The sequence below is a fragment of the Schistocerca gregaria genome, chromosome X (genome assembly GCF_023897955.1).
Source record: "Schistocerca gregaria isolate iqSchGreg1 chromosome X, iqSchGreg1.2, whole genome shotgun sequence".
NCBI lineage: Eukaryota > Metazoa > Arthropoda > Insecta > Orthoptera > Acrididae > Schistocerca > Schistocerca gregaria.
In genome coordinates, this window is record NC_064931.1 from 513261376 (window position 1) to 513333464 (window position 72089).

General features: G+C 41.3%; 1 protein-coding gene across 1 annotated transcript; it reads left to right on the forward strand.

Annotated features, from left to right (window-relative positions):
- The first annotated feature begins 787 nt into the window (after positions 1 to 787).
- LOC126298164 (PGC-1 and ERR-induced regulator in muscle protein 1-like) lies at positions 788 to 48071 on the forward strand. The gene is made up of 3 exons (XM_049989474.1): positions 788 to 883; positions 39689 to 39965; positions 47932 to 48071. Exons 1-3 carry the CDS (start codon positions 788 to 790, stop codon positions 48069 to 48071), a joined length of 513 nt encoding a protein of 170 aa, XP_049845431.1.
- Positions 48072 to 72089: the final 24018 nt, after the last annotated feature.

The window sequence follows — 72089 nt, forward strand, 5'->3', positions numbered from 1 at the left end:
GCATCGTCACCAGCTACTGTACTCCCGGCGTCGGGGCCTTCCTACAATGCTCACACAGATCTTCGCCTCCCTGTACTGCAACAAGATGTGCTATGCAGCAGATTTCCTAAGCTGCCTGCATTGAAAAAGGACAATCCTAAGATTTGGTTTGCATTTGTGGATCATCTACTGGATATCCATGGGATTTTGGACGATGACACACATTTCATCTACCTGGTGTGCCACCTCCATGCTCATCCAGATCTCATCAGTGATCTGCTCCTCTCACCACCCATGTTGACCATGTATTTAATGGCAAAAGCATTACTCACTGAACGCCTTTCTCACCCTCCAGCAGAGGCTATCCACCACATCATCCATGATGAGCACCTTGACGACTGCTCACCTTCGCAGCCTTGACAGCCCCTCCGTATATTAATTGATGACCAAAGTCTACCAGATGCTATCTGCTAACTAACTGACATTTACACAACATACTCTAAATGTTAAAAATTATATGTCCACACGTATGGTGCCATTTCTCCTATACCAACTATTGACACTATTTGCATTAATCTATTTCTTGTAAATTTTACTTGTTGTTTTATGCAGCATATCTTCTTTCAAACTAATCTCCATACTGTGGTCCTTGTGGATCATCAAGTTTCTATCAGACCAATAACTTCACCTACTATCTCACGTAGCAGACCCTCTGGATGTTCGTCTACGCATGGCCGATCAGGCCTACGCAATCATTTGTCAGTGACACCGTCTGTCATGGACGACATTGCCTTCGTCTTCACTTAGAATGCCTGCACCTTTGGTTCCACACTCTTCCAGCAGGGGTCAGAGCGCGTGCACCTCAGCAGTCCACCAGGAGCTGCCTCCTGGCAGCCTACAGGAGGTACTGCCTGTGACCTCACGACAGCAGCCGACCTCACCCGAGAAGTAGTCCGAGCGATGTCAGGCAATGATGCAGTCAGCTACGTTCCCCATCCTCTCCGCTCCACCTCACCTCCAAGCTTACCCACTATGCTGGTACCACACCCTTCACAACTGCCGCACGCCCTGTGCGTACCCAAACAATTCCGGCAGGCACATTTAGGCGCCATGTCCCGTCACCATCGTCGACGGAGCCTACCTTCCAATGCCACACCGCTTGCTCCAGTGGCGCGACGGCTCTACATCACAGACCTGTCATTGGGCATGCACTTTCTCATCGACACCAGCACCCATGTTAGCATTATCCTAGCCAAGATAGTGGGCAACATGCTTTCTCCTGCTAAACTTGCTTTGATAGCCGAAAATCTCTCTCCTACCATGCTCCTTGGCTCCATGAAGATGTTGCTGTGCCTATCATCTGTTGCAACCTTCCTTGGACCTTCCACATCACCGATGTGGATGAACCTGTGATCGGGTTGGCTTTCTACACCATTATGAACTTCGCCAGACCTGCAGCCTGCAAAACTCCACCACATGCCTGAGTCTACCGTTTTATGCTCGAACAAGTTTGCCATGAATCTGCTCTCCGCCTCCTTGGCTACACTTTCCTCTTGTGCATCTCTGCTCTGCACATCTCTCTGATTCGGCGGATGTCCACACACAGATCAATGGACTCCGTACACATAATGAGGAGTTACGCATATGCATTGCTGCCACTTCTGCTGAATTGGTTCACGGAAGGAGTACTATTCTCAATCTGTCAGCAGAGCCATTTCTTTTGGAACCGTCAACTACTTCTCCTGAATCTTCTTTCTGCATATTTCCTGGGTTGAGCTTACCTTCCCCTGCTGCCTGTTCCATCACAGTTGAATCTACAGGACGCGCATGTTCCCACTCCACGGGATCCCTCGCATTGCATGGCTGCCGTGCCACACTCTCTCTCACTGTCTGCCTCCGTTTCCCAGCCCACATCACTCAGGCCCGGCATGTACGCACATGTTCTCACTTCATGGGATCCCTCACGTTGCGTGGCTGCTGCGTCATGCCCTCAGTCATTGTCCACTACCGACGCACTGCCCATGCCATTCTGGTGAGGCAAGGTCAGTGAACTGCCGTCACTCGTGCCTCCCTCCCGCTGCACCCCTGCCTGCCTCCCTTCACAGGTTTTGGCAATCAGCAATAGCACTCGTCACAGAATACGTACCATACGTCATAAAGCTCGACATCTTAATGCTTGCAAATTGCTATGAGCAAAAGAAATTGTTGAGGATTTATTGGCTTTGGGCATGCTCTAACTATCGGACAGCAACTGGTCTTCACCTATCCACCTTGTGCCTAATAAGGACAGCTCGCTATGCGTGTGTGGGGACTACAGGTCCCTTAATGCTAGGACAATAACCGATAACTATCCCATCCCTCATATCCAGGATTTCACTCAGTTACTGCATGGCTCAAAGTTCTTCTCTGTCTTAGTCTGTTCGAAGATGTACCACCAAATTCCCATGCACCCACCGGATATTCCGAAGATGGCAATCATTACACCCTTTGGTATATTTGATACCGTTACATGCCTTACAGCTTGAAAAACGCTGTGCAGACATGGCAACATTTCATTGATTCAATTTTGCTACCTTTGCCTTTCGCTTTGCCTATTTGGATGACATACTTATCTTTTCCTTGTCTGCCGAGGAACACAAATTTCATCTTTACGCAGTTCGTACATCTCTCATGGTCAATGGTGCGGTTATCAATTATGACAAATCCAAACTCTGTTCCGCATCAGTTACATTTCTTGGCCATATGGTCTCAGCTGACTGCCTCCAACCAATGGACTCTCATGTCAAAGCCATTCTCGCACTGCCTCTTCCTGAGGATTATGCGCAACTCTGGTGCTTTCTGTATATGGTAAACTTTTATCGATGCCATATCCCCTGGGCTGCCTCTGTCCATTCATCCCTTATCGACGCCTTCTCCAGTAAAAATATCATGGGGAGGCGAAAGGTGGACTGGATTCAGCCCATGCTCGATGTATTCGACAATCTGAAATCAGCCATTGCTAAAGCAGTCACTCTCGCCCATCCCAACCCCAAAGCCCATATTTCTATCACTGCCAACACTAGCGAGTCAGCTGTGCGCGCTGTCTTACAACAGCACACTGCAGACTCCATGCAGCTGCTCTGTTTCTTTTCGAAAAAACTAACCAGGAGTCAGTGTAAATGGTTGGCCTTTTGACCGCGAGCTTCTCGCAGTTTATGAGGCAGTCAAACACTTCAGGAGCGATGTGGAGGGGCATCCTTTCACTATCTACTTGGACCATAAACCCCTCGTTGGCACAATACACAACCCTGCGAAGGATCTACCACCACGCTGCTTCTGACACATGTGCTTCATTTTCCAACTTTGTTCGGATGCTTCTTATATCTGTGGTGTGGAAACTGTTGTAACTGACTATCTATTATCTCAGTGATCTCACCCTTAAACTAAGGTGAACTGGCGCGGCTTCAGACTGAAGACACGGTCACCCAATGACAGGTTTTAGATGAAAAGTCTTCACTCGCCATTAAACCTCTTACATTGAAATGGTTGTCGACCCCTCCTGCAACATTTCTACTGGCTCCCACTGTCCACTGGTGCTGCCTGCCCTTCAGCGCAGGGTTTTCAACACATTACACAATCTGGTCCACCCTGGTATGCGGGCAACAATAAGACTAGTGACTGAAAGTTTCATCTGGCCAGGCATGCGACATGATTGCCACTCCTGGACACGTGCAAGTGTTCCTTGTCAACGTAGTAAAGTGGGAAGATACACGCACCCTCCTTTAGGACAGTTCAACGTCCCCAAGGGCCGCCTGCAGCACATGCGCATTGACGTGGTCAGTCCTCTTCCTCCTTCCGAGGGGTACAAATACATTTTGTCTATGATCGACCACGTAACCTGTTGGGTTGAAACGGTTCCTCTAGTCCACATTATGGCAGAGACTGTAGCCTGCACTTTCTTATCAGTGTGGGTGGCAAGATTTGGCTATCCCCTTTCACTTACTACAGACCAGGGATGACAATTTGAGTCCTCACTTTTCGTTCAACTGTGTGAGCTGTGCAGAGTAGCGAAATTCCACATGACCACCTATCAGCCGCAGGCGAATGGCTTGGTTGAGCGATGATACAGAACTCGCTCTTGTAGAACTAGTGCGTGTACACATCGTCCAGCCTCGCCCACCCCTACATTGCACTCACTCCATGCCGCCAGTGTTTGTGCCATGGAGTTAATACTTTCATGATACTACTCAATGGATGACTGAAGATGGTTTCAGTGCACCAATTAAAACCTGCGTGGTCCATATCTGAGTCACGTTCCAATGGCCCCAGTTGGCCTGCCTTTGCCGGCGTCTCACCCGCTGATGCCGCAGATGCAGCCTCCAACGACTCCTCACTGCCTGCGCAGCTGTCCGATGCAGCTTCTGAGGCATCCACTTCGAATGCTGGATGCTGTCTTCATCCACCACACTGGCATGAAGATTTTGTGTTGATGTGAGCTAGCTTCGTCCCCATGCTCTGCACTGCTGGGGGAAAAGGGGGGGGGGGGGGGGGGGAGGGAGAGGCTCTGTGGCACCTCCCGCGTGGAGCACCATGTTCTTTGCCTTTACTTTATTTCACTTTGTCTATGTCTCGCTGCACACCATGTTCGACAGATTCTCTTGTATTTGCTTTGTTCAGTGGTAAAATAAACGTTCAGTCGACTTAAAAGTGTGTTATTATGGTTCTATGCCATGTAATACCCACATGTGCAACTACTATCCAATAATCAGTCTGTATGTGTTATCTGACTCCACCTTATTACACACCCCTGTAGGTTTTACCTCCATTAACAAAACTGCTCATGCTGGTTCTGTTTTGTTGACATCCCCAGCATCCTAAGTGGTGATTGCCTCTTGAGCCACAATGTTTACACTCACCATGTGACCAGTTGTGGTTGTCCCCACTGTGCTAAACACTTTGCCGATTTTGCCAACTACTTCAACCACATCCTTGATGATGTCCAACATGTGTCCATGGATCTCTTCTTGTTCTTGATTGGTAACAGTTCCTCTTGGTTTGCCACAACCATAACACAACTTCTTGTGGTAGCTTGTGCCAGTTTTATTTCCAGCATGAAATGCATTGGAATTTACACTTTCACTTCTATCCTTGTCTCTTAAATCCATCATTTACCCGATATTCTTCTTTCAAGACATCAATCAAGTTCTCGATGTAGCTCTAGGATTCCAGCATGGTTCTCGCCATGTATTTTAGCTTCTCGTTTGCTGTCACTTTTGCACCAGTTAATTTTAATTCATTTCCCTTTTTTTTTAAATACTGATGAATGTTGCCATGTCACTATAGGCTTTTAACCTTGGTTTGTGCAACTTATTATTGCACACAATTTGTAATGCTGTTGATTCTTTGGAGTATAATTTGTTGACCCTTTTCTGTATCTCAAATACAGTTTCCTTATCACTCATTAATTCTAGCTGCTTGTTTGAGATTGCTCCATATATGGAGTTCATTTAAGGTATTCACCTAGCCCATGCTCATTTTTGCTATTGAAGCCACTATATACCATTTCTTCATTTTCAGATACATTTCCATTGTCCGTTTCCAATTCCCATTGTATTCTCCATCAAGAACCAGTATATTAATGTCAGCCATGTCCAATTTCAGAAAGCTCACAATTCAAAAAACAGCCATCATTCTAGTTCACAACTGACCACTATTTTTCTGAATGAAACACTTTTTTTTTAGTTTACAACCATGGACTGTTACCATGTAAAGAATACTTATTTAGAAAAAGGTAAACACAAATACATCTGCCTTTACAAAGTGAATACATTCATAGCATGGAACTGTCTGTTTTGCAGTAAAAACATAATACTCATTGTTGTGATCCTTATTGACGCAATCAATACTATCAATATACATGTACTACATTGCAACAAATACACACATTGCACTATCGGTATTCAACAGCACCTGCCCCTGGGGTGAATAATTGAGGTTCTCAGTTAGATGGTAAGTTATTTACAAGGATCATTTGAACAATTCTTTTATTGAAACAATGTGGATACAAATATATGATTAGTGTTACCAGTAATGTGCACATTTTCATTTTATATCTATTGAGCAACTACGCTTAAAAACGAGTTTCATATATCTATATATATGTACTGGTTACCAGTGTTTAAGTAGAAATTTGTCAATGGAATAAGATAGGAGTTGTCCTGGAGAAATTAGATTTCAAACTTGCATTGCTACTTGTCACACATTTAATGTTAGTTGGCAAATCAAAAATTTTATTGCTCCATCTTGAATTCTTCTCTGAGCCACTGACCACTTTAACAAAGGTCAGGCATGTCTCTAGTGTTATAGGTATGTACAGCACTATTCTCAAATTCTGATAGTTCATTTATGACAAATTTCATTAGTGAAAATACATATTGCAATGACACAGGTCAGATGCCTGGCTCCTTGAGGTGCCTACATGACATCGATGGCTGAACACAAAATATTATTCTTACTGCTCACTTTTACGCAATTTATACTTTCTTTCTAAGTGATGAGATATCCCAGAAAATTGTTGCTTGTGACATTATTGAGTCAAACTATACAAAACATGTGAGGAGGTTGATATGTTTATTTCCGAGATTAACAATTATATGAAGAGTAAATGTAGCAGAACTGAACTGTTTAAGAATCTCGGTAATATGCTTCTTCCAGTTCAGTTCCTCATCAATATGTGCACCTGCACATTTTGAGCATTCTGGCCTATTTAGTGATTTCTACTCATGTGCTACATCAGTTGTTGGTATGACTCTATTTGCTGTAAAGAACTGTATGAAAACCAGATATTGATGAACAGAGGTCAAGCTGCCCATATCAGTACTACTGTAATTATGTGAACAGCCACTGGCTCTCCGTACAATCATTTGCCCTTGTAGATGACTTTTACATGTATCCCACTACCCTATCTGGATTGCCACTCACATGCAGCAGATGCTGAAAGGAGACCACAGAAATAATTGTTCAGAAAAGCTTACTGAACTCTTCATAGCCAAGGGCTGTTTTTGAGCTGTGTGAATTTGTCCAGGACTGGGTGGACCACAGCCCACTGATGCATCTGTTCACAAGTTATCTGGAACACCTAGGAGACAGTCGTTTCCCTTGCTGGAATGTTGAGTGTAGTTCTGCAATTAAGGACAGGACAGTGGCTATTCAAAGTTTCAGTGAATACCCTTTGTATCAGAATATGGCAGCCTTTTGGTTGGTGAGAAGTATGATTAGAAAGAGTAAGAAGATGCCATGGCAAGAGTTTGTGACATCAGTAGAGCCATACCTGCAAGTAATTATGGGAAGCTAATCGTAGTATTTCCATGTGGCACTCATGAGCACAAATAGCAGCTGTACGAGACCAGGGATGCCTCCTAACAACACCAGGAGACATCGCCCGGACTATGCCATAATTTTATATGTACATTATGTTTGATTGTAACCAGGATCAGCATTCTGTCACTACTTATTGACACAGAAGGGGCTTGGTTGGGATTTCTGTGCCATCAGCATGGAGAAATACAACCAGTCTTCCTTTCTTTGGAAGTTGGATTCTGAACTGTCAGCAGTTCATTATACAGTGCTCAATCATGACCTGATAAATACAGTATGGTAAAGCAGTTGACTCAGAAGTCATAGGAGGTCATCCCTTATACTTTTAATGGAAATTTGGCTGACAGGAGTATTTCATAATTTGTAGGGTTGTACTAACCCCAGCAGGCATTTAGTGTCACTCACACTAACAACATAGGAAGGACATTGGAGCATAAGGTCAACTGGTGCTTCGTGTGGGTTCTCAAAACTAGATCATTACAAAGTCACTTCCAGTGGAAGTTCAGGAAGTATCATATCACCACCAGTAACTAGACATTGCTAGAAGCAGATATTCAGCAACTTACCTCTATAAGCAACATCTTGTTTGTGCATTCTTTGATGTAGAAAAGATGTGCAATACTATCTGGAGGCATAATCTTTTGTTGCAGCCTGGCGAGTGGAGGTTCCATGAATGTCTCCCTACTTGCCTACAGCCATGCCTGTCAGAAAGGTATTGTAGGTACAGTGTCAGGAATGTCCTGCCTGAACATTTTGTGCAGCAGAACGGCAACCCTCTGGAAAGTGTTTGAAGTGTAACGGCATTTGTCATCCCAATAAACACTATTACATTCATGGTAAGGATTCGAGCCTCTGCCCATCATTGGTGGAAAGCTTTGTCTTCTGGTCATCCTGCAACACTGAAAGAATTAATAGACAAACATATTTGATATTCACACTGCTGGAGGAATAGCCAAACAACACAGGTTTGAAGTTGTCTTTGGAGATAGCTGTTTCATGTCTGCCACACCTTAAGGATGTGAAATTAAGATGCCAATATGCCTCAAGGCTTTAAATATTCTAAAATGCTTCAGTTGTGTTTGTTCCAATTTTAGAAAGACTTTGTGTGGCCCTTGCTTGAATATAGATACCAGATTTTTGGATCAGCAAGGCCTTCCTACTGTAAAATGCTGGATGTGGTTTACCACAGGGGTATTAGGCCATCAACTGCTTGTGTGAAGAGGCTGGTAAGCCTCCTGTGCCTATTTGGCAATTTCTCCTCATGGTACACCAAGCATACAGGGCTCTGTTCCAAAATCGCCAGCATTCATCTCTGTTGCCAACCATGGCTTGAACATCTGTCCTATAACTTTATGCAGGCAACTAGCCTACTTGGGGGATCCATGTGAGGATGAGTCCTGAGATATTGCATGTGAATAAGATTAAGTTATAAAGTCAAGAGTGGAGTAGGGCCTCTCACTGATTACTAAAGAGGTCTTGTTTAATTTTTGAGATATTAAATTATCACTTGGATTTTATTGGGTTTTACATTGATGGGTCTAAGCAGTGGAGACTTTACTAGCTGCTCTATGATGTTGCCCAAATAAGTGCTTAAAATAGTGCTCCCAGAGCAGTTTTTAGTCTCTTATGCAAAATTGGTTGGTATCCTGAGGATATAGATGCAAAAAATTTATCTGCTCTGATTCCCAAAGTGTCCTCCTTGCTACTGGCCCAATGTAGCAAGCAGATAGGACAGTGCAACATATCCAAAATGCTCTCCCCCTATTGCAAAGGCAGAAAAAGGGAATTATCTTCTGCTGGGTTCAAGGGCACAAATGTATCCAGGGAAATGAACTTGCTGATGTAGCTGGCAAAGCGGCTTGCTCCCTTAAACCTCCTTCTCGCTGTTCTGTGCCCCTGAGGGCACTCCCCACATATGTTATCAGGAAGACTGTGTTTTGATGGGAGGCTCAGGGACTGGAAATGAGGACAACAAGTAAGCTGCAGTCAGTTCCTTATGATGTCCATGAGCTGAGGAATTAGCACTTACTAGAAAGAGAGGGATGTTGCCCATCTAAACACATTTATTGATGCAGCATATTATGAGTGTGTTTTATACGACTCCCTGAGTGCAGACCAGAGTCTTCCACAGGGCCTGCCACTCATTTTAAATATCAGTGAGGTGAGTATGCATTGTGTTTTAAGGTTTTGTGTTTCCATCAGGGCTCCATCATGAAATATTGATGTGAGCTCATCCATTACTTAAAAGTACAGGGTGTTTCAAAAATGACCGGTATATTTGAAACGGCAATAAAAACTAAACGAGCAGCGATAGAAATACACCGCTTGTTGCAATATGCTTGGGACAACAGTACATTTTCAAGCGGACAAAGTTTCGAAATTACAGTAGTTACAATTTTCAACAACAGATGGCGCTGCAAGTGATGTGAAAGATATAGAAGACAACGCAGTCTGTGGGTGCGCCATTCTGTACGTCGTCTTTCTGCTGTAAGCATGTGCTGTTCACAACGTGCAAGTGTGCTGTGGACAACATGGTTTATTCCTTAGAACAGAGGATTTTTCTGGTGTTGGAATTCCACCGCCTAGAACACAGTGTTGTTGCAACAAGACGAAGTTTTCAACGGAGGTTTAATGTAACCAAAGGACCAAAAAGTGATACAATAAAGGATCTATTTGAAAAATTTCAACGGACTGGGAACGTGACGGATGAACGTGCTGGAAAGGTAGGGCGACCGCGTATGACAACCACAGAGGGCAACGCGCAGCTAGTGCAGCAGGTGATCCAACAGCAGCCTCGGGTTTCCGTTCGCCGTGTTGCAGCTGCGGTCCAAATGACGCCAACGTCCACGTATCATCTCATGCACCAGAGTTTACACCTCTATCCATACAAAATTCAAACGCGGCAACCCCTCAGTGCCACTACCATTGCTGCACGAGAGACATTCGCTAACGATATAGTGCACAGGATTGATGATGGCGATATGCATGTGGGCAGCATTTGGTTTACTGACGAAGCTTATTTTTACCTGGACGACTTCGTCAATAAACAGAACTGGTGCATATGGGGAACCGAAAAGCCCCATGTTGCAGTCCCATCATCCCTGCATCCTCAAAAAGTACTGGTCTGGGCCGCCATTTCTTCCAGAGGAATCATTGTCCCATTTTTCAGATCCGAAACGATTACTGCATCACGCTATCTGGACATTCTTCGTGAATTTGTGGCGGTAAAAACTGCCTTAGATGACACTGCGAACACCTCGTGGTTTATGCAAGATGGTGCCCGGCCACATCGCACGGCTGACGTCTTTAATTTCCTGAATGAATATTTTGATGATCGTGTGATTGCTTTGGGCTATCCGAAACATACAGGAGGCAGCGTGGATTGGCCTCCCTATTCGCCAGACATGAACCCCTGTGACTTCTTTCTGTGGGGACACTTGAAAGACCAGGTGTACCGCTAGAATCCAGAAACAATTGAACAGCTGAAGCAGTACACCTCATCTGCATGTGAAGCCATTCCGCCAGACACGTTGTCAAAGGTTTCGGGTAATTTCATTCAGAGACTATGCCATATTATTGCTACGCATGGTGGATATGTGGAAAATATCATACTATAGAGTTTCCCAGACCGCAGCACCATCTGTTGACAATTGTAATTACTGTAATTTCGAAAGTTTGTCTGCCTAAAAATGTACTGTTGTCCTAAGCATATTGCAACAAACGGTGTATTTCTATCGCTGCTCTTTTAGTTTTTATTGCCGTTTCAAATATACCGGTCATTTTTGAAACACCCTGTGGATACCTAGTCAGAGTAATCTAGTCCTTTTTTAATGTATCTGTACTGGTCTTTTATATCTGACTATCTACATTTTATGAGCGTTCTGCCATGAATCTCTCAGTGTCAGTGTTGTATTTTAAATTTGGTTTTAAGATCATTTTTAAATAGGTTTTCACCACCTTTCCATCTTTTTATTTCATGCAAGAATGCTGATTACCATGATGTTCAGCAACATAGAACATTAAAACATTGACTGCTGCATGCATTGTGATGGATATCTTGCCACTAGATGAGGCCACTGTGTCATGCATGCTGCTCTGCTGTAGCCACCAGCTGTTTCATAGCTGTCAATGTGTTAAGCACTAACACTAAATAGAGGTAATGTTGGAGTAGCCATGTAACACAGTGTAAGACCAGTGGTTGTAAAAAATTTCTAAGCAGGAGGGACTGGAGACCAAATGTCACGCCTTGTCAATGACACTCATTTTCCAGCTCAATACAAACAGATACTTTCACTTAATGCAGGTCCATCTCAACCAATTCCCAAGTCAACATTGTAAATGGAAATGAATGCAATGGAAATTTGAAGTCAACTACCTTGTGAAAAGTCATTGTTCACAGCACCACGAAGTTTCACGTCATTGGTGATCCAAACAGCAAATAAACTGGACTGCAGCTGAATGGCGGATTGTTGTGTGGTAAGACGAATTCAATTCAGCCTCTTTTTCAGATGTTGAAAGACATTGAATGTACGGACAGCCCAAATATAACCCAGAGCATGGGTGGTTCAGGCTGAAGGTGGTTCTGCAGTGTCTTGTGTGGGTTGTTTTTCATACCATCGCTAGTGCCCGCTCATTCAGGTTACTCTAAATGTGAACCAGGATGTTTATTTATCATTCTTGCTGTCAAATTGATGTCCTTTCTTCTACATCTTCATGGTGAGTATGCCTGTCTTCCATTATTAGAGGGCTGCCTACATTCTTAGTCTGACAAACACTCAGGCACAATACAACACATTTACCAGCCTGCTAAATCATCCACTCTTTAATCCCACAGACAATGCCTGGGACTCTTTGGAACAGCAAGTAAAATCAACATTTCTGCAATCTGTTAGTTCTGTGAAATGTAATCAATGAGTGATTTCAGTTGGATATGGTATGCTTGAAGAAACTTGTGGACTCACTCACATGCCAAACTGAGGCCTTTGTATCATAGTACTAGAGTGATGTCTCCTCTGGGGGAACTGAAATAAAATTGTTATTTTCAAAAAGCTTTTTTTTTTTTTCAATTGTAATATCCAGCTTATGTTTACGTCTTACTGCACAGTCAGCAATTACACAAGTGTACTCCCATTGGACTAAAGTCAACATTTAGAATAAAATAGATTCCTAAGTATGATGAGTATTTTTACCTATTGTATTAACATAATTGTACTCTCCATTTCTTATCACATCGACTGCTGTGTGTACAATGATAGCCACAGCAAAATTGCATACCTGACACCGTGTGCCATGCCTGGCAGTGATACAATTCATGACTTTGTGTGTGACAGTCAATGCATTAATATAAATACAACTTGTGGAACTGATTAATAACTTAAGCCTTTAATTTATGTTGGAAATTGTTGGGATTCACAGTTGCTTCTCTTATATTTATGAGCAGCTCAAAGAGTTTTCAACTTGGGCAAAGAACTGATTTTACACTCTAGACATAGATACACCTACAGGGAAGTTATTTTTATCACACATATTTTAGTTTCATTTACCACAGTTTGCACCAAACAGATTTTTAAACAATTTAAAATATCAGTAAATAGTAAGTAAGTGTTTTATTTCAGAATTAAAAAGGCTGTTCAATAAGCCTTTAAGATATTCAGTCATGTATTCTCCCAGAATATCATTTTAAAAAATCAAAGGGGTAGTGAAAGTATCAAAAATGGGGTAACTATAGTTTCTGCAGTCAACCCAAATCACTATACCATCATTTTATCATTGTAGTGATCAATTTTAGTCTCATCCACATGAGCATCAAGAAATTTTACTCTACATCTTTTATTAAACACATGAATCTTAATGTTTATTTTCTACCGTCTGCCATCAATATTATTTGTCTGAAATTGCACAAATTAATTATTATGATATTGAGAATGAAAGTTAAATTTGAACTGCTCCACACAGCACCTTTTTGTAATGTTGCCAGCAACACAGTCAAATGATATGCAACTAGCAGACTATACCAATTGAAGGTTTTGAGGTACAAGTTATACTGTTCACTGTGAGCCAATGGTAGTGTCTGTCCAACTGTTACGTTCTCTGTTTACCAACTGATTCCCCTTTCTTGTCTTATGAAATGTATGGTTCTGGCTGGGAAATTCCTTGAGGCACTGTAAGCAAGAACTGTTGACCCAGGTTATAGGTGGAGGAATACAGATAGTCTGCTCTGTTACAAGTCAATATGCTTCATTCCCTTAATACCTAAGAACACTATTTCATTTGTGATTTGGTCTAATCACCATTGAAGCTCTAAACTCCCTTGTCACAGATATCCTAAAATGTTTAATCTATTCTTCACCTGAGCTCTGGTCCCAGGTCTAAGTAAAGCATTTCATTATGTGTCACATGATATCTTCAATTGTTAAATTTGAATACCATGGTTTCAAGGACAACAAATTGTCCTTAACCAAATCATATCTATTAGACATTGCTGTGGTTTATAATTGCACATCAAATGCTCTATCAATTTGCACAGGAGTTCCAGGAAGTTCTGACCTAGCCTCTTTCTTTTCCAAATTGACACTGCAGTACCATGAAAGAGACATCCAACAAACACCAAATCAGCATGAAGTGTACTATGTGCATTATTTCAGCACACCCACACAAAGTAGGTAGGATAATATCATCACCATTTGTACACAAAAAAGATGACAGAGCAGGTTTCTCAACCAGGAACCACATTTGAATGTTATCTGTTCATGAGAAGTCATGTTATGCCTCATATGAGATGGTGAAACATCAGCATGTGTCCAAATTCAGCAGGAGGAGGATTATGGCCTGTTGAGATTGCAGTTCTTTTTTTCCTTCTTCTTGTTTTTCTTCTTCTCCCTTTTTTATACAAAATATTGCTGCTTGCATGGTTGGGATCCCATGACTCAAGCGGTTATGGAATCGATGGTCCGGAGTTGGAGTGAGAGCCATGTTCATTGCCAGAATTTTAACACTCCATGAACAACAAGGTCATTAGACAGACAGCAAAATTCGAATTTGGGAAGGATGTGGAAGGAAAACAGCCATTCTCTTTCAAAGGAAATGTCCCAGTATTTGCCTTTAGCAATTTGGGGAAATTGGGGAAAACCTTCATGTGGATGGCAAGATGAGGATTTGAATTGTCATCAGTCGTGCTAATCATGGCACCACCTAGCTGAGTCATAACTAGCACCTGAGAAAACAGACATGCTGTTCACTCAGCATTGCAGGATCATACAGACATGTTATGTACCTCAACTCAGAAAACGGGCTTGTTTGCAGCAAGCCAAGTATCCAGACAGACAGTGCAGTGAAGTATGGAGCATCACAGCTTCAATCACGGTGACAATTTTTGCAGCTTCCCTTGACATAGCAACAGAGAGAGGTGCAGTGACAATGGTGCACCCAATGATAGAGCTGTATGAAGGAATAGCATCACACTGTATTTTCAAAAGAGCCCTGTTTTTGTATACAGAAACATGTTGATTGTGTTCATGTTGGGAAGCTGTGAGGAGAATGAACATTGACAAGTTGCATTTGACTGTCATGTGGGACCAGCACCTGATGTGATGGTATGGAGTGTCATTGTGTACACAACACATACCCAGTAATTTAGACAGCAAGTGTTACATTTCCAGTGTGTTAAACCAGGTAGCTGTGCAGTATCTTCAAGATCTCTGTGAAGTTACCTTTTAGTAAGATAATGCAAGAATGCATGATGTCTGTGCTGTTCTGATCTACCTCAATACTGAGGGTACCCTAGATAACATTTTCTTGATACCTCACACATGTAGGGCACCAAGAGACTGGCACACTACTGCTGTGATTCATGATTGCTGCCCTAGAGTTGAAGCAGCATCGATGATATAACTGTGTCATACACAATCAGGTTATCTTGAAACTCAGCCATGTTAGAGCCACTGTTGCTGCCAGAGATGGGAGTTGCATACTAAATTTCATACTATGTATACCCCTAAATCCCATACATATTTACTCATGTTTTCTTTCTACTGTATGTGGACATACATGGACATACTATACATGGACAATAAGTAAGATTGTAGTATTTTCTATCCTTTGTGGTATGCAATGCTAATCAAAAGTAGTGTATATGCCCAATTTTTCCAAGTGTTCTGCTTCATAAAGTGGTACTATATGCTGATCATACTATCCTTGCTATGCTGGATCCAAATCTATATGGGCTGAAAAGCAAAACACTAACAATGATGGGAAGACTCCCATTGCTTCACAAAGGCAAATTAATATCAAACAAAAGCAAAACCAAAACTATGAATTTTTTCCACAGCATTATAAATGAATGTTTAGGAGTGTGATTTAGTTAAGATAAAGGGTACACGCATGGACATAAATCAGATATGAAATGCACACATAACATTTGTGTACTAAGCTATTACAGCTGATCCTCCTGTTACACAAATTAAAACAATGACAGTAATCAACAGCCTCTGTCTTCCTACAATGCTCTATTTCATTCTCTTTTATCCTGAGACACACAGAGTTCATTTGGTAAATAAAAAGCAGTGGGGCAATTGCAGACAGATTATTGAGTTGGACACAGATTAAAGAACGAGAGACACTGATTGTATGTTCCTCTATTTTGACGGCTCTTTTTTTTTTTTTTTTTTTTACCGAAATCTTTACCTTGCAGAAATGTTACACATCATAAGGAAACACTGAGTAGAAATAATCTGGAATGAAACTGATCTTTATTCATGAATATTTTGAGGTGAAAGGAAGGGATAGGAAATGGGTTGATAGGTAGGAATTAAAAGACTTCCAGCCATACAGGGCATTGCATACAGGGTGGCCCAAGTTGAATATTTGTGCCAGACCATGTATAATGAAGTATACAAGTAATACTATAATACTTGTTATGATATGATGTACATCAAAATTGTATATAATATTAACAACAAAAGTGGTGTAGTACTGAATGTATGGAATTTTAATAATACCTGTCACACACTGGTAGTTTGATATACCCTGTCTGGCTTATAAATAGATGGGGTATGGAGCCCTAATTCAGTTGTGTTCTGGGTTGTATGATGTCATACCATACTCCATGTACGTTGTGACAATGTATAATGCAGTTGTCATTGATGTGTTGTGCCATGGTTCTACTCTATATTGTGCCCATGTTTATAAGCTCACTCACTTTCACATCCCTAAACAGATATACAGGGTGGAGAAAAATTGTGTGAAGAAATTTTAACCCTGGATAGCTGATGCCAGTGGGAACAAAAATTCTGATGTTGTGTAGGTTGACAATGCGCAATTTTTAAACTACGGAAACTTGGCGCCACATGCTCCGATCGACTGCAGGTTTGCCCTGTTGCCAGATGCTCTGGACAAGGCATGACCATGAATGCTTTGCCTGCTGGAGATCATGATGTATCCAAGGCAGCCCGCACACTCTATAGTAGCATGCCAGCCTTCCACTCTGGGGGTCTGGGAGCAACTCCGCTGGGATACCGACACATCCATTGTAGTTTCATGATAAGACGTACTGGGAACAAACCCATCAACAGCTGTTAGTTCGCATACAGAAAGTCTTTTACAAATTGTATCAGCCCTGAAAAGGGCCTTTTTTGGGTCTAGTACATTGTTTACTTAAAGCAGGTGCTCGAACTGGTGACCCTCTGACACAACACAAGCTTGTTAACATTGAATGGTGTTTTGTCAAACTTTTTCAAAGATTACTGGCATTGCCCTGATGTGACTGGCAGCATGTTGAATGCAGTCCATTAATTCCCCTTCATTTCTAAGTGGTTCGTGTCCAGGTGTGTAAACTAGAACCTTTAAGCATGCGCACAGAACAGTGGTGTGAGGTCTGATGATCACATGGGGCCATTTCTTATGAGCACCTCTGCCAATTATCTTGCAGTCAAAGAGTTCATTTAAATGTATATGCACAGCACAACTGTTATGTGCGGGCAACACATTATGCTGCAACCACATGCATAGCTGTATGTCCAGGGGAATATCTTCCAGTGGGCTGAGTAGAGTTTCTTGCAAAAATTGAAGGTAATTTGCCCTGGTAAGTCAAGGAGGTAGACAGACTGGCTCAATCAGATGGTCACCCACAATGCCTGCTCCAAATGTTGAGCAAAAATTGTTCCTAATGGAAGGTGCAATTGTCAGTAAAGAACACAATGGCGAGGAAGTTGGGATCTCATGCAACACATCGCATAAACCATCAGCAAAACCCTAACCTGTGTTCATAGTCTGCCACAGGATTTAGGTCATGGACAGGGTGTAAAACTAAATGGACGCTGGCCGTCATCCCTCAAAACCACCCAGACTAACCGATGAGTGACCCACATGTCACATCCAACTGCTTGAGCACTTGTCGTTGGTGCCGCCTCAAAATGCTTGAGAACAGTCTCTTCAAATGCAGCATAGTGTACGGGGTCTTCCAGCATCACCATGATATCTCACTAATGAGCCTGTTTCACCAAGTTGTTGGCGAATTGCTGTAAACGTTTGTGGACATGGGTGTCATCTTGCTTTGGTACCATTCCTCATACAACCATCAAGCTTCATGCACATTACCGTCAGATAGTCCATAAACAAAAACCATACTCATTGTTCATACGAATACTGTGCCACCATGCTTACCGTGTGTGCGCGCGCGTGTGTGTGTGTGTGTGTGTGTGTGTGTGTGTGTGTGTGTGTGTGTGTGTGTGTGTGTCCTGAAGCAAAGCTTAAGTGTGAATGCCTCAGACGTGAGGTTGAGACACACAGCAAGACCTATTTGACACGTGTTCATATCACTTTGGGGCAGTGATGGGGCAAGGGACATTTGTATGTGTGGACTGACGACTGCAGCACTGCGTGTCAACCGATGAGTGGCAACAGGGCAATCCCACGGCCAATCAGAGCAAGTGGCGCCAAGTTTGCGTAGATTAAAAATGGTGCTTTGTCAATCTACACAACATTAGTAATTTTGGTTCCTACTGGCATCAGCTATCCAGGGTTAAAATTTTGTGACACAATTTTTCTCCACTCTGTATATAACATTCCAAATTATACATGTAATATATACTATTTTAAAATTTTCAATAAGTTCTTACTGATGTAATATGATTATTGTATTACACATGCCTTTTTCATCATAAAACTGTATGTGCTCATGTATTATGTCCCTATTCATCAGACAATGACAAACTGTTCAAACAAGATGCAGAACAATAAAGATTTTAGCAGATTTGTAAGGGTTAGACATAAAAATATCACGATCTTACAAACAATTAATGCAATTATAAAAAATAAATAAAAAAAATTCATATTCCAGATGCAGATATCAGTGAGTACACTGGCAATCACATGATACCCTGTAGTGGCACCAGCACATGGCTAAGTTAACCAAAAAACTGAATTATGCTTGCTTTGCACTTAGAAATCTCTCTTATTCTGTTGGCTTGCAGATAGGATTTCAAGCATATTTCCCCCAATGGAATAATCTTCTGGGTCAAAGTAGCTAAGGCAAAAAATTTTATAGCATTTTGTGGCATGCTCCAAGATGAAACACTTGATGACTGTGGTCAGAAGGAATGGGTATTCAGTCTGTGGTATTAGGTATGCTGCAGAGAAAACCAAGACATGAAACAGTTCTTCAAAGCAAGGATGACCAACACACAGCATTACCTCCAATGCTGTGGTGCAACAACTATGAAGATAGGTAGCATCTCCAACAGGCAAGGAAATGGACCACTCTTTCTGCCATCCAGGAATCTCAAAGAAATTTGTGACTAGTTACAGATAAGCTCAGCTTGAAAGTACCAGGGAATTATAATAATCCTTACAAGTGTGGAAGCAGTAACATGGGTCAGCTATATAGACTGTTGCTGATCACTGTGCTTAACATCACTACCACCTGATGTACAGATATTTTGAAAAATTAGCAGGTGGCCGAGAACAGTCCTTTATATAAACAGGAATTCTGGCCCCATTCCAAATTACTGGGACTCAGAGAAGCAGTGATAAAAACTTCAACAGAGACCTTGACCATGCACTTAGCATTGCACGGTAGCATGCACTTGCTGCAGAAAGAGCACCAAGGAAGATTTATTGTAGCTTACAGCCGAACAAAAGTGGTGGCATTAAAAGCTACACTGGATAGGATGCACAAACAATTTATGGATAGAGGGTGACACCTCAGTATGCAGGTCCACGATGTAATCCAGCCAATCAGATGCCGTCCTTCGGGCACAAAAAAGTGGGAGCCTCAGCAGCCCCTGTAGACATCTACATCTACATCTACATTTATACTCCGCAAGCCACCCAACGGTGTGTGGTGGAGGGCACTTTATGTGGCACTGTCATTACCTCCCTTTCCTGTTCCAGTCACGTATGGTTCCCGGGAAGAACGACTGTCTGAAAGCCTCCGTGCAGGCTCTAATCTCTCTAATTTTACATTCGTGATCTCCTCGGGAGGTATAAGTAGGGGGAAGCAATATATTCGATACCTCATCCAGAAACGCACCCTCTCGAAACCTGGCGAGCAAGCTACACCACGATGCAGAGCGCCTCTCTTGCAGAATCTGCCACTTGAGTTTATTAAACATCTCCGTAACGCTATCACGGTTACCAAATAACACTGTGACGAAACGCTCTTCTTTGGATCTTCTCTATCTCCTCCGTCAACCCGATCTGGTACGGATCCCACACTGATGAGCAATACTCAAGTATAGGTTGAACAAGTGTTTTGTAAGCCACCTCCTTCGTTGATGGACTACATTTTCTAAGAACTCTCCCAATGAATTTCAACCTGGTACCCGCCTTACCAACAATTAATTTTATATGATCACTCCACTTCAAATCGTTCCGCACGCATACTCCCAGATATTTTACAGAAGTAACTGCTACCAGTGTTTGTTCCGCTATCATATAATCATACAATAAAGGCTCCTTCTTTCTATGTATTCACAATACATTACATTTGTCTATGTTAAGGGTCAGTTGCCACTCCCTGCACCAAGTGCCTATCCACTGCAGATCTTCCTGCATTTCGCTACAATTTTCTAATGCTGCAACTTCTCTGTATACTACAGCATCATCCGCGAAAAGCCGCATAGAACTTCTGAGGTTGTGATTGAAATCTTGCAATTTTGTCCTAATTCCATGTGGTAAGTTTGCTGAGAAACTTTTATCCAATTCACGTGTTACCATTTTCACAATTTTTGTCACAAGAAAATTTTAAAGAACACTTATACAAACTTTTAAATATAATATTTACGGAATAATGAACTGTGATGCAAGTTCAACTTTACTCCCAATTACAAAAATAATCTGTGGTCCCATGTATCTTTTTTCTGCACAGAGCCTTTTAAGATGAAAATGTGTTGCGTGTTTCTTGGCATTCTTCTTAGAATGAGTCAATGAGAGAATTAAAAAATAAATCAACTGTCAGATTAACAGAGGAGATACTTTATTGTTTTACTCTATAATAAGGTAATAGTCATATACCATATTACATGTTTCTACTATGCAGTATAGACTACATTGCTAAATGGTACATATATGCTGCAGCCTCACTACTGACACCTCACCACTGTCACATCACACCTTACCACCAGCCTCCTGTTGCAGCCTCGCTGCTCACTGGGAGTAAACATGGTGCAGCTGTTACATAGCTAGCAGAGTGCTAGCACAATCAAATGGGGCACTGGCAAAGTGACTATGAACCAACCAATTACAACTCAAATTGAAGGACATACATTGTAGAATGAAACACAAACCAGCTCAATATCATTGCCTGTTGAGGATTGCAGTGAGCAGTGCAGGTTAAATGGACCACAAAGATGCGGTATGTTTGACTAACCGTCACCGAGTCATGCTGGCGAAAAGTGAATGGGCAGCATTACTGCACCTACAGATATTAGCACAATTTTGTTCAAAGAATATGAAAAAAAACATTCTCTTTACATAGGCTTCTCCATTTCTTGGTAACTGACACTTCACAGTATTATCTTGTGTGGTAAAACTTGTATAACTACAGCAGCTCCTTTCTTCTTCTCACTTCTTTCCATGTCCTTATAAAAAAAAATTCACCCGGGATGTGTGGTTAATGTAGAAGAGATATAGCATTTGTGCATTTTTCAGCTTCAAACAAGATTCCTGAAACACACCTGCACTTCTATACCTCCATCATTCACATTTTTGCACAATAAGTTATAAAAATGGCTTAAACACACTTTCTGTTTCCTACTCACAACTTATAGCAGCAAACATATCTATATACTATGCAACTACAGAGCTGTCCTGAAGAATGAGCATTAGCATACATCCGAGGAGCTGTTACCCAGTGATTCTACTATTACACCGGGGAACAGTTGCCCGACCATGCACCAATGCTCCATATCTCACTTTGATAGATTATGTATGCACATTGTGTTGAATAACTTATGATGAATATAGATGCAGCCACACATTCCTTCCAGCACATTATGAATAACATTTCATTTGAAAATAATCTTCTATATATCTCATTTTATTCTTAAATATTATAGTGAAAATCCATTGAACTTCTGATTATACTGATTAAATGCCCATCTTCTTTAGCTTTGCTTCACATTTAACAATGGCAGCTTACTTTCATAATTTGTGCACTTGGTATATATATTGGACATAATATTCAGAAATATTAAATGATTTAAAATAAGAGAAAGAGGTGATGGTACTTGTTTTGGTAATGTCCACACTAGTGGATTAGTGGGACCCATGCATTACTTTCTTTAGATGCAAGATGTAATTTTATATTGCTCCCCTTCTGCAAGTACCCATTCCAACTGAGATTGCACTTCCTCCCTGTTAACTGGTTAATAGAATATACAGTTCATCACAAGTTCCTTTTTCTAAGCCTTTAAATGATTTTTCTTTTTTATACAATGAACGGTAGGGATTGTTCAAAACTTTTACACCTTTCTGCACATCGACATCGATACTCAAAAAGTATGAAATCTGTTTCAAACTACTGGGACTCTGTTCAGAGAAGCAGTTGAAATTAGGCTGTGATAAAAACTTCAACTGAGACCTCAGTCATGCACTTAGAAATGCATAGCAGCAAGCACTTGCTACAGAAAGAGCACCAAGGAAGGTTTATTGTAGCTTACAGCCTAATACAAGTGATTCCAGTACAAGCTACATTGAATGTTGTGCACAAATAATTTATGGATAGAGGGTGACACCTCAGTGTGCAGGTACATGATGTAATCCAGCCAATCAGATTTTGTCCTTTGGGCAAAAAAAAGTGGAAGCCTCACCAATTTCATGGCTATCAGTCATAGCCCCTGTAGACAATGGAGATAATGGTTGAAAGCTAGCAATGTTGTCCTAATGCTATGTGGCAAGTTTTCTGAGAACTTTTTGCCCAATTCATGTGTTACCATTTTAACAATTTTTGTGACAATAAAATTTTAAACAATACTTATACAAACTTTTAAATCTAATATTTATGGAATAACAAGCTTTGATGCAAGTTCAACTGTACTCCCAATTACAAAAATAGTCTTTGGTCCCACGTAACTACTTTCTACGCAAAACTTTTTAATATTAAAAACATGCTGCTTGTTTCTTGACAGTCTTCTTTGAATGAGTTAATGAGATAATTAAAACATAAAACAGTTGCCAGCTTAACAGAGGAGCTACTTTATTGTTTTACTCTACACCAAGGTAAGAGTCATATACCATATTACAAGCTTCTAGTGTACAGCATAGACTACGTAGCTAGATAGTACATTTATGCTGCTGCCTCACTACTGGCACCTTGCACCTCACTGCTAGCCAGTAGCATTGTTGCACTTACGTTGCAGCCTCGCTGCTTGCCAGGAGTAATTACGGTGCACGAGTTCATGTAGCTATCAGTGCTAGCAGAGTCAAATATGGCACTGGTGGAGTGACTCTGAGGTAGCCGATCACAACTCAAGTTTCAGGACATATGGTGATGTGCGAAGCATGAAACACAAACCAGCTTTATACGATTGCCTGGCGAGAATTGTAGCAAAACGTGCAGTGATCAGTGATGTTTCAGGTTAAATGGACCAGTAAGATGCAGTGTGTTTGATTAATCATCATTCAGCCATGCCCGTGAGCAGTGAACTGGCAGCATACATGCACCCATAGGTATTAGCACAATTTTATCCAAGGAAGATGAATAAAACTTGCTCTTTACATAGGCTTCTCCAAGTAGCTCATGGATCAAACTCATTAAGGTCCATATGCCCCTTTATTGTCTTCTTTCTCTGCCTTTATAAAAAGAAATTCACCTTGGATGTTTGCCTGATGTAGAAGAGATATTGCATTCTGGAATTTTCAACTTCAAACATGATTGCTGCAATCCACCTGCACTTGTACACGTCTATCACTTGCATTTTTTTTCAAATAATAGAAATGGCTCAAATACACATTCTGTTCCCTACATACAACTTACAACAGCAAACAGATGTATACACTCAACTGCAGAGTCGTCTCGAAGAAAGAGCACTAGCATACGGTCGAGGATCTGTTACCTACTGATTCTATTATTGCAGTGAGGTACGGATACCCGACCACACACTAATGCCACATATTTCACTTTAGCAGATTATATCTCCACGTTGTGTTGAATAAGTCAAGATGACAATAGATTCAGCCACACATTCCTTCTAAAAAATTGTGAACAATACTTCATTTGAAAATTGCTATTTGTATATTCAATTTCATTCTGAAATTATATGGTGAAAATACATTGCAATTCTGATCCATGTAGAATACTGATTACATGCAAATCTGATATACTTTTTCTTAAAACTTAATATTGGAAGTACATATTTTGGTTAATAAATTATTTTAGCTGTAGATATAATTTGCAGAAATATTGACAGTAAATATCATACTTACAGTTTCAGAAACTAGTACTTCATAAATGATTCAAGATAAGGGAAATGGGTGATAGCACACCAAGGAGAGAATATTTTGATGCATTGGCATTCAAGTAGTTACTTTTTCTTTAAAATTGAACAGTTTACTTTTTAATAATATTCCAGAATCCTCAAAAACAGGATTATACTGATATGACATTTCTGAAGTCTGCAGTGACACCTTCTTGCAAAAAAAGATTACTCACTCACCTAGCAACACAACTATCAGGTTATCAGATAAACAGTACACTGGGTCACCAGTAACAAGACCACCACATTTAGCACATTGTGGAAAGCTGTAGTGCAAACTTCAAAGCAAACAGTGTATCACATAACTTTTCAAGAGCTTAAGTACAACACTCCACATAAAAAGAGGGAAAGGGGGTGGGAGAGGGTGGGAGTGGTGATGAGACAATACTCTCCTGTCTCACTTGTTAAGAAACTTGTTCCAATATCTTAAATTGTTTACATGGGACTGATGACCTCGCTGTTTGGTCCCCTCCCCCGAATCAACCAACTTTAAATTGTTTGCAAAATATGTTTACAGAATATGTCTTGGCACTTTTGAGGACAGGTCAGTAGGTTGCTGAAGGCACATCACAATTGGATTGCTGAAATTGCTCCTATCTCGTTCAAAACATTCAGCTGCACTACTTGACTGCTATGAGGGCTGTTGCAATACACCTTAGACTTGAGGGCTCCCGACACAAAATAGTCACACATTGACAGATCAGGTGACCTGGGTGGCCAACTAGACCATGACCAGACTGACCTCAGCTAATAAATATGTCAGGAGTGAAGATTGTGTAAATGCACTCCAGGGTTTGGTCAGCAGTATAGCAGTTGTTCCATCCTGTTGGAAGTAACTGTAGGTCTTTTCCTCCTCCGTTAATGCTGCCACAAATGATTTCAAAATGTTCAGGCCACTTTTATTTGCCCAACACTGTAGAATGGTCAGTTTATCACAAGTTCCTTTACCTAGGCCTTTAGTTAAATTTTCTTTTTAATACAAAGAAGGATAGAGTTTTTCAACATTTTTACACCTTTCAATACATCTACATGCATACTACACAAGTATGGGCATAAGAAAAACATCTGGCATCAATATTATAGGTAACTTTCTCACACATGTCCCACAGAGCAAAAATGACTACCTGTTAATTTCTGTTTGTGTCCAATTTCTCTAAGGTTACCACTAAGATAGTAACTATCACACAAAAGCGTGTGTATGAAATTTTTGTTTTAAACCATAGTTCTCAGAGTCTCAATTTGTCTCAAAGGGCTTTGTGTTGTTTACTACCAACACAATTTATGAATGAAGTACTGATACACAAGTGTAAGTACTAAAAGTATTCTGATGAGGTTATTGATACCATAAAAGACACACTAAAACAACTACCTTTAACACCACTGTAACAGAAATTAATCACAACCCATGATCTGTATGTTATCAGCAGTTGGTTACACCAGTAACCCATCCAACAGCAATCCACTGATGTAAGCTCTGCATTATCAATCTCAACAAATTTGCTTCAGCACGTGCAGATCAAAACGTTCCAATAGTAGCACAAACTTGACAGTAATGCAATGGTTTTTCAGCAATGTCCATATATTTTCATTATAAACCCCTATAAAAACATTATGCAGAGTTGCTAATTTTGTTATTTCTCCAAAGAATGTAGACATAGTATTCTATGTAGTGTCGCTTAGCAGTCATTTCATCAAAGAGCTCTGTAACAAAGCTGTTATAATCTATGCTGAGAAGGCACAGCTTTCAACATTATAAAGACACTGGAGCCATCAAAACATCACAAACTCTGATGTGATTTAGCTGAAGAAATGTCCAAGATAGGAGTCTAAGTTTCATACAGGGATTCACCCACACTGCACACTTTTTAGGCAGTCTTTGCTGCAGCAGCTCTCAAGGATCTTCATCACACAGCAGGTTGTGCTCAATTTTTTGATGAGGTAGTTAATGTTACTTCCCCACCAGGCATTATCCTGGCTCCATATTCTAAGAAACTTTTTCATGTCAACTCTGTTTACAGCTTTGTTAGATAACTGGGCATTTATAGTTTGTGGGATATTTTACTTGGCATTATAGTTGTTGAGTGCTACAGTTTTTCCTTCATTTATGTTTAGATTATTGCGTGTAAGCCATTTGCTATGCTTTCTTGTAGTTAGTTGTCTGTTTTTGCACTGATTAGACAGCTTGCATCATCAGCGAACTGATAAGCATTTTGCCACTGTATTTTTCAGTAGGTCATTTACATACAGGAGGAAGAGCACTGGTCCCAGTACTGGTCCTTGGGGAACACCATATGTCCTCTCTTGGTATTATGTGAGATGGAATATAATTTTGTTGCACTCAGTTTGTTGTATTTGCACTGTTTGTGTATGTCCACAATGGTATGACCTGCACATCTGCTGCCTAGTTGGTTTAATTTCTGTAACAGTGCCACATGCTCTCTACAATATCAAATGCCTTCGAAAAGTCAAGACATGATACCAGTGATATATTTTTTAATGCCCACTTTCTGGTAAATTACACTCAGAAGTTCAGAGGTAGCTGTATTGGCTGAGCATTTCTTCCTAATCCTGTGTGATGCTACGGACATAATTCAGTATATTTGCATAAAGCTGGTAAGCCTCTTGTGGAAGATGTCTCTAAAATTTTTAAGAATCCAGACAATAGGGCAACTGCCTTGTAATTGCAAACTACTTCTGCATTTCCTTTTTATTGTAAGACGATATCAAAAATGTTCCATTTGAGGGCATTGCTGCAGTATATATACAACATGGTATGACTCAGGTTCAGGTGCATAAGCACCAACAGTCAGTCATTCATGTCTTCCCAATGTGTGTGTTAAATGCAGTAATGTGAGCTATAGTGTTGTTATTACCAATAGCATCCAAACAGGACCAATGTATACTTGGCTGCAAAGGGACAAACACCTGTAGATGTCCACTGGAGAAGGAAGAAAGTGTATGGGGGCAGCATGTCTGTCAAAAACCACAATTTTGAATGGTGCACCAAGGGGGGTGCTGCTGCTTTGTGATAGTACACACCCCCATATCTCGAATGTCGGAACACACAAATTACACCAGCTCAAGTGGTAGACATTCTAGCAGCCACCCTATAGTTATGATCTTTCTCCATGCGATTATCATGCCTTTGGTCCCTTAAAAATGGCATTGAAAGGGTGACGATTCCTGTTGGAGCTTCTTCAAGAAGCAGGGCATATGTGTTACCAAATGAATATTTTCAACGAGGTGCATCTGTGGGATGGCTACCTCAATGCTCATGGTAATTTTGACTGATTGGGATATTGGATCTGGTCTGTACAGACTTTGAATGGAAACCTTCTGATCACCCCCTATATACAGGTCTCAAATTCACAATTTTTAACCAAGAAAAGTATGTTCCTGATGCCAGTTAACTATTGTATTAATGTGTCAATGAGTGTTTTACAATGAGTTTGCTACACTTTTTTATTATTTCTTCAGCTATACATCTACTGCTGAAGATTGTTTAATTTTTATCTTTATACCTTTTAAACCTCTTCATAAGAAATGTGACAAGGAGGTCTTACACAGTTATCCACATAATTTCCTCACTGACATCTTTTTTAAAAGTATCTGAGGATGTAATATGCTGAAGAGTAGCCTCACACTTAAGTAGAAACAATTTACTTAGCATTTCACCGTTTGGATTCCAGAAGGGAATGCTATTTATACATTCACTCATCAAATAGTAGAAGCCAAAAATAATGAAGTATCACCAGTTGGTTTTTTTTGTGATTTTCCAAGGCATCTGATTGTGTTGAGCATGTTCATCTCTTAGACAAACTAGTGTTATATTACATCCTATTAAAGAAAAAGCAACAGAAGAGACTTTAAATGATGTTTTCAAAAGAATTATTAAGTGGTTCTCAGAAAATGGACTCTCCCTAAATTTTTAAAAAGCATGCTATATTCAATTCTATACAAAAAATATAATCACACTAACAGTTGATGTAGTACATCAACAGGAGTCAGTAGATAGAGCAGAATGCTACAAACATTTGGGTGTATTTACTGATGAAAGCTTTAAATGAAAGAAGCATATTACTGAGCCTCTCAAACAATCAAGTTCAGCTACTTTCACTCTTTGTATAATTGCTAATTAACATCCTGACACATTCTGTATATGTCCACTCAATAATGTCCTGCACATTAATTTGTCTGGGTAATTCTCACCACTGGGAAAGAAAGCACTGACTGCACGAAAACAAGCACTAAGAATAATATGTGGTGTTCATCACCCATCAACATAATGCAGGTACCTCTCCACCATCACAAAACATATATGCGACAATGAAATTCATAATCAATAATCCTTCTAGATGATGTTGCCTTTTCTAAGTGTACCTGCATGAGTAGGAACAAAAAAAAAGTGTTCATTGCTGTTAATACTCATCATGTGTACAAATTTCATAAACTCACTCATTCCACATCACTTCAGTAAAAGAATAATTCAAATGATCTATGTAACATAAACTAACTATCTAACAAACCAACAAATGTGCATGAATTCAGATCATCCCATGTTGAGCAATTTGCTACATTCCTTCATGAATTTACTGAACTGATCCTGCATCTCCATACAAATCCAGTATCTACTAATGTTGGATCCAACATTTCATTCAAATCTATTTTCAATTTTTGTCTGTCTCATTGAGCTTTTTCTTTCAATCTGCATTCAGTTCATATTTAGTATCATCTAGCTGTTATTATCATAGAATTTTTAGTTCAAATTTTGTTCATGGTCATCAAGTCATTTGTTAGTATCATTAGTTTCTTTTTCAAACCTGTCTTCATTTTTTGTAAAAATGGTGTTCATATAGCTTCCCTTCCTACATTATCAATAAAATTGTTAGCTATTACTGCCTCACATAAATCAATGAGCACATTCAAGTTTGTTTCCCATGGGGAGGAACCTAATTAAAAAAAAACGTGCAGCCAGAAGTACTATGCTACCCATGTAGCTGCTTCCTGTATGTAGTGCACCCCCGATCTATCGAGATGTGTCCTACAACCTTCCATCCCATAGCGTAGGTTGAGCAATCTACAACCATTTTTGTCACAGAGTCAATGTAGCCTCCACATTTGACTCCAAACCAGAGGTCCCCGGTCCACACTGGATACAGAGTGAGTGAAGAGGCTCATTCATGGGTAAAACAGGTGGTAGACTATGGTTTATTAGAAGAATACTGGGAAAATGCAATCAGTCTGCAAAGAAGAATACTTACAAATTGCTTGAGGGACCCATTCTGAAATACTGCAGTGGCCAACAGCATTCATTTAATGACCAAGAGTAATAGTGTTTGCAAATAGTTGTCAGTGCTAATAGACAAGCAACACCATGTGAAATGAACACAGAAATCAATGTCAGACATACAATGAACACATCCATTAGGATAGGGAGCAGAATTTGGTGTCAATGGTCTATATCAGCAGATGAGCAAGAGTGTCTTTGCTAACAGCACATCACCTGCAGTTCCTCTCCTGGGCTCGTGATCATATCAGTTGACCCTATATGACAGGAAAACCACAGCCAGCTCAGATGATTCACAGTTTCAGTTGGTAATAGCTGGTGATAGCATTCAACTGTGACTCAACTGTGACACAGACCTCCTGAAGTTGGTGGTGGCTCCTTAATGGCGTGGGCTGCATTTATATGGAATGGACTGGGTTGTCTGGTCCAAGTGAACTGATCATTGACTGAAAATGATTATGTTCAGCAAAATTGGGGACCATTTGCAGCCATTTTTATGGATGGTAATGTGCCATGTTACCAGGCCACAATTGTTCATGATTGGTTTGTAAAATATTCTCGACAGTTGGAGGGAATTGTTTTGCCAATCAATCAAATCAAATCAAATCAAACATTTGCAGGACTTAATTGGAAGGTCATAATCCTGCAACAGTAACACTTTCACAATTATGTACAGCTATAGAGACAGCATGGCTTAATATTTTGACAGGGAACTTCCAACAACTTGTTGAGTCCATGCTCTATCGAGTTGCTGCTCTGCACTGCACTGAGCCAGCACGATATTCAAAGGTATCCCATGACTTTTGGCACCTCAGTGTACATATTTCAGCATAATTTTGTGAATTTAAAAGATTGTATACCAAAATGTAAATATGGCGATTTGTCTGTCGTTTGTGGTTCATAGGAACAAAATGATTGTGGTTCTAAGAATAACATTTTGAATATCTGTCATCCTAGTATGTAACTTTGTTGGCCATGTAGTTTTATTTTTCTGTAAGCAAGTTCTGAAGTAAAAAAAAATACCTAAAGGAAAAGAAATTGTTCATCTCTGTAGAATCATTTTCCAGTATAGCTTAAAGTTTCTTTTCTTGCTGTCCTTCCTTAGAATAGTTTAAAGAGACTATTTGCTTTAATTTCAAGTGGATTAAAGTTGAATCAAGGTTCTGTTCTCAATTACTTGTTTTAACAAATACACCATTTTTTATCAAGGTACAATTGTGTTATAATAAATATATTTTCAAGTGTCTTTTCTTTCATTAAACGGTAATCCTATTTCTGTATTATTATGTCTGTCAATTTGGATGGGTTCAAGTTCTTCTTTAAAATGATAATAGATCATGATACATTTACAAAATTTATTCAAAATTGTGCCATTACTAAGTAACTTTGCAGTCTTGGCTACGGATGTTATCTTTCACAGCATTTAATACGATGTGAATATCATTTGTGCAGACAGATATGGAAGTTGCCAGTAATCAAGACCTGACACTCTAGCAATAAATGAAAGCTGATTTATTGCAAGATTCACCAACTGTGTTAAGATTAGGATTTGACAATCATTATTTGTCATCCTGGTTCTGATGCTGCAGTTAATGTGAGTACATTCTTATCTGTGATTACTGAGTCCAACATGTTATATCCATGTAAATGCATGTGTCTTCACTACGATTAGAAATACCAACAGAGATATGATTAAATACGCCATTTAAAGTTATTTCATTCTTAGTTCTTTTAAAAACATGCATATAATGGCACACATCAAATAAATAATATCTCTTTCAATTATTGTGTACTTCCAATAGCCAACAAGACTATGCCACAATTACCCCATTTTCATTGTAGTTGAGTTACCATTCCTCTGTAACCAAAGGCTCTGAGCACATTTCTGTGACCACTGTGCAATGCAGCAGTGAACATTGTGTGCCACAGGGAACAAGGATCTTGACTTTACTGTCCATATCATGAGGATGGTAAACACCTCTATGCTGCACACTGATGAAAAGCATGGCTGTCAAGGCGGAAGTGTCGTTAGCCTGCAGTCTCTGAGTAAACTTCTACATCTCAATTCTGGGTAGACCATTATACCCCTAGCTGTTCATGGGACTAGCATGGCAAGTACACTACACAACACTACCCCCAATGCAATGAGTTTACCATGTAGGAGTGTCCACATCCACTCATCCAAAAGACTAATTGAGGCCAGGCCCCCACTAATCTGACTGACTTTACTAAAAGGACTCAAGAAGTAGTGATGGGAAGGTGTTTCTATTGACCAAGGAGCAGGAGAGGATTTTTGAAAAAGTATCCCCTTTCTGTACTTTAAATATTTATAAGTTCTTATTGGTGGCATAATAAGAGGTCAAAGCATGTGGAATTTCACAAGAGGATGAATTTCACATAGTTGTTGAGAGGCACAATTTTTTCAACTCAAGCTACAGGGTGGTCACACGCTGTGATATTATGTACATGGATATCTCAGAACACAAACAAGACTGGGAATCACACTGAATAATTGATGATGTAATACAAAGAACATGAAGAAATAGTGGAGAGGGAGAGAGAGAGAGAGAGAGAGAGAGAGAGAGAGAGAGAGAGAGAGAGAGAGAGAGAGAATCGACCCATCAATGAACCATCCTGCATTTTGTGGAACATTCAGCTCCAAATTTGATGTGGATAAGTAAGTTTTGAGTGTTGACATGATTCCAGTGTGATCTGTTCAGACAAGTGCAGTGCCATTAAGTTTGTATTGTATCTCTTGGAACAGGAAGACGAATGCATTTTGAGTTAGTCTCAATGTTTCTTCTGGAGTGCTTCTGTCATTCTTCATAGGTGTGCCTTAAAAGTATATGAAACTGATCTGATGTGTTACTACCTTGTTCTTCCACTACAGAGTGGTGTACTGACTGGCATGTGGGTTGTTTTTATAACTTAATCCCATGGTGTTGCTTCCAATGCAGACTTACCACACTTTCCTCTCTTTGAAAATGAACCTATTTCCCAACCTGGTAAGCATTGTTGCACTCGAGATGGTCTAACAGTCACTGGGAAATATGTTGGACTATTGGGAACCTCAATGAGTTTGTATCATGGTCTGACTCTAGGAAAGAACCCATAGATTGTAAGTATTAATCAGTCATTGATGTACAAATTCATAGTGATATTACACTCAACACAGATCATACTAATAGGAAGTATATCCAGTGGCTGATCCAGTTCGTAAATTCTCTGTGTTATTAATCAAAACTTGATCTCTCCAAAACCGAGTGTTGATCCTACCTTCCTGGCTAAAGTATACTGAATTTTTTGTCATTTTTATCTCTGATCATCAATATCATACTAGCCAGGAGCCATCTCCACAACCTTGCTGTCTCCTAAGTGAAGTTTATTGTTTGCCTCGGTGATGTTTTGATTGCTGTTATGGCTTTCTGGACCAATAGGTGCAACACCCTTGCTAAGGTCTATAGGACTGAAGTAATTTGCACAGATGAGCACTCTTCTAGATTCAGAGTGTATGACATGACATCTCAAGCACATCTGCCATTGAGATGTGCACACTGCTTGTTTTTATGACTTTGTCATGGGAAATATTAGACAGAAATGCCCACAAGGGCATGAATCTAATTCTTGGAAGCATAAAAAATTGTAGAATATATTACTGTTGGTAAAGTATCAGCACAGTTCTTCAGGCAAGGTGAAGTCCCTGTATGAGTCAAAGTACAGCACATTATTCTGTTTTCTCTTAACATATGCAATCCAATGCATTCCCCATCCTCCTGCGACAAATAAATGTACAATTCCACACTCTTCCCACTTCCAAATCTCCTTTGGCAAAGTATTCTGTATAAATAAATCACAAAGTCTTGTGATTTTGAGTTTTTTGACGAATTTAAGCAGATCAGTATTGATAAGTATTCTGTTAGGTGCAGTAGTTAGGGAACTTTTTTAATGAACTGTCAAAGCCATTTCATGTATGGTTTTAAGTATAGACCTTTACCAGTAGCAATGGACTCCAACCTCCTATTATACATTTTAGGCACAGCTGCTCCAGAGCTTTTTGTGCAGTCTTCAGTGTTCAGGCTATGGTGATGGCACCACCCACCAGTGACCAAACTGCAAAAAACCCTGCTAATGCTGGAGTAAGAAATAGAATCATTGGCGGGGTCCTGGGCATTTTAACATGACTTCTTCTTACTCCTTTCTGCTGCTTGTTCACAATGCTTTTTGCTACAACCACGGCAGAATGGAGGGTTTTTTTTTTTAAAAAAAAAAAAAAAAAAAAAAAAACCATGTAATAGGTTTCTTCTCCTGCAGCATGTGGCAGACTATTTTGTTATTTGACACATTGATTTATCAATTGCAAATGGCACAAAATGTTGTCCTATGTCCATATCCCTTCTGTGACATATTTCTTCTTCTTCTTTCTTGGCTCTACAGCTCATCATGAGCCTTGGCCTCTTCTACAATTTCCTTCCATTTCTCTTGGTCCTTTGCCAATACTCTTGAGTTTCTATAGGCCATCTTCCTAAGATCTTCGATTACTTCATCTTCCCATCTGGCTCTTGGTTGACCACGTCCTCTCTGCCCTCCTGGCTTTCCTTGTAATATTCTTTTTGGTACTTCTGTATCATTCATGTGAGCCACATGTCCCATCCACCTCAGTCTGGATGATTTCACTATCCTTCTGATGGGTTGGTCTTTGTATATGATATACAACTCATGGTTGTATCTCCTCCTCCATTTTCCTCTTTCACAGATTGGGCCGATAATTCTTCTAAGTACCTTTCTTTCAAATGCATCCAGTGTTTCAATATCTTAAGTTGTTAATGTCCAGGCTTCAGAGGCATATATAAGCACTGGTCATATAAGTGATTTATATATAGTTAATTTCGTGGTACGAGTCAGGAGCCTAGAGGATAGAAGTCTTGTTAGAGCAAAATAGGCTCTGTTGGCTAGTATTAATCTCTGCTTAATTTCATAGGAGGTATCATTTAGATGTGTAACTGTTGAGCCCAGATATTTGAAATGCTCACTGTTATTGCATTTGCCATATTTTGTCTATGTGCTTTTCCAGCTGCCATATTTTTTTTTTTTTTCATTAATAGTTAACCCCATGTTCCTACAGGCCTGTTCAAGAGCTGTAAATGTTAAATGTCTCTTCCACTGTTTTTTGGGTTCTTGCTATTATATGTATGTATGTCATCTGTGTAGGCCAGTATCTGCACTGATTTATAGATGATCGTTTCCCTGTTCAGAAGGTTTGCATTTCTCATTACCTTCTGCAGGGCGGCATTAAAGAGAAGGAATGCCAATGCACCCCCTTGTTGCACTCCATTTTTAATACTCAATGTATTGGACATCATTCCTGCTATTCTTACACTATCTTTTGTTTCACTCATTGTCATTCTAACTGGCCTTACCAACTTTATAGAGATTCCCAGTTCATCTAGAGCTTGACATAACTGCTCTCTATTTATGCTATCATAAGCTGCTTTGAAATCTATAAAGAGGTGATGCGTGCCAACTCCATATTCGTTTGTTTTTTTCCAGGATTTGTCTTAAGGTGAATATTTAATCCATAGTTGACTTCCCAGGTTGGTTGGTTTGAAAATTAAAGGGACCAAACTGCATAGGTCATCGGTCCCTTGTTTTATAAACACACAGAGCACAGTGAAACCATACATTTGTCATTCAAAGCACAAGATAAAAATTCCAAGGGAAGAAAATCCCCAAGGTCAATAATAAAGAAACATTTAAAACGGAGCACAGCAACAAAAACAACATAGAGAAGAAAGGCAGAAAGAATTAAAACTGTACAACAGAGGATCGTGGCTGGCTGATCACGAAAATAATAGCCACTCTGCAACACGTTAAAACCTCCAGCCTAAAAGATTAGGATGGAGTCGAATTACAACACAAAAATAATTAAAAGATACAGCTCAAAAGAGGGTGATGTAATAAAATTAAATGGACCTATAAAAGCCGCTTGCGCGAATAAAACGTAAAACCCGATCTGCCATAGAGACAGTGTTACCTAAAAGATATGATAAATCACCCTGGAGATTAAAAGCATGCCTGAGAGCAGTTAAAAGAGGACATTCCAACAACAGATGGGCCACCGTCATGGTTGCACCACAGCGACAATGAGGGGGGTCCTCTCGACGCAGCAGATGACCATCCATCAGCCGAGAGTGACCAATGTGGAGCCTACAGAGAATAACAGAATCTCTGCGAGAGGCCCGCTTGGAGGAACCCCACATGGTAGTCGTCTCCTTTACTTGCCGCACCTTGTTGGGTACAGACAGAGTGCGCCATTCGTCTGCCCACATCCCAAAGACCCGACGGCGTAACACTGATCCGAGATCAGTTGCCGGGAGGCCGATCTCCAACGACAGTTTGCTGGTGGCTTCTTTAGCTAACTTGTCACCGAGTTCATTTCCCGCTATCCCAACATGTCCCAGGGTCCATATGAACACCACTGAACGTCCACACTGTTCAAGAGCATGAATGGACTCCTGGATGGCAACAACAATGGGATGGCGTGGGTAGCACTGGTCAAGAGCCTGCAGACTACTGAGCGAGTCACTGCAAATGACAAAAGACTCTCCAGTGCTGGTACGAATATGCTCAAGGGCATGAAAAATGGCTGTTACCTCTGCGGTGTAAACACTACAACCTTCTGGCAAGGAGCGCTGATCTACATAGTCTGCATGAGCATAAGCGTACCCCACACAGCCATCAACCATCGAGCCATCTGTATAGATAGCCTCCGAGTCGCGGGATGCGTCGAGGAGAGCAAGAAATTGGCAGCACAAGACTGCAGGAGGAAACGAATCCTTTTTCCATTGTGAGAGGTCCAGCCGAAGCTGCGGCTGACGAATACACCAAGGTGGTGTATGTGGGTGGACCTGAAAAGCAGATGGAAGAGGCAAAGACTCGAGTTCACTAAGGAGTGACCGAACACGGGTCCCAATGGTATGGCCTGATCGCGGCCGCCGGTGTGGGATATGGACTGCCGCATGAGAGAAAAGGAGACGGTAGTTAGGGTGATGGGGCGAACAACAGATGTGGGCAGCATAGTTGGCTAAGAGTTGCTGATGCCGAATGTGGAGCGGAGGAACACCAGCCTCAGCAAGTAGGTTATTAAAAGGACTGGTGCAGAATGCTCCTGTCGCCTGTCGAACCCCACAGTGGTGAACGGGGTTCAACAGTTGCAAAGCTGAGGGCGCCGCTGAGCCATACGCCACACTCCCATAATCCAGTCGGGACAGCACAAGGGCTTTGTAGAGCTGCAGCACCGTGTTATGATCTGCACCCCAAGTTGTGTTGCTGAGGCAGCGGAGGGCATTCAGATGCTGCCAGCACTGACTCTTGAGCTGACGAATATGTGGAAGCGAAGTAAGCTGGGCATCGAACAGCAATCCCAGAAAACGGTAAGTGTCAACAACCCTGAGCATGGCATCCTGAAGATAAAGCTCAGGGTGTGGATGGACAGTTCGACGCCAACAAAAGTGCATAACACAAGTCTTTGCAGGAGAAAATTGAAACCCTTGGGGCAGGGCCCACGCCTGCACCTTGTGTATGGCTCCCTGCAACCTACATTCTGCAACACTAATAGTGGAGCAGCTGAAAAAGATGTAGAAATCGTCAGCATATAACGTAGGTGAGACAGATGACCCTACTGCTGCTGCGAGGCCATTAATGGCCACAAGGAAAAGGGGCACGGTCAATACAAAGCCCTATGGAACGCCGTTCTCCTGGATATGAAGTGAACTATGGGATGTGCCAATGAAAATGCGGAATGTCTGAACAGATAAAAAATTCTGAATAAAAATGGGGAGAGAGCCTCGGACACCCCACCCGTGCAACGTGGCGAGAATATGGTGCCGCCACGTCGTGTCATATGCTCTGGAGAGGTCGAAAAAGATGGAGACGAGGTGTTGGCACCTGGAAAAAGCAATGCAGATTGCAGACTCAAGGTAGACCAAACTATTGGCGGTGGAACGGCCCTGCCAGAAGCCGCTCTGTCACGGAGCCAGAAGACCCCGAGACTCAAGCAGCCAACACAGCTGCCGACTCACCATACGTTCCAGTAGCTTGCACAGAGTATTTGTCAAGCTGATGGGCTGATAGCTATCCACATTAAGTGGGTCCTTACCAGGCTTCAGCACCGGCATGATGGTACTCTCTCGCCACTGCAACGGAAAGACACCATCGCCCCATATACTATTGAAGATGGCAAGAACACACCGCTGACAGTCCGGAGACAGGTGTTTGAGCATTTGATTGTGGATGCCATCTGGCCCAGAGGCTGTATCGGGGCACTGTGCCAGGGCGCTTTGGAGTTCCCACAAACTAAACGGGGTGTTATACGCCTCAGGGTGGCGAGAAGCAAAAGAAAGCCATTTGCATTCGTCCCGACACTTTAGGGCACGAAACGCAGGCGGGTAATTCCCCATGCTGCGCGAAATGTTTGGCGATTGCATGGGCATCGGTGGATACCTCCCCGTTGATGGTAAGCCCTGGGACACCTGTAGAGTGCTGCAATCCAAAGATCTTCATCCACACCTGGGAGGGTGATGTACGGGAACCAATGGTGGAAACGTACCTCTCCCAGCACTCCTGTTTCCGCCTTTTGATGAGCCGCTGGGCCTGAGCACGGAGATGTTTGAATAAAATGAGGTTCTCCAAAGACAGGTGCTACTTATGGCGCTGAAGAGCCCGCCGACGTTCTTTAATGGCTTCAGCTACCTCCAGAAACCACCAAGGTACTGTCTTTCACCAGGGGCACCCTAATGAACAAGGAATGGTACGTTCCGCAGCGGAAACAATCGCTGCAGTCAGTGTCTCAACTGCCACATCGATGGTACCATGGGGGAGAGATTCAACAGTGGCAACAGAGGTGAACATTTCCCAGTTTGCCTTGCTAAATGCCCATCTAGGAAAGCGTTCATGGGAGCGACGCTGGGGTAGTGAAAGGAAGACGGGAAAATGGTCACTACCACACAAGTCATCATGGACCCTCCAGTGGACAGATGGTACAAGCCCTGGGCTGCACGAAAGATCTATGGCCGAGAACGTGCCATGCGCCACACTGAAATGTGTGGCGGAGCCAGTGTTTAACAGGCAGAGGTCGAGTTGGGAGAGGAGATTCTCAACCTCTCTGCCTCGGTCAGTAACCTTCGTTCCACCCCACAGGGGATTGTGGGCGTTAAAATCCCCCAGGAGAAGAAAAGGCGTGGGGAGTTGGGTGACAAGTGCAGCCAATTTGGTCCGGGAGACTGTACCACCTGGAGGGAGATAGACACTGCAGACGGTTATATCCTGGGTAGTCCTTACGCAGACAGCCACAGCTTCCAATGATGTTTGTAGGGGCACAGGAGCACTATATACAGAGGTAAGGACATACACAGAGGCTCCACCTGACACACTATTGTAAGTGCTACGGTTGCAGTAACAACCCCTGTATCCACGAAGGACAGGGGTCCGCATTGCCGGGAACCAGCTTTCCTGGAGGGCAATGCAGAAAGCAGGTGTCATGCTTAGAAGCTGTCGTAGTTCAGGGAGATGGCTAAAATAACCGCCACAATTCCACTGGAGGATTGTACAAAGCGTGTCCTATAGGGGCAGTAAGGCACTGAAAAAGCAAATTACCTCACAGAGTCACATGCTGCCACCGACTGAGTGACTGACGTCGCAACTGCTATCGTTTCTGAGACGGCGAGATCAAGGTCATCAGGGGATGCAAAGAGCTCGACCTCATCCTCAGAGGCTGAGCTGACAGGAAGTGGTGGCACGGAAACCACTGGGTCCTTAGGCTTCTTGGAGCGCTTCCTCTTCTCTCTCTTGTCTTTGGGAGGAGGGTTTGCATGCTGGGAGGGCTTTCCTGACTCATTGCCAGGAACAGAGGAAGAGCATGAAGTCCTTCGACCAGCAGCTGGTGGCTTCCTCAGCCACTGGCTGGCGTCTTGTGAGACACTGGTAAAATCCTTGGAAGGGACTCCACCAAGGGACCCCTACCGAACGAGTGAGGCCTGAGGAGGCTGTTGCCTCTCCGGCTGAGCAGCCGGAGGAGGCTGTTGCCTCTCCGGCTGAGCAGCCGGAGGAGGCTGTTGCCTCTCCGGCTGAGCAGCCGGAGGAGGCTGTTGCCTCTCCGGCTGAGCAGCCGGAGGAGGCTGTTGCCTCTCCGGCTGAGCAGCCGGAGGAGGCTGTTGCCTCTCCGGCTGAGCAGCCGGAGGAGGCTGTTGCCTCTCCGGCTGAGCAGCCGGAGGAGGCTGGTGCCTCTCCGGCTGAGCAGCCGGAGGAGGCTGGTGCCTCTCCGGCTGAGCAGCCGGAGGAGGCTGGTGCCTCTCCGGCTGAGCAGCCGGAGGAGGCTGGTGCCTCTCCGGCTGAGAGGTGGGGAGGGATGTCCCCAGTTGTTCGGGGTCCACTGCTCCCAAATCGGGTGTTTTGGGAGCAGTGAAAGAGGGTGTGGCCCCTACCAGCAGTGGGGCAGGCGTAACTTTACTGTTCTGTGGGCAAACTGAGAAGGGAGTCTTTGCAGGAACTGGTGGCAGCAGAGTTGCAGCAGCATAACTCCTCAACATAGATGTGGGAATCCGCATTGGTACAGCCCCGTCTCCCTCTGTATGATCGGGAGTATTCTGTCGAATAGCATATTAGAGAGTATTTTATATCCCAAATTAAGTAGTGTGATCTCTCTGTAATTGCCACACTCCATCTTATCTCCTTTCTTATATATGGGACATATGATACCCTCTTTCCATTGTTGGGGCATTTTCTCCTCTTCCCACATTCTGGTGACCATTTTCAGAAGGCTTTGTTCCAGCTATCTGCCTCCTTGCTTAAACAGTTGTGCTGGGATACCATCTGTCCCTGCCGCCTTGTTGTTCAATTTCTTCATGGCAGTTTTCGCTTCTTCTATATTTGCTGGGGTAGTGTTGTTGTCTGCGTCCTCTTCCCCATTTGTGTCTGTTGGGTTCTCTGGTATAGTTATTCTAGGGTTGAAGAGACTATCAAAATACCGCTCCATATTTCGCATATTCCCTTCCCTTCACTTATTATATTCCCAGTCTCATCTTTTATTAAGCTGGTTTTGCTACCAAAAGGCTTCCGTGCCGCATTCACCTCTCTATAGAATTTTCTTATTTCATTTTTGCTTCTCTTGAGCTCCATTTCTTTGACACTTGCTTTCATCCATTATCTCATTTTTCTTTGGTGGGTCCTCTTTTCAATCCTCTGTTTTTCTTTGTATTATTCTACTATCCTCCTCGTACAGTGAGATCACATTATCCTTCTATATGCTTTGTTCTTTTCTTCAGTTACTATTTCGCATTCAGTACCAAACAATGATGGTCTTACTTGTCTTGTCCCAATTCCAAGTATCTCTCTTGCCAATGTCTCCACCGTCGTTTTTATCGCTTCCCACTGATCTTCAATATTGTTATATTCTCCAACATTTTCCAGAATCCGAGTTATCTTCTCCTGACACTGTTCTCTTACTTCCACTGATTCTAAAGTTGTTATATTACGTTTCTGTGCCCTGGGTTAGTCTCCTTTCACTGTGTTAGATATCCTTGCCCTCACCCATGCCCATACCAGAAAATGATCTGTATCTATGATTGGGCCTTTGAGACTCCTCACATCCAATAGGTCTGATTTGTGTCTCAGATTTATCAACACATGGTTGATCTGGTTTACTCTGTTTCCATCCGGTGAGTTCCATGTTCCCTTATGTATTTCTTAATGTGGGAACAGTGCTGATCCTATTACCATATTTCTAGATGCTGCAAACATTATAAGCCTTGTTCTGTTCTCATTACTTGTTGCGTGTTTGCTGTGGGGGCCAATTATTGGTGTATAAATCTGTTCTTTCCCCCACTGAGCATTTAGGTCTCCAGCTATTATTTTAACATCATGCCCTGGGCACTTATCATATACTCTTTCCAAAGATTAATAGAATTCTTCTTTCTCTTCTTCTTAGAATTCTTCTGCTGGTGCATGGGCATTAATTATGGAGTAGTTAAAGAATTTCCCCTTTATCCTGAGTGATGATAATCTTGGACTAATGGGTGTAAACCCTATTACCAAATGCTTTAATAGATGGTGTACAACAAATCCTGTCCCCAGCTGGTGATTTCTTTCACTGCAGCTATAGAATATATTCGCATCTTTCTTTTCTAAAACTTCACTCCCTGTCCATATAATTTCTTGTAGTGCTATTATACTTTGCTTCAGACTCATTATTTGATCCAGCATTACTTTCATTGCTCATGGACGATAGAGGGGTCTCACACTCCAAGTACCAATATATAGATCTGATCTACGCCTTATATTTCTCTTTTTCCTAATTTTCCCTCCTTCATTTACTTGTATTCCATCATCTTTGTCCTTTTCCATGCCAGGTCCACCTTCCTTCATCCACCTGACTTTACTTTGTAGAAGTTTTGCAACAGTTGTTTTTTACAGAGTGGACTGTCAACCCTGCGTCCAGCCCCTACCAGGGGACGGGTGATTTTTAATCAGGGTTTTCTTCCCTTAACCTTTGGAGACCTAACTCCCAAATGCAAGGCAGCTGTTATTGTTTTGCTAGTTTTGGTCCGCCCCGGGTATTTTATTTCCCCGGTGTCCACCATATCTGATGAACATTCCCCAATTTGCCACCTAGGGAGGCGCCCGATGGGAGACTAGCAACTCCACACGGGTCTGTGACATATTTACTATGACTTAATAGCTAAAAATCTGTCTGCAGCATGAAGCTCTGCCAAACCCTTATTTGCAGCATATGCTAAATCATGTTCCTTGCACACCTCATCAAGTAGATTAACCCCGTTTTCACCCCAAGCCACACAGTTTTTCAGTTTTGTTCCAGGTCTACAAAATTGTATCCAGGAAGATGAAGCTCTAATAGCAGTTTATCAAGAATGCCATCACCATCTCTGCTGGTGTGCTTCCTATCACTCATGGTATGCTACTGCACTGTCTGAAGTTTGCAAGACCTGTTAAATTGCAAACTTCTGGAAAGCCAAGTTATTTCACTAACACTCAGTTCTCATGACATGTTATGACATACACTATGACAAACACGTTCAGTTTGGAACTTTTCTGTAATTCCTCTGTGTAAAAAGTCCTTGCTCTTTCTTTACCATCACTGTCCTTATAGAGGTATGTTCTCGTCTGTACTTTGGAAACTGTGAATATCTCTGTTGACCAGTTACAATGGTACAATTTATCAAACACAATTTTTCTATTTCAAAATATGAACTAAATCACCTACTTTGGACTTCTGCTTGCATGGATCCACCATATTAATATGTTTGTATGCTGTATCAGAAGTTCATTGTGACATATATGATACATCTTGTCCTAATTGTGCAATGTTCAGTTCAATTACACTCCCTTATAATTTGTGGGAGAATGTCCAGTCATGTATAAGAGCCACAAAGAATTAACTATATCCAGGCATGGTTCTCAATCATTCTGTTAAGATGCTATACAAAATTCACTTTCATCTGGGAGAATTTTGAATAGTGGCTTATCCCGCATCACTCCATTACCAACTTCAAATCCTTATTTAAAATTCACCTCCATGGTCAGTCTGTAGATTAATACTAGTCAGAAGCAATTGTTCAAATGCATGCACCACATCCCTCCAAGTCTTTCCCTTCACAGGAAGTACCCAGGTGAATTTTGAATGCATATGCATGTACCCTTTATTTGGCCATATTCTCTCATATCCACAAAATCTGGCTGCCACAAATCCTCCGAGCCACCTATTATGACTTGTCTGCACTGGAACGTACTTTGAATAGATCTTGAAATTCACAGACTACCATCTCCATTATAATAATTATTCTTCAATAATGCATCTTTCTCAAACCTCTGAGATGACTGATTTTATTTTATTGAGTGTTCTATATCCCCTGCTACCTCTGATGCCATCAGTAGTCATAGCCTGTCTATGACTTTGTTGGGATCATCATAATACATATACTCCACAAAGAATGTATTCAGTTTCTTATGTCAAATGTCAACACGATGGCCTTCATTGAGTTTATTTAAAACTGGTCTAATAATGTTCATATATTTCCTACTATTTGTGCTTTTTAACTGTCCTCTTGAAGTTTGACTTGCATATGTACAGTAGTAATATGTAATATTTCAGAATATGATCACTTCTATTTTAGCAAATACTTTTGAGGGTTCAATGTTTTTAGGAATATTAGCTCTACTAAACCAGGTGTCCACTCAAACTTCCTGTCTCTGATGTGGATGGTGACCTCTGTTGAGCATAGATGTAGCTTTCCGATCACATACAGCTGATATCCACAGACCCCAGATGATGTATCTAATTCACTAGCAATCTGATGTCTGACAAAGTCTGAGATAGAGTATTCTTCTTCTTCTGCTTCTTCTACTGCCATCTGATGCTGCCACCTTGTGTAAGAGCTGTTCAATACTTCATGTTTTGGGTTTAAACATTTCAGAGAAGAGCTGTTCACAGTCCAGTTATCCCTATTTTAAGAGTAATAATTTGTGAAAATAACTTTCCACATCTCACTGACTGTGTTTTTCAACATTGTATCACATAGTGATCTTACTTTGAGACAGAACATACATTATATACTCTAGGGGTGATGAGTTGTTTGCCTTCTTAACTCTTCTCAGATTAATGTCGATCAGCTCTTTTCTTACTATCCCCCATCAAGTATTCATACAATTCAATTTTATAATATTTACTTAATTAATCAATCAAGTTCCATTAATTGTGCATTGACAGTTTCATTGACTCTTTCAGTTTTTCCCTCTGCATATACCTCACGTCATTGGATTCTGTCATTCAACACTCTCACTTTTGCAGCTGCTGCCTTGATCAATGTTTAAAGATATGTTTGGTTTATGCTTCATTCCATCAAGATGAGTACACTACATCCTTGTGAATTTGTCCATAGCCTACAGCAGACTGACACTATTACACTTTGGCTCATAGCCGTTTATACAGGATTCCATTGAAGTTATGTCTATGTCACCCTTCATTCAATTTCTTCATTGTATCAATAACCAGAAAACCATCTCTTTATATGGCTATGAAGTCAATGAATGACATGTTGGTTCCTACATGAGCTTGGTAAATAAGCTTCAGATTCAGATTGTCCTCCTTGTAAGCTATAAAAAGCTCTGCATTTTCCTTGAATAACTGCTTTGGGATCCTTGAGTATGTCTCATTCAAATAAAATATACTAACTTGCAAATGGTGACCAAAACAGAAATATCTTCTCATTTCATCCTGATCAAATATGATTACACAGTTTGAGTTCACTTTTTCAAGTGGTCAAATATCACTGCTTTCGCTGAATGTTTGCTGCATCACACACTCAATGCCATAGAATATTCCCTGGAATATCTGATATTTTGGCCGAAACAAGGCTTTTTAAAAAATAAATACATGCTCAAAGTAGACACCACAGGATGTGATAACAGCATTAGAACTTCAACAGCTTTTTCACACCCTAAAGAACCCATAATTAAAGCATGAATGTTATCAAGAAATTGATTTCTTGGATGATTAAAGGGACCAAATTACTTGGTCATCAGTCCCTTTTTCCTTGACAGACAGGTCTACATGGCCATACATCAAAGATGGCCTACCATGCAAAATCCAGGGGAAGAAAACCCCTAAGGTCTACCAAAGGTCAACTATATGAGGGACAAAAAAGAAGAAAAGGAGACATACAGGGTGACAATTATTTAACTATATGAAATAAAATCATCATAACTTCTGACAGTTTGCATTAGGACAGTCAGACTGATGGGAAATAGTATGCGCATGTGCACACACCTTGTTGTTGTCAGCCCACTTTCATTTGAATCGGTTTATCAAGACGCAAAATTGACACATCTGGGAGAGTGAGAATACACATTTCACAATTGAGAAGTCTCTTCACCCTCACTAGTAGATTGTATGGTGTGTTATGTCCATTCACAGAATAATCGGTGTAATATTCCTTGATGGCACAGTGACTACCAAACAGTATGTTAAGGTTTTGGAAGATGATTTCGTCCCCTTTATCCAGAGTGACTCTGATTTTGACAAGATTTGGTTCATGCAAGACGAACCTCAACCCCACTGAAGCAGGAGAGTGTTTGATGTCCTGGAGGAGCACTTTGGGGCTGCATTCCAGCTCAGGGGTACCCAGAGGCCACTGACATGGGCCTCAATTGGCAGCCATATTCGCTAGATTTGAATACATGCGACTCCTTTTGTGGGGCTATATTAAAGACGAGGTGTACAGTAGTAACCCCAAAACCACTGCTGAGCTGATAACAACCATTCAGGAGGCCATCAACAGCATCAGCATTCCAACACTTCAGTGGGTCATACAGAATTTCACTATTGGTCTGCACCACATCATTGCCAAGCATGGCAGGCATATTGAACATGTCATAAACTAAATCTGAATATCTGTAGTGATGTTTACATGTTGAATAAAGTGTTTGCACGCTGTAGTTTTTAACTAATTTATGTTTTTTTCATACAATTCAATAATTGTCACCCTGTAGGAAGAAAGACAGGCGAGATACCCTATCTAGGGAGCAGCTGGAAGCCCCTGAAAGTCCAATGAAGGGACATGCAGCCCCAAACCCCCACTGGTTACCAGAGGTACCCCACTCAGAAATTGCCTAAGAATGACTAGCTACACAGACAAAGGCAAGAGAAGCACAGACAGACTAAAGACAAATACGTTGAACAGACCACGTGCTGGGAAGTAACGAATCATTTTTCTTCTTCCTTCTCTGGTTCCCAGTATCATCACTGCAGGACCAGTCAGTTACCACAAGATTCTTGTAAATAGGATGTTTAGTTCATATCTTCCATGATGCAACTAGACACCCACATTAGCATACAGGGTATTTTATAGAGACCAGAAACTAACTTTTGTTATAAAATCTTACACATTGCAGAGTATATGAACATACTTAAATACAAATGTAGTTCTGTGCCTATAGCTGGCACACTTTGTTCATAAATTTACACCTCCATTCCATTGCAACATGAATCATACAACCAAGTGATAGTTTCTTCCGATGGAAGCAGAGTTCGGTAAGTAGACTCCAAAAGCTTACTCCACAATGTCTTGTATAATTGGTTGACATGCAATTGCCACCTTAGTCAGCAGTCTACAACACACTATATATTCTGACTTGTTGACATTAAATTCTTAAACATCTGTTCCTGCAAACGGATACACTCTCTACTGCTAAATATTTTAATTGTTCCAGGGAAGACTCCTATTGTCACAGTATGATGCCCAATCACTACTGAACTTGAATGAATATTGCAGTGGTACAGTGTGGAAATTTGCATTGACATATCACATAGTTGACACCATTCATCTGCAGATATCATCATGGATTTTCGAATATGATCACTTGATAGAACTCCCATTTACATATACTGACACTGACAAATTTACAGATTGTGTTGTTTAAAATGTAGCTAATGTTAAACAACATAATTACCACATCATGTGGTCTCTTTATATCATCTGCTGCTGCTGCATCTTAGCCCTTTGCCATTTCTCTCACAACTGGATGAGCTTATTTATCAGTTGCTGTTTATATACATGTTTTTGCTACAGTCTGAGCAACCTCTAAAAAAAATCAGTGTATAAATGATGGATACACAGGCCTCTATGTACAGCTTATATCCAGAATGAACAAGATAATGATCATTTGTGGAGCGACTGTGCTCATCTTTAAGTCAGGACCGTGAGTTTATACTGCAAATCAGATCCATTAATGTGTCAACCACTGCATCCCTATTTAGCATCAGCATAACTTTGGTATATTCAAGAAGATGACAAAACATAGACATTCTGGATGTTCTTGAATATGTTACGAGAATTCAGATGAAGGATTATTGCTTCCTAGAGGAAAAACACATCAATTTAAATGCTGCAAACTATTACCTGATTCCCACACAGATTATATCACAGCTATTGACACAATTTCTAACTCAAGTGTTCAAAAATTATGACCTACTTTCTCTGTATGAACCCTGCTATAAACATTATAATGTGAATGCTCGATGCCAGGTAAATGGGTCTCCATGCATTAAACTGCACTGTGTTGGTGGTAAAATCAAAAACAATAAATGATTCTTTTTTCCTACTCATTGGGCATTTACTTTGTGGATATTTATCGAGCCACAACTCTCATTTCAATGAGACAGCTGGGCCTCACTCACTTGCTTTGTCCACTATGGACAGATATATGATTGCTCACACAGCACGTGCTACTTTAGCAGGAGGCTGATAAACCATCTGACTGTCATTTTTTCAGTGTGCACTTCGTATCTAACACTCATCAGTTCTAATCAAACAGGTGACAGCGTCCCACCAGGAGGTGGCAGCATCCTGCGTGGTGGTGTTAATACCTCTGGGGGTGGTACCAAGACTGCCAAGAGGTGCTGGTGGCAGTGATCTGGAGGTGGTACTCTAACTCCCAGTATGAGGAAGCTATATATTCTTTTAATAGTTTATCAGATAGGATATGTGTGGGTGAGAAACTGGAACAACAAGTCTTTACACACACATTGTTCTTTATTTACTTTTATGTACATTGCATAGTGACAGCACAAAGATTTGCAAATAACTGCCATCTGTAGGCCTTAAACTTGGCGTGTAATTCAAGTCAATAGGGGGCATTTCTCACATAAGAATTCCATCTGTGAACTCTCCCTCTACATCTCTATAGTCTTTGTAGGTTCTACGAGGCTGATTTGAAAAGTTCTCAGAATCACCACAAGAGATCGGCACTAGCCCAACAAGTTGTTCACGTAATATTCATTGGACTGCTGCCTGTAGACGTGTGCCATGTCAGTGCTCTCGGAAGTGAGCTGTGGCAGTGACATGGCTCTGTTGTTGTTCCCACTTTGTAAAGAAAGGTATGAAAGCAAAGGACATTCATGCCAATTTCCAGAATACACTGGGGGCTCTGCTCCTTCATATTCAACTGTTGCCAAATGGACAAATGAATTTAAATTTGATCGGGAGAGCTTAGATGATGATCTGCGCGATCGGGAGAGCGTAGATGATGATCTGCGCAGTGGTCGGCCAAGATGTGCATCATTGCAAAGGTGCACGAAGTGATCATGGAGGATCATCACTGAAAGTGCATGAAATTACTCACACTTTCCATATGTCATCTGAAAGGGAATATCACATTTTAACTGAAGAATTAGAAATGAAAAAATTATCTGCAAGATGGGTGCTGTGACTCTTGATGCACACCCGCACACATGTGCCATCGCCATGACAAAATTACACGAACTAAGGTATGAATTGTTGCCACTCTCACCTTAGTCACCTGATATGGCTCCATCAGACTTCCATCTTTTCCAAAAACTGAAAACTTTTCTTAGTGGACAAAGTTTTGCTTCAAACGAAGAACTGATAGCCGATGCTGACAACTATTTTGCAGGGCTGGAGGAAACTCATTTTCAATATGAAATCAAGGAACTGGAACATTGTTGGACCAAGTGCATTAATCTACAAGGAGACTATATTGAAAAATAAAAAAGGTTTCAGTGATGTAAGTCCTTTTTTTCTATTCCATTCCGAGAACTTTTCAAACCACCCTCGTATTATACACTTTGGTGTAGAGGGTGTACAGGAAATTGCACACTACTCCCCTTCATTCATTATTAAACTATTTTAGCTCAAAGGGTCTACAAACTCATAGTAATTGGCTCTTACATATGGCTGTCAATGACACAATCTTTCTGTAGCAAGCGTCATTGCATAGTACTGGTGATCTAATTTCATAACACTCAAATATTTTAAGTATATATTTGGACCCTGTGAAGTTACTTCCAACATGGCCATATCATATACGCTGAAGCACCGAAGAAACTGGTATAGGCATAAATATTCAAATACAGATATATGTAAATAGGCAGAATACGGCGGTGTAGTTGGCAATGCCTATATAAGACAACAAGTGTCTGGCACAGTTGTTAGCTCAGTTACTGCTGCTACAATAGCAGGTTATCAAGATTTAAGCGAGTTTGAACATGGTGTTATAGTTGTCACAAGAGTGATGGGACACAGCATCTCTGAGGACTCTGGTAAAACATCAACATTGCTGTGGCTGGAAAAAGATCCTGCAAGAAAGGGACCAATGATGACTGAAGATAATTGTTCAACTTGACAGAAGTGCAACCCTTTGGCAAATTGCTGCAGATTTCAATGCTGGGCCATCAACATGTATGACTGTGTGAACCATTCGCCGGAATATCATCGATACAGGCTTTCAGAGCCAAAGGCCCATTCGTTGTGTATATTTGATGACTATATGACATGAAGCTTTATGCCTCACCTGGGCCTGTCAACTCTGACATTGGACTGTTGATGACTGGAAAGATGTTGGCTGATCGGATGAGTCTCATTTCAAAAACTGTATCAAGTGGATGGACATGTACAGGTATGGAGACAACCTCATGAATCCCTGGATCCTGCATGTCAGCAGGTGGAGACTCTATAATGGTGTGAGGCACATGCAGTTGGAGTGATACAGGACCCCCGTTATGTCTAGATATGACTCTGACAGGTGACACATATGTAAGCATCCTGTCTGATCACCTACATCCGTTCATGTCCATAGTGCATTCAGACAGACTAGGGCAATTCTAGCCAATTGTGGACAATGTGACACCCCATACATCCAGAATTGCTACAGAGTGCCTCCAGGAACACTCAAGAGTTTAAACACATCCGCTGGCCACCAAACTCCCCAGACATGAACATTATTGAGCATATCTGGGATGCCTTGCAACGTTCAGTTCAGCAGAGATCTCCACCCTCTTGTACTCTTACGGATTTATGGACAGCCCTGCAGGATTCACTGTGTCAGTTCCCTCCAGCATTGCTTCAGACATTAGTCGAGTGCATGTCATGTCATGCTGTGGCACTTCTGCATGCTCGCGGAAGTCCCACACAGTATTAGGCAGGTGTACCAGTTTCTTTGACTCTTCAGTGTATATTAACTATAGTGACATCACAGCCTAGCAAGTGAATGTCAGTCCGAGTATGGGAAGGATTATACTCGTCCATCACCTTATTCTTTATATAACCCATCATAGTGTGAATATATTCACACTTATACCACAAGTATTGAACTTAGAACTCAATGCAGTGCTCGTTTTCAATTTCAGTAACCACGGCATAGCCACTATCTGAATCCAGACCCACATTTACTCATTTAGATCAATATATAGTAATATTATATGAGCTTGTGAATAGTAATGCCCTTGATGGGGGACTTGCCTGCAGTTCAGCTCCAATGGTGTTCATGGCTGCTGCTGCTGTGGTTCTTGAATCATATAATTGAATGAAGTCCGCAGTGCACTATAGGAGAAAGACACTAGGTGCAATAAATTGGGAAGCCTTTCTACTATGGCAGTAGTATGTGGCTAACTTCCTCCAACACTTCCGCTACCACAGATTCAGGAGCAAGTTGTGCTGCTGGAACAGTAACAAACCATAAGTATCTATTGGAATATATATTTGTTAATATCAGCAGTAATAGTTACTATTAGATACTTACTTCCAGTCCTATTCCTCTAGGCCTGGGGGGCACTGGCTGGTCCCTGATGCTGCTGCTACTGCTGCAGGCACATCATCCTCTCACTATGAAATTCAAGCACTGAATGATTTGGCTCTTAGTCTGCTGGATTCATAATAAAGGGGGGGGGGGGGGAGTGGAGATCTTCTTTTCCTAATGGTAAACTGGGTTTCCAGCCATTTTATTGTACTCACCTTTGTTGAGAGGGGGTTCCAGCTCACATGACAACTACAGAATTATGTGATGACTTTGAATATAAGTTGCACAGTTGCCTAGGTGATACTCTTGGGTGACCTCTATCAAATTTCGGTGGTTCCCCAGGGGAAAGGGAGTAGAGGAACCAAGAAGTCCAAGTGTGTAACCTGACACAACCTGTAATAAGATTATTATCCGTGCCCTTATTGGTAGTACTAGCCTACCAATGGCCCCAACTGTTCTTACTCCATCACAGTTTTGTCTAAGTAAAACTAGTAATTACTGTGAAGTGATTGAATGCATTAATTTCTCTTTTATTGGGTGTGCCTGGTGTAAGGAAAATGTTTGTTTTCATCATCCAATAGACAATTGCATTTTTGTGACAATTACAAGGAATAGCTAAGGAGGTGTTTCATTGTTAGAGAAATATACATTATTCAAACATTATAAGAACTATAGTAATTGTTATCAAAGGTTGCAAGTCAACAAATTAAACTCCCAATTGATGGAACTCACCTGAAATGTAACATCATATACTGCTTTGATTTTCTTTCCTCTGCTAGTCACCTGTCAACAATGTCATCTGCAGGAGTTTAGCTGTCAATACGAACTGTACGTTATTCAAGCAAATTAACAATCTGACTAATTTTTGATGTGGTTTAAGTCCTTAAAATGTGTGTTTATGCACTTTGGAATTCATGCTAAGTAGCACTATGTGGTCTTGCCAGGGCTGATCTGCTTAGTCACCAATCTGTGTGATAGGCAGGATGGGCTGTACAAATCATTGTGATAAGCAGTTCTTTATGTGGCAAATATGTATAACTTTAATATTTTTTTAAAAAAGGCATATTCTTATGAAAAATTTCAGAGTAGGTTTCAGCATGTCAGATTAGACCGTTGCATTGTGAGTGCCCAAACTATTGACAAAAACTCATCCCATTGGTGGCGGGATAAGTATGTGTCCTTTCCCCACACCATATGACTGTTTGTAATGCCTGCAAGAAACTCCATCCAAAAACAACATTATGCCTGCATTCTGATTTTAAAAAATCAAAGTGCTGTGTTCTGTCATTAATAATTGGATTTACAACACAGATTCCTGCTCGCTGGATGTATTTTCCATTCACAACCTTCAGCACAATGGCCTTTGTAGTTTGCAACTTAATCTTATTCAGCAGGAGATAAGCATCAAATACAAGAGAAAATGACATCCCAGAATTGAGTAATGCCTGTAAATGTTGGTGATCAGTGACTATATCATTGCAATTTCCCAACATCTTGGCAACTGCCACCAATGGAGGATTTTCATCTGTGGTGGGCTTGCTGCCATAGAAGGTAGCTTCATCTAGTTCTCCTCATTTTGCCAGGTGGAACCTCTGTATGGCAAAAGGGAGCAGCTGCAGTGCATTAGAGAGAGATTAAAACTGCCTTATTGTTTCACATTTTGTGTCATAATAGTCACTCTTCTTCTTTGTTTATAGTAGATGTTGGGAATACATACCCATGTCATTCTACCTGTTGTACTTAGCAACACTGTTGGAGTCCTTTAGCCCTTTAGTGAGATACTGGCCAGCATATCCCAAAAACACTGCTGATGTGCATCTGACTCACTGATGCTTTTGTATCCATTGATACCTTGGTGATGCAAATCATCACAAAAATGTACTGTTGTATTTGGGCTTCAGGTTGTCACAATGATGGCTTGTACACTGCCTTGTTGATACCGTGGTGATGTCTGTGTTCGAGGTACCTGGCATTTCCATTAAACTGGCACTTTTAGCTACTCCCAATGAATGAAGTGCTTTGTTGATGCTGCATACTTTCACAATGTTGACTGAGATAAATTGACGTTGCAATGCTGATCTTCGACATGCCAGTGAAAAAGTTGTCACAAAAACAGCTAAGTAAAAATCAATGCATTTCACACATTTGTAAGTAAAAGCTTACTTTGGAATTTTCCTGTGTGTAAGACCATGTGTACCAGATTTGTGTGCTGATCTGAAATGCTCAATTTGTACATTTTGCTGTTTGCACTGGTTCAGCACAATCTTTCATGGATTGTATCAATACTTGCTTGTATTGCGAAATTTTGACAATTTGCAGGTACTGCAATAAATTCTTACTGCTGTCATCAATTGTTGGCTTAAATTTATTTGTGATCTTTCATAACTTTTAAGAACAGTAGGCTTATTCCACACTCAAAACAACTGTTCTCTATTTTCATTGTATAATTATGTGAGAAATACATTATTTTTGAAAATTTTCATAATTTATGTAAGGTACAAGAGGTGTGGATAACTTATACTGTAGAAAATCAGCGTTTGTGATTCACAGTTACTGGCAAAGAATAGAGCACCCCAAACTTTAATGTGTATCAACAGAAATAAACATGTACCTTTGAGGACTCTCCTGTGCATAAACTACAGTAAATTGCAATACCAAATCTGCATTTGTGATTTGGTTACTGTTCCAGATTCTCTAACTAACATATGTGTTACATTTAGTTTTCTCTTTCACTTAGAGTATATATTATCTACATTTATTGTAAATTAACTGTATTTTAAAATTTGTTAGCGACTACCATCAATCTCAAAAATTTTAGCAAACCAGTAATTTTTACTGTGGTTTTTCTGTTGCCTTGATAGAAATATAATTTTGTGTATCAGCTTCTGTTCTTACTGGGAATTAGTAATTTTTTAGCACAACAGCTCAAAGCATAGTCAACAGGCTTAGTTGAAAGCTATTTGTTCATTATTCCATAAAATATTGCACCAGTCACAATGCAGCCCCATAGCGAATGCTGTTATTGAACATGTGAATGAGTTAGTTGATCTTTGTACGCAGTTGGACTACTGACTACTGTCAAACAATTGGTGACTGCTGTGAATTGGTGTGCTGGAACAGGTTCCGAAAGTCATTTACCTGGGGTACCACAAGATACCTCAAGCACTACCCTCTACTGTAGATCCTGTCCTCTCTGCAGGAAGAACAGGATCTGTTATTACACCTCCAATTGACTTTGAGTGACATGTCAGTGTTGGATCAAGGCATCCTACCAACAAGTTCAAGGTGGGACTCACTTCAATTGTTTTGGGGAAACCTGCTTTGTCTTGTGTTAAGAGGAGGCAAACACAAAAGGGTAGGGGCCATTAATTGTCAACAGTTCAAACATATGACAAATAATGGTACCCATTAGGGAAATGGTAGCAAGGAACAGGAAGGAACACCAGGTGCAATTGGTGTGTATGCCCGGGGGCCCCATTCAACATGGTTATTCTTGCAGCCACTGACAGACAGTTATAGATTGTAGTTTACCTTGACACATACAATGCCTGTCAGCCATCAAGATCTTACTTGGACATTTCAGTGACTGGAAGAGAAGGTTAAAAATGCCAGGTTTGCACACAGAGGTTCAACAAAGCTCACAATTTGAAGCATTGTCCCCAGAACTGATTGTGCACCCCCTGGTTCTGAATCACATGGAAGGGCAAAACCAGAGTGTTTGAGGGTTCTGTGAAAAGATAGGCTTTGACTTCCTAGCTGTGTGACACAGGGTTGAGAAATGTAGCGTCCCCCTAAATGGTTCAGGTGTGCACTACGTATCAGAGGCTGCTATCCAGATAGTTGGGTACACACAAGAGTTTTTTTTTAAAATTCAGCAACTCTCCATCCAGTCTAGGTAATGATAAACGTAGGAGACCCTGAATAACAGGTGTAAGAAAAAAAAAATGGCCCACTACAGGCAAGTCTCAAAATCCTAGTTGTTTACTGCTTAAGCACTTGCAACAAAGTGCCAGAGTTTGAAGCTCTCCTGAAAAGCAGTGAAGCTTTTATAATACCAGCTACAGAAAATCTGGTTGAAACCTAAAATTAGAAGCAGTTAGACTTCTGGGGAAAATTTAAGTGTTGCTTGAAAGGATAGGCTAAGAGGATATGGAGGCAGAGAATTTGTCACAGTAGACAAGCAAATCCACAGGGATGGAAATCAAAGCTGCATGTGATATTGTTTGGGCAAGACTCAGTATCAGGTGTGGGCATAAAATGGTAATTGGATCTATGTATCACCCCATCAGACTCACCTCCTGATATAACCAAAAACTATGAAGAAAACCTCAACTCACTTGTATGTATGTCCACCAATCATACTACAAACATCAGTGGATACTTTAATGATCCAACTGTAAACTCAGAAAATCGCAGATTTGTTAGCAGTTAGCATGATAAGAAATCCGATGAAACATTAGCAAACATCTTTTGTGAAAACTACCTGGAACAGGTACTTTGGAACTCCAATCAATATACAAATATATTAGATCTAATGACAACAAATAGACCTAGCCTCTTTGAGGATGTAGACATCAAAACTGGTATTAGTGATGACAACATGGGTGTGGCAACAATGATTACCAAAGCACAAAAGCAGTACTGTCATATCCAAATGAGGAACCTTATACTCTCAGCACAGGATAGGAATATGTAGATGAACTATCATTCAGGTTTATAAGAATAGTCAACCATGTACTGGATTGATACATACCAATTAGAAAGTTCATAATGCAAGGGCTCTCCATATTATACAGCCACTATAAACAAACTTTTAAAGAAACAGAGACTACTGCATAATAGGTGTAAAACAAAGCAGATGGCTGTAGATAGAGAGATGCTGAATGAAACACATTTGGCTGTCCAGAGGCCAATGTGTTCCCCAATTTTATCCTCATTCCACTGAGAAGTAAGTGAAGTAAGTGTTAGTATCAGTGTCAATGAGAAATAGCTGAAATTGTGTAAACTGACTAGAGCTCCAAAGCCCAATGGAACCACTGTCTTATTCTACACTGAATTTGCAGCTGTGTTCGACCCTCTTCTAATGATAATCTATCATAGATTCCTTGAACAAAAAGCTGCACTCAGAAGTTGGAAGAAGGCACAGGTCACATCAGTCTACAAGAAGGGTAGCAGATTTGATTCATAAAACTATCATCCCATATCCTCGACACTGTAGAATCTTAGAGCATATTCTGTGCTCAAGCACAATGAGGTATCTCAAATAAAATGACTTGCTCCTTGCTAACCAGCATGGATTCTGAAAACACTGATCTTGCAAAACCCACAACTTTTGTCAAATGAGATACCGAAAGCTTTGAAGTAGGGCAGTCATGCAGATGTAGTATTTCTTTATTTACGAAAATCATTTGACTCAGTACTATATCTACATTTATTGTAAAAAGTGTATCATATGGGATATCAAGAGAAATTTGTAACTGGAATGAAGATTTTCTGGTAGGGATGACACAGCATTTTGTCTTGAATAGAATGCCATCATCAGATAAAGTAACTCTGGGTGTAGCCCATGGAAGTGTTTTGCGACGAAGCTGTACAAATATTCGGTCAGTCCTTGATAAGATTTTGAAGTGGTGCAATCATTAGCAGCTTGCTTTACATATTCAACATGTAAAACTGTAATCTTCACAAAATGAAAAAAAAAAAAAAATGAAAACTGCGTAAAGTATGACTACAATATTAACGAGTCACTGTTGTAATCGAGCAGCTCCTACAACTGCCTGTGTGTAATACTTTGAAGGAATATGAAGTGGAATGAGTGAAGATGCTCAGTCATGGGTAAAGCAGGTGGTAGACTATGGTTTATTAGTAGAATACTGCAAAAGTGCTATCAGTCTGCAAAGGAAATTACTTACAAATCATTTGTGTGATCAGTTCTGAAGTATTGCTCAAGTGTGTAGGGCCCATACCAAATAGGACGAACAGAGGATATTGAATGAATACAGAGAATGCTAGTACAAATGGTAATAGGTTTATATGGCCCCTGGAAGGGTGTTGCAGAGATGCTGAAGAAATTGAACTGGCACACTCTTGAAGATAAATGTAAACTATCCCAAGAAAGGCTACTTACAACATACTGAGAACTGGCTTTTAACAATAACTCTATGAATATACTACAGCATCCTACCTACCATTTACATAGGGACTGTGAGAACAAAATTAGATTAATTACACCACACACAGAGGAAATTACACAATCATTCTTCCAGGACTCCATACTTGAATGGGATGGAAAGAAACAGTAATAACTCGTACAATGGAACATACCCTCTGCCATGCACTTCACAGTGGCTTGCAAAGAATAACTGTAGGTGTAGAACTCTTATGTGAATCAGGAATTGAGTACCAGATATGATAACACAGTCATTAACCAGAACTAACACTTCATTTTGACAGCATATATATTAAGCACGCATTAATGTACACATTGAGATGAAAAACCTGCCTAGGCAGACAGTTCTCCTATTCATAAATACGCAGAATGCTCTACTAAAGTATAATATTCCATACATTAGACTCAGAGCTTTCTAAAAGTTACAATTTGGTAAATAATTACATAAGGTAAGAATCTAAATGGTGACCCAGACTGCAGCTGCTACACTATGGTGAACAATGTACAGCATGAGGCAATATCTCTCAAACTGAAAGGATGACATGTTTAGCCAGCAACTCTATGCCAGTGTTAACCCATATTTGTTGCAACTGAGTGACCATTCTGCTGTAACTGCAGGGTCTGAGCATACTTCTGCGACAACTGAACTATGCGGCAGTGAACATTGGGTGCCACAGACAACAGGGTTCTTGGCTTTACTGCACATATTGTGAGGATGGAAACCAACCTCTTCTATATGAAACCAGTCCACCTTAAGCTGTTCTATGTACCATTGAGATGCATGGCTGTTGAAGTGGAAGTTTACTTTATTGGTGACAGGGTAACATGTGGTGTAGCAGTGTTTGTTTAAGACACATTACATGTTCTGCACCTGCCCTAAACACAATGCTGCAAGTGATGTCGTGGAGACCCACGTTAATGTCATGGCATGTTCTGTTTACTTGCTGCTCATAAGCCCATGGACAGTGGGAAATCCCTTTATCCTCTTAGGACTTTAAAATGCACAGTGCACTATGAGGATCCCACACACCTGCCCCAGGGGCAGGGCAGAGTAAATGAGGATCTCATACAAACTGAAAACACACAAGCAACACATAGCAGCACTGCTATAAGTATGAGTACAGCCACTGACCTTTCCTTCTCCTCAGCTGCCTTGCAGACATTCCTCAGTGAGAGTTCAATGAAAACTTTCAGGGATGTGGCCAATACCCTATGTGGATATATCAGGCAGATGCAGCAGATGCCGAAAAGAGATTGCAGAGATGACTGTTCAGAAAAGCTTACTGGGCTCACTACAGCCAATTGGCTGTTTTTGAGCAGTGTGAATGCATCCAGGACTGGATGGACCACACTAAAGCCATGATTCACAAGCTGCTGAGGCTGTATCCCCAAGTCATCAGGAACATCTAGGACACAGCAATTTTTTAAGAATATTTCTTGTGGAGAAAAACAGTAGTCTGGCTAAAATACTTTAAAAATGGATTAAAAATGGTTAAAGGTTTAGGTCAAAACAGGGCCATCCTAAAACCATTTATGCCATGATGTTAGAAAATGGTAGCAAATGGAGTAGGTGGTGTCACTATGAAGTTACCTTTCAACAACATAATGCACGGATGATGTCTGTGCTGCTCTGATCTATATCATTACAGAGGGCATGTTCTGCACACTTCACCCACACATTTGACAAGAGACTGGCACACCACCTCTATGACTCACGAATGCTGAATATAATGTACATCAAAATTATATATGATATTGACAACAAAACTGGTCTAGTACTGAATGTATGGACTTTAATGTCATTTGTCACACACATTGTTAGCTTGATACACTCTGTCTGGCACAGAAATAGACTGGGTGTTGTTGTTTTTGTGGTCTTCAGTCCTGAGACTGGTTTGATGCAGCTCTCCATGCTACTATATCCTGTGCAAGCTTCTTTATCTCCCAGTACCTACTGCAACCTACATCCTTCTGAATCTGCGTAGTGTAGTCATCTCTTGGTCTCCCTCTAAGATTTTTACCCTCCACGCTGCCCTCCAATATGAAATTAGTGATCCCTTGATGCCTCAGAACATGTCCTACCAACCGATCCCTTCTTCTGGTTAAGTTGTGCCACAAACTTCTCTTCTCCCCAATCCGATTCAATACTTCCTCATTAGTTATGTGATATACCCATCTAATCTTCAGCATTCTTCTGTAGCAGCACATTTTGAAAGCTTCTATTCTCTTCTTGTCCAAACTATTTATCGTCCATGATTCACTTCCATACATGGCTACACTCCATACAAATACTTTCAGAAATGACTTCCTGACACATCTATACTCGATGTTAACAAATTTTTCTTCTTCAGAAACGCTTTCCTTGCCATTGCCAGTCTACATTTTATATTCTCTCTACTTCGACCATCATCAGTTATTTTACTTCCTAAATAGCAAAACTCCTTTACTACTTTAAGTGTCTCATTTCCTAATCTAATTCCCTCAGCATCACCCTATTTAATTTGACTACATTCCATTATCCTCGTTTTCTTTTGTTGATGTTCATCTTATACCCTCCTTTCAGACACTGTCCATTCCGTTCAACTGCTCTTCCAAGTCCTTTGCTGTCTCTGACAGAATTACGATGTCATCGGTGAACCTCAAAGTTTTTATTTCTTCTCCATGGATTTTTATACCTACTCCGAAATTTTCTTTAGTTTCCTTCACTGCTTGCTCAATATACAGATTGAATAACATCAGGGAGAGGCTACAACCCTATCTCACTCCCTTCCCAACCACTGCTTCCCTTTCATGACTCTTATAACTGCCATCTGGTTTCTGTACAAATTGTAAATAGCCTTTCGCTCTCTGTATTTTATCCGTGCCATCTTCAGAATATGAGAGTGAGTTTTTCGATCAACATTGTCAAAAGCTTTCTCTAAGTCTACAAATTCTAGAAATGGAGGTTTGCCTTTCCTTAACCTTTCTTCTAAGATAAGTCGTAGGGTCAGTATTGCCTCACGTGTTCCAACATTTCTACCGAATCCAAACTGATCTTCCACGAGGCCAGCTTCTACCAGTTTTTCCATTCGTCTGTAAAGAACTCGTGTTAGTATTTTGCACCCGTGGCTTATTAAACTGAAAGTTCAGTAATTTTCACATCTGTCAACACCTGCATTCTTTGGGATTGGAATATTTATATTCTTCTGCAAGTCTGAGGGTATTTCGCCTGTTTCATACATCTTGCTCACCAGATGGTAGAGTTTTGTCAGGACTGGCTCTCCCAAGGCCGTCAGTAGTTCCAATGGAATGTTGTCTACTCCGGGGGCCTTGTTTCGACACAGGTCTTTCAGTGCTCTGTCAAACTCTTCATGCAGTATCATATCTCCCATTTCATCTTCTCTTACCTCCAAAGGTCTCTCTAATTTTCCTGTAGGCAGTATCTATCTTAGCCCTAGTGAGATAAGCCTCTACATCCTTACATTTGTCCTCTAGCCATCCCTGCTTAGCCATTTTGCACTTCCTGTCGATCTCATTTTTGAGACGTTTGTATTCCTTTTTGCCTGCTTCATTTACTGCATTTTTATATTTTCTCCTTTCATCAATTAAATTCAATATTTCTTCTGTTACCCAAGGATTTCTACTAGCCCTCATCTTTTTACCTACTTGATCCTCTGTTGCCTTCACTACTTCATCCCTCAAAGCTACCCATTCTTCTTCAACTGTATTTCTTTCCCCCATTCCTGTCAATTGCTCCCTTATGCTCTCTCTGAAACTCTGTACAATCTCTGGTTCTTTTAGTTTATCCAGGTCCCATCTCATTAAATTCCCAACTTTTTGCAATTTCTTCAGTTTTAATCTACAGGTCATAACCAATAGTTTGTGGTCAGAGTCCACATCTGCCCCTGGAAATGGCTTACAATTTAAAACCTTGTTCCTAAATCTCTGTCATACCATTATATAATCAATCTGAAACCTGTCAGTATCTCCAGGCTTCTTCCATGTATACAGCCTTCTTTTATGATTCTTGAACAAAATGTTAGCTATGATTAAGTTGTGCTCTGTGCAAAATTCTACCAGACAGCTTCCTCTTTCATTTTGTAGCCCCAATCCATATTCACCTACTATGTTTCCTTCTCTCCCTTTTCCTACTGCCGAATTCCAGTCACCCATGACTATTAAATTTTCGTCTCCCTTCACTACCTGAATAATTTCTTTTATGTCATCATACATTTCTTCAATTTCTTCATCATCTGCAGAGCTAGTTGGCATATAAACTTGCAATACTGTGATAGGCATGGACTTCGTATCTATCTTGGCCACAATAATGCGTTCACTATGCTGTTTGTAGGAGCTTACCCACATTCCTATTTCTTTATTTATTATTAAATCTACTCCTGCATTACCCCTATTTGATTTTGTATTTATAACCCTGTATTCACCTGACCAGAAGTCTTGTTCCTCCTGCCACCGAACTTCACTAATTCCTACTATATCTAACTTTAACCTATCCATTTCCCTTTTTAAATTTTCTAACCTACCTGCCCGATTAAGGGATCTGACATACCACACTCCGATCCGTAGAACGCCAGTTTTCTTTCTCCTGATAATGACGTCCTCTTGAGTAGTCCCCACCCAGAGATCCGAATGGGGGACTATTTTACCTCCCGAATATTTTATCCAAGAGGACACCATCATCATTTAACCATACAGTAAAGCTGCATGTCCTCGGGAAAAATTACGGCTGTAGTTTCCCCTTGCTTTCAGCCGTTCGCAGTACAAGCACAGCAAGGCTATGTCCACAACTGTCAGATGATGACACACTGTCCAAACTAGGTTCTAGCAGCTTCGTGAGAGTTATAGATAAAAATATCCTAATTTTACAGACTCTTAATGCAATTAAAAAAAACAATAAAAATTTAATTACACTTGCGAGATGCAGAAATCAGTGAGTACACTACATGAGTTCCACACGTAAATGTCCTAGGTGATCACATCATAAACAGAAGTGGAACCAGCATATGGCTAAGTTTACAAAACAGCCGAGTTCTGCTTGCTTTGCACTTAGAAATCTCCCTCATTCCAGTCTATTCATGACATGGTGGAATTTGAGCCCTTGATTTATATACTTGTGTAATCAGAAAATACTCCTATCCTTGCATTAGCCATGTAATGTCTTCCAAAGAGCAAGAATGTGAGTAGGTCATATGCTGAACACCATGGGACACAATATGTTATGCTCTCACAGTTTCAGTTTAGTTATACTCCAGTGAGGCAATCTGCTTAAGTGACTCACTCATTAGGGAGTGAACAGTTCATTCATCTAAGGGGTGGTGCACGGGGGGAGGGGGGGCATGGACATCTATACAATAAGTTTCACAGAAATCAAATAGAAGTAGTTAGCAGGCTGAAGGAAATCTGTCACTACTGCACATTTCAACTGTTTAGGATACACATTTTGCCACTGAGAGATTATGAAGACAGGACAAGGAATATCTTCTCACATTAGCATAAACATTCAATTCTCTATTAAAAACACTCTTGTAGCCCTAACTGTTACTTTTCAAAGAGTGAATAATTCTCCAGTGCTTTTAATGGTTCTATGTTTGAATTGGTCTTTGTTGGTGTATTCAGTGTGGTGGTCTGCATACATCTGAACATTATTGTTTACTTTAATCACTCATTTCTGCTACTTATAGGAAGTATTTTTACAATTCAGTAGCCAGTGATGTGAAACTATCATAACTTGTGTTACAGGTAAGAGGACCATTTGTACCAGTGTTTTTATTTTTCATTTCACAATTTACAAGACTATTTCTCTTACACTCAGTGTTTTATTTCCATACATAGTGTAAACTTCCAGCTTTCCTGTTAACAGAGCAGATGGTTTTACATCATGGCTAGTTGCAGATTTCAGTTGTTGATTATGGTGGTCTCCTAGTTACATATAACTGTCTTCCTAGAATAAGATGCTTTTCTCCTTGATGTTTGTAATCATTCTTTAGCTTTACTTCTGTTCAGTTTTACTCTTATCTATCTCATATAAAATTAAAGGACTGCTGCAAGGGGCTAAAAGGGGGCACTCCATCAGAAGATGGGCCACTGTCATCCCTGCATCACAGAAACACTTGGGCAGGTTCTCACAGTGAAGGAGATAGCTGTGGGTCAACCACGTATGTCCAATTCAGAGACGGCAGAGAACAACTGCGTCCCTGTGCATGCTCCTCAAGGATGAGTTCCATATGGCCGTGGATAACTTTACCATGCAGAGCTTATTTGGCGTGTTCAATACAGACCATTCAGAGCTCCAGACATCGTGGACCTTGTGATGTAGGGCTGACTGGGGGTCTCTTTCCATGAGACCAAGCTCCAGGGGTGGCAAAGTGGTGGCCTGCTTGGTCAATCGATCGATACGTTTGTTTCCTGGAATGCCGATGTGTCCCGGGGTCCACACAAACATCTCTGAATGACCACACTCAGCAAGAGCAAAAACACCATCTTGAATACCGTGCACCAAAGGGTCCCGAGAAAAACACTAGTCGAGTGCTTACAATCCACTCAGGGAGTCACTGCATATGACAAATGACCCCCCAGGGCAGGATGAAAGGTAAGCGGGTGTGCGATAAAGAGCAACCAGCTCTGCAGTGAAAACACTGTTCCCACAAGGCAGGGAATGCTGCTCAACGTAGTCGCCGTGGATGAAGGCAAACCCAGTGCATCCATTGACCACAGAACCATCGGTGTAGACTACATCTGCATCCCAAAATGTGGCAAGAGGAGCCATGAATTGATGATGAAGACTGGCAGGTGAAACGGAGGACTTGGAGTCACAGGACAAATCCAAGCAAAGCCGCAAGCGAGGGAGGGACCAAGGAGGGGTACAAGAAGAGGGCTGGAAGGATGGAGGGAGGGGAAAGGACTCGAGTGACAGGAGAAGGGAATGAACGCGGATCGCGATTGGGAGACCCGACCTAGGCTGCCGTCGTGGGGAAGGGAGTGCAGAAGATGGATGAAAGAGCCAGCGGTTTGGGTGGGTGGGCGAGGCATAGACGCTGGCGATGTATGATGCAAGCAACTGTTGTTGGCGGAATCGTAGGGGAGGGATTCCAGCTCCTACAAGAAGGCTAGTCACCGGACTAGTGCAGAAGGATCCTGTCAAAAGTCTGACGCCACAATTGAGAATTGGGTCGAGGATCTGCAATGTTGAAGGTGCTGCTGGGTCATACACCACATCCCGTAATCGAGACGGGACTCGACTAAGGCCTTATAGAGCTGTAGGAGAGTTGTTCAGGATAGGAAAGTCGTCGCTACCACAGAGGTCATCATGGACCCTCCAACTGAGGTATGGAAGAAGACCTGGGCTACTAAGAGAGAGGTCAATGGATGAGTATGTGCCATGAGTCAACCTAAAATATGTGGGAGCACCAGTGTTAAGCAGGCAAATGTCCTGCTGTGCGAAGAGAGCCTCAACGCTCCTACCCTGGCCCGAGATCTGGGCCCCACCCCATGAAGGGTGGTGGGCATTAAAGTCCCCCAAAAGGAGGAATGGCAGGGGGAGCTTGGCGAACAAGGCAGCTAGGTCAGCAAGAGGGACAACCTCACCTGGGGGAAGGTAGAGGAAACAGATGGTAAGCTCCATTACTGCCCGGATTCTAGCAGCCACAGCCTTGAGAGCTGTGTGAAGTGGCACTGGGGCACTAGGAACAGTGACAAGAACATAAACACAGACACCACCAGACACCCGGCCGTATTCTATGCAGTTCTTATAGTAACCCCAGTAGCCACAGAGGGTGGGGGTCCACCGAACAGGAAACCAGGTTTCCTGTAGGGCCAGACAGGTGGCAGGGTAGCGGCACAAAAGCTGTCTCAACTCAGCAAGGTGGTGGAAAAAACCACGGCAATTCTATTAAAGGATAATGGTATCCAACTGCGAAAACATGAAAGATCCTTGGGGGGAGGGTGGGGGGGGGGGATAGGTCACGCATTAGAAGCGCTCGCCACCACTGATTGCGAAGTAGCCTGATCAACTTCCATAAGAGCCGCGGGTCGAGCAACATCTAGCTCCTGAGTGGATGCTAGATGCTCCACATCATCTTCAGGTGCAGTGGTGGACTCCTTTTCTGTCTCTATGTCCTTCTCCTTTTGCTTTTTCTTCTTTTTGGTAGGATCCCATTTGTCCTTCGGTTTATCAGGCTGGGTGGGCTTTTCTGACCCAGTCTCATGGACCAAGGAAGACCTGGAAGCCTTATGGCCTCAGGTGGTGGCTTTTTCAGCCACTGACTGACATCTGGAGGGGCAGTAACTATGGAAGGGAGGGCACCAAGCGATCCCTTCCACGCGAGGGGAGCCGGAGGAGGCGGGCACTTCTCTGGAGCAGAGGTGGGGACTGAAGTCCCCAAAGAAGGAGGGATTGTTACTCCCAATGATGAAAACAGGGGAGCAATGGAATAGGGTGTTCCCCCAACTACCAGGGTGGTAGGAATAGACGGCTGGGCTGGAGGGCCCACAAAAAGTGGCTGAGCTTGAGGGCTCATCGCCAGGGATGGCAACATCGAAGCTGCTGCAGCATATGTCGAAGAAATGCGCACAGGGTGAAGTCGGTCATACTTGCGTTTAGCCTCTGTGTAAGTGAGCTTGTCCAAGGTCTTATACTCCATAATCTTCCATTCTTTTTGATAAACCGCAAAGTCTGATGAGCAAGGTGAATGTTTCTGTCCGCAGTTGACACAAACAGGGGGTGGTGAACATGGGATGTTGGGGTGGGAGGCATGTCCACAATCCCGACAGGTAGGGTTGGCATCACATCTCGATGAGATAAGCCCAAACCTCGAGCACTTAAAGCAGCGCATGGGAGGAGGGTTGTAAGGCTTAACATCACATCGATATATCACCACCTTGACCTTCTCGGGCAGGAAGTCACTCATGAAAGCAAAGATGAAGGTGCCGGTGGTGACCCTACTATCTTTAGGTCCCCTGAAGACACTTCGTACAAAGTGGACACCGCGGCATTCCAAATTTGCACGGAGCTCGTCGTCAGACTGCAACAATAGGTCATGATGAAACATAAGTTCTTGAACCGTTTTGAGGCTCTTATGAGGTGTAATGGAGACTGCAACATCACTGAGTTTGTCACAAGCAAGCAATGCCTGTGACTTTGCTGGGGATGCTGTCTGTATGAGGACAGCTCCAGACCTCATTTTAGACATGCCCTCAACTTGTCCAAACTTGTCCTCTAAATTTTGCACAAAAAACTGAGGCTTTGTGGTCATAAATGAGTCCCCATCTGACATGCTGCAAACCAGAAATTGAGGAGAATACGTCACACCGGGTAATTTAGACCGCCGTTCCTGCCCTGGTGTGGGCAGGGAAGGCAACGATTGGGGGTCATACTTTGAAGCATTGAACTTTTCTTTCTTAGAGACTCATGCTTGCGCACTATTCCTATTTCTGTTCATGGTGGTCCCACGAGCAGCTAGGGAAAGGAATGTCCACACAGACAGAGCCTCGCTCGCATGGGTAAGCCTAATACAACCGGGGGTGGCAGGTTCCCCAGAGGTCGCCCGCTAGCAACTGTTCTACCTCAACAGCCATGTGTCTCCTCGGCATGCAGCACACTTTGAGATTGATTTTTTTTTTTTTTTTTTAATAATAGAGGTTTATACCATCCTCACGATCCAGGCAGTTAAGCCAAGATCCCCGGGCTCTGCACCGTACAACGTTCTACTGTTGCGCCTTACAGTGGTTGTTGAAGCACGCTCAGAGCTTACGGTATTGAGGACTGGCGGCGCTTCCCAGTCCCCAGCTCAGGGACCCCGGGGTCGCCAAGCCCGTACCCAGCAACTAAATGCTGAGCCCCCTGAGGGGAATTAACAAGTCTTCTACACCAGAGTTCAATTGAAGAAAACAAAATCTTGAGAATTTAATGGCCATATCAATTTACAGATTCTGACAGATTAAGTAGTGAATAAATGAATGAGTGAATGAATACGTGTGTACTTCTTTGTAAGAGTCAGTTAATATGCACTTTCACCGGTTTCTGAAAGTTGCAGGAATGTTTAATGGAGCTTGGAAGCCATGATACCTTTTGGTCCTCAGAAAAAGGTTTTATCACTTTACATTGCTGATTTAAGCATGTTGCTGGTGTCAACAGATGTAGTATGAATATTCACACATCATCTGTCAGTGGCAATTACATGCCAAAACTGGTAATGTGAATGTCTTATAGTGATTATGACTTCACAAAACATTTTATTGAAGATGAATGTTATTTCTAACAAGCATATCATCTATCAAAATGTCATTTCTTTTACAATATGTTTTAAAATAAAATGTGTATCAACTTCCACATCTCTTGTTTGCTAAACCACATACATTTGAAGAGTAACTACTATTCATGAACAGTTTAAAAGGATATAATTGTATTCAAATTTTTCTTCTACATTTCTGTTGATGAAACCAGGAGCTGCACTGTATGATATATGGCACAAAAGTCCTCTGGAAACAATTCACCAGTTGTATGTGTATCTGTTCTTGGACTAATCATAGTTATACAGTAGGTAAGAGATGTTTCAGTGCTGTATTAATCACAGTCATTCAAATGTTTTGGCTATGAAATCTTTTGTGACAGAATCTTTGTTTAAAAAGTTCTCAGTAAACTTGCTGCATTGAAGATGGATAAAATCCCAAGCTTTTAATAGCTACCTCCACCATCATCATCAGGAGCTATGACTGAACATAAAAGTGGAAGCCTCACCAGCTTCATGACAAAGGAAAGCATCTAAGTGGCTCGAATACGTCACAACACATCACAGATACAGTATGTACTGAGGTGGTGCCCTCTATATCCATAGATTATGTTTGTGCACTTTATCCGGCGTCACTTGCAGGGTCATCACCCACATCAGGCTGCAAGGTGTGAGAAGTCTTCCTCTGTGCTCTTTCTTTATCAAGTGCACGTTTCTATGCATTGCCAAGTGCACAACCGGCGTGTATTCTATTGAAGTATGTCTCACCATGTCTAATTTACACTGCTTTTCTATCCACAGGGTCCCAATAGTTCAGAGAGTGCACCAGAATTCTCATATGTTCAAACATAACCTTCTGTTTATTTAACAAACTGCGCTCAGCCACCACTATTTTTTTTTTCAAAATTCTTGTGGTTCAGGTGACATTGATGTTCAAAACAGTGATCAGCAACAACCTATATAGAATAACCCATGTAACTGCTGCCACACTCATTAGGAATATTATAAATTCTTGACACTCTCAGGCCAAAAGTATCTTTAACAAGTCCTAATGCTTCTTCAGTTTTCCTGGATTGGCGAAACACCTATCCGATTACTTGCCTATTTAGCACAAATGCTTGTGGATGTCTTCAAGCAGTGAAGCAGGCCCAAGTGAAATCACGGTCAGCCTCAACATCTCCCCATTTAGGAATGTATCAGCAGAAGTAACATTAAGACTGCTTGTTGCTCATTTCTCTCTCTGAAACCTTAAAATTACTCCAACACCTCCTATGACCATGTATTTTTTCTATTGTAGGAATAATTTGATGTAACAGCCTTGGGTCTACTGCTGTCATCAGCCACAGCTAATTTTTTCATGGGGGGGGGGTATTAAAAATGAGCACTGAATAATGGTCCCTATCCATTCACCCTACTTCTTCAGATATGTTGATACATTTCTAATATGCCCACTTGACAGTGAGGCACTGCAGAAGTTCATTGATCATATGAACTGTATGCATCCAAACATAAGATTTATGGCAGAAATGGAGAATGATTGCCAATGGCCTTGCTGCAGTGGTAACACTGGTTCCCGTCAGATCATCAGTCCAGTCTGCTGAGCGCTGCTGGCAAGCGGGGTGCACTCAACCCTTGTGAGGCAAACTGAGGAGCTACTTGACTGAGATGTAGCAGCTACTGTCTCATAAACTGACCTATGGCCAGGATGGCGGTGTGCTGACCCCATGTCCTTTCATATTCACGTCTGTGGGCTGAGGATGACTCAGCGGCCAGTTGGTACCGTCGGGCCTTCCGAGGCCTATTCGGACGGAGTTTGCTTTAGTTTCATAGAGAGTGACTGAAGTTTCCTTTGTCATATGTATTGGTTTGAAATGAAAGCAGGTGGACAACTCAGCCTTTGTGTATCAAAATCTGACATGAAGGGACCATCTCAATGGGTGCAGCTTTCAGCATCCACCTCAGAAGAGAGCTATGCTGAACACCCCAATTTACAGAGCGAGGACTGTTTTGGATGAGAAGCATCTTGGCTCTGAGATGAATCATCTCGTGACTGTGTTCAGAAGGAATGGGTATTCAGTCCATGATATAATTTCAATCATGCAGAGAAAACCAAGATATTAAGCAAATGAACAAAACATGGACTGGCAACACACAGTGTGGTTTCTATTCTGTGGTGCAATAACTAGTAAGATTGGTGGAGTCTCAAAGAGGGATGGAACCGGACTTGTCCTCCAGCCTCCCTGGAAAACTAACAAAATGTTCTGACCCATTATAGATAATCTTCACCTGAAAGTACCAGGGATTTATAATATTCCTGCCGAGTGTGGCAGCAGTTATGTCAGTCAGCTACACGGACTATTGCTGATCTCTGTGTTTAATATCAGCACTGAAGTATAAGAAGTTTGAAAAATCAACCACAGCTGAGCACAGTCCTTTACATAAACGAGAATTCTGGCCACATTTCAAATTATTGGGACTCTGCTCAGAGCAACAGTGGAAATTAGACTGTGATAAAAATTTCTACAGAAACCTCAGTTATGCACTTAGCAATGCATATCAGCATACACTTGCTACAGAAAGAGCACCAAGGAAGATTTATTGAGCCCAATACAAGTGCTGCCACTACAAGCTACACTGTGTAGGGTCCACAAACAGTTTATGGACAGAGGGCACCAACTCAGTACGTGTCACCATGATGTAATTCAGTCAATCATATGCTGTCCTTTGGCTATAAAAAAGTAGAAGCCTAGCTAGTTTTATGACAGTCAGACATAGCCCCTGAAGATAATATTGGTAGCAATTGAAAACCTGAGATTTTATCCTAATTCTAAGTTGCAAGTTTGCCAAGAAATTTTTAACTAATTCATGTGTTTTCATTTTAACAGTTTTAGCAGCAAGAAAATTTTAAACAATTTTCACAAACTTTTAAACATAATATTTATAGAATAATAAACTGTGATGCAAGTTCAACTATACTCAATTATAAAAATAATTTGTGATCCCATATAACTACCTTCTACATATAGCCTTTTAAGATAAAAAGGTGCAGCTTGTTCCTTGGCATTTTCCTTTGAATGAGACAATGGGAGACTTAAAAAATAACTTAATTGTCAGCCTCGTAGAGAAATTACTTTTTTGTTTTACTCTACACCAAGGTAATAGCTGTATGTCATATTACATGCTCCTACTGTAAAGCACAGACTGCAGAGCTGAAGGGTACTTTTATCCTGTAGCCTCACTGTTGGCACCTCAGTGCTGGCACATCACATCTTGCTGCTAGCCCATAGCATTACTTACACCGCAGCCTCACTGCTTGCCAGGAGTAATTATGATGCAGCTATTTATATACCTGATAGAGTCAAATATGGCACTGCCAGAGCTACTCTCAAGCAGCCAATCACAACCTAAGTTTTAGGACATAAAGCAATGGTTGCAGCATGAGAAACAAACGAGCTTGATGTCATCGCCTGATGAGGATCATAGCGAGCAGTGCAGTGAGCAGTGATGGTGCAGGTTAAATGGACCAATAAGATACAGAGGGTTTGATTCATCATCACTCGGCCATGTCAGTGAGCACCAAGGTTGTAGCATAAATGTGCCCTTAGATATCAGCACAATTTGGTCAACGAAGAGGAATAAAACACACTTTTTACATAAGCTTCTCCATTTCTTGCAAACTGACACTTCACAGTATTGACTCTGGTGATAAAACTCATTTAACTATATAAGCTCTTTTCTTACCTCCATTTCTTTCTCTGCCTTCATAAAAAAAAAAAAAAATCACCTTGGATTTGTCCCTGATGCAGAAGATATATTTCATCCCTGTATTTTTCAACATCAAACAAGATGGTCGCAACACACCTGCACTTGTACACTTCCATCACTCGCATTTCTGCAAGCAATAAAAATGGCTCAGACAAACAGATTCTTCCCTAGATGCAACTTACAACAGTGAACACATCTATACAATGCTCAGCTACTGAGACGTCTCGAAGAAAGAGCATCAGCATACGGTCGAGGATCTGTTACCTACTGATTCTATTACTACAGTTAGGTACGGATGCCCGACCGCACACTAATGCCTCATATTTCACTTCAGCAGATTATATCTTCACATGATGTTGAATAAGTCAAGATGAATGTAGATCCTGCCACACATTCCTTGTAAAATATTATGAATAATATTTCATTTGAAAATAACTTTCTGTATACTCCATTTTATTCTTAAATATTTAGATGAAAATCCATTGCAATTCTGATCCCTGTATAATAACGTCTGAATGCAAATCTGATACACTTTTGCTTCAGACTTAACATTTGAAGCTCATATTTTGGTTACTTAGTATATGTATCTGTAGAGGTTTCATAAATGATTCGAGATAAGGGAAATGGGTGACAGCACACCAAGGAGAGAGTATTTTGCTGTTTTGGTAATGCTCTTAATAATACACAGGAGGCACTCAAGTAGTTACTTAAAAAAAAAAAAACAACAACAGCGATGCATC

Excerpts from the sequence above, each read along its gene's own strand:
- LOC126298164 (XM_049989474.1), top strand. The coding sequence starts at position 788 with ATGCCTGCACCTTTGGTTCCACACTCTTCCAGCAGGGGTCAGAGCGCG. Across the intron at positions 884-39,688 it reads CTCCTGGCAGCCTACAGGAG|CCGGAGGAGGCTGTTGCCTC; the intron begins GTACTGCCTGTG and ends CCGGCTGAGCAG. Across the intron at positions 39,966-47,931 it reads TGAGCAGCCGGAGGAGGCTG|TGTGCACTTCGTATCTAACA; the intron begins GTGCCTCTCCGG and ends TCATTTTTTCAG.